The 72,089-nt window shown below is 40.8% G+C and overlaps 1 protein-coding gene, 1 long non-coding RNA gene and 1 pseudogene across 2 annotated transcripts; 2 read left to right on the top strand and 1 right to left on the bottom strand.

Moving 5' to 3' along the window:
- The first annotated feature begins 16,269 nt into the window (after positions 1-16,269).
- On the top strand, positions 16,270-17,450 carry LOC121136289 (PRAME family member 9/15-like). The gene is made up of 2 exons (XM_040736500.1): positions 16,270-16,550; positions 16,859-17,450. The coding sequence occupies exons 1-2, from the start codon at positions 16,270-16,272 to the stop codon at positions 17,448-17,450; spliced, it is 873 nt and encodes a 290-aa protein (XP_040592434.1).
- A 26,011-nt stretch (positions 17,451-43,461) lies between these two features.
- On the top strand, positions 43,462-44,274 carry LOC121136288 (annotated as a pseudogene).
- Positions 44,275-44,396: 122 nt separating this feature from the next.
- On the bottom strand, positions 44,397-46,730 carry LOC121136293. The gene is made up of 3 exons (XR_005873437.1): positions 46,617-46,730; positions 44,814-45,021; positions 44,397-44,616 (listed from the first exon to the last, which is right to left on the bottom strand). It is a non-coding gene; the product is annotated as an uncharacterized LOC121136293 (long non-coding RNA).
- Positions 46,731-72,089: the final 25,359 nt, after the last annotated feature.

Genomic DNA, 72,089 nt, shown 5'->3' with positions numbered 1-72,089 from the left:
TTCAGAACGGACTCTAGGCATCCCCAACATGGCAAAAATCGTCTCTTGCAAGCCCTGCCTTTCTCCACTATATCTTTGCCTTGGTAAAATCTATTAGGTCCATATGGGAGTTTGAATATAAGTTACTTCCATAAGATCATGGAGAATGGTCATAATTACTTCGGAGCAGGGTCCTTTTAGAGAAAGTGTGGTCTTATTGGAGGAAATGTGTCACTGAGGAGGCAGACTTGGAGGTTTCATATATGCTCAAGCCACAGACAGTGAGCCTGTTTACTTCCTGTTGCCTATGAATCAAAAATATAGAATCCTACGCTCCTTCACTAGCACCAGGTAAAGCTGGATACCATGACATCACACCATGATGATAGTAGTCTGAACTTCTGATCTTATAGGATACCCAGTTTACCTTTATAAGAGTTGCCAGTGGTTATGGCCATCCTAATTAATCTGATAATCAAATTAAACACTTACACTAACATGGGCTTCACCCCTTACCATTGTTTATTTGTTTATTTACTTATGTATCTATCTATCTATCTATTTATTTATTTATTTTCTCTGTGAATTTAGATGCTGCCTTGGAACTAGCTCTTGTAGACCAGGCTGGTCTCGAACTCACAGAGATCAGCCTGCCTCTGCCTCCCGAGTGCTAGGATTAAAGGCATGTGCCAACACTGCCTGGCAATTTATTAATTTTTAAGAATTTACATGTTTATTACGTTTTGCCAGCATGCTTGAAGAGGTCACCAGATCTCATTACAGATGGTTGTGAGCCACCATGCATTTGCTGGGTATTGAACACATGAACGTTGGAAAAGCAGGCAGTGCTCTTAACCACAGAGATATTTCTCAAGCCCCTCTTTTACCTTTGTAAGCTCCCATTTTCCTACACGACATGTTTTTTCCACAATAACAAGAGGAACTACATGTCCTACCAGGCCAGGCCAAATCCCCATCCTCATCTCCCTTCTTCCTTTCCTTTTTCTCCCATCCTCAACCTCCTGTCTTTGTATTAGGGCTAAAACCGCTTTTGTTACAAAGAATGGAAACTTCTTGTGGAGTTTCTTCAAAGCCCATCATCTTCTCTGAAGTAGATTGGAGTTTCTAAGAGCAGACATGTCTCATTGTCATAAAAAACAAACATGTTATTAAAGTATGTTAAATGCCATGTTCTGTAGATCCCTGAAGTGTTCAAAGATAATACATTTCAGTTTGATCTTGAAAACATAACCTAATGTGACTACAAGTTCAATTGTAATACTTGCCTAAATACTCACCTACATTTTTTATTGCTCCATATGGTTGGTAATAATAATTTTCGAGGTCTAGAAACTTATATTACATTGTTAAATTAACTGTATAGGTACAACATATTGAAAAAGAATAGAAATGTGTGTACTGTATGTTTTCACAAATTAATGTCAAATTTAAGATACTATACAAAATTTGTAAACAATATACAAAGTCCAATCCAACTTAAAAAATTTAAACTAGTAGTTGTTTTTGGCAGTAGATTTAATAATCTACCCTTTTACCTTATCATGTCTATAACTTCCCTTTTTCTTTGAAAAACCAGAACACTGAATCTAATCTTCTGTTTTAGCTTTTTCACTGATCACTTACTCTCACAACTTGTAACCAGTCTTCCTAAACAATGACGAACATCCATAACTTATAGATTGACCAAAAAGCACCCATGCCATCTCTTGGAAATTTGGATATAGTTTTCTTAAATTGACTTTCTGCTTTCTGGGGACAAGGGAATGTTTACAGGATTCCTAAAAGTAAAGTTTGTGTTAATTGTGAATTCCTGGGAGAGGTAGCAATATCATTTTTGTCCAGTCTCTACAAAATGAGAGAGTGCAGAGTTTATCTCATGTCCTGGCTAGAGTAGTCTGTGAGGAAGGATGACCTCAGCTAGTTACCTCAAAGTTATTCTTAGCAGTCTCTGGGTGGCTGTATATCAACAGGGCACCTTGAAATTGTCCTGAGCTGTTTGTCCTTCAAAACTCATCTTTGGTTGGTATTGTTCAGATTAAGGGTGCAATATAGCCCATGTGGAATTGTTGTCATGGGGCCCCATCATCATTTTGGAGACTAAAAATGTCACTGTTAGTCATTTTCATGGTTTATGGTAGAAAATGGTTAGAAACTCAAACCTGAAATAAGGTACGGGGAAGTAGATGAAACCTTCTCCCGGAATTATTTATTACAGTATATGTCCAGTAATAACATGACAAAAATGTGAAGATACAAATATATTAACCTTATAACGTCTAAATCCTCCTGACTCAGTCTGCAGAGTGTTAGGTGCTCTCCTATCCCTAGCTGGACTCAGATAATCTGTTCCACTTTTCACTCATCAGCAACTGCTGTTTCTACACCTAAGGCGGAATAAGCATATAGAGAAGCCCTCAGAATGCATATTGTTCTGATTCAATGATCCTAGCATCAATCATGTTTCTCCTTGGGATCATTCTTCTCATCCTTTATTTGGTCCCAAGGCCAACATCTAGGGTTTTTGTTGTGCTAGCCACTGGCTATTCTCCACAGTGTATGGTAAGGCAAACCTTTAACCCCAGCACTCAGAGACATGCAGATCCTGTGATTTAGAGGCAAACCATTTCTACATAGTGAGTGATTTCCAAGACTGCTAGAGGAACATGGTAGGACCCTGTCTGAAATGACAAAGAAACCTAACAACTAAACACAGAAAAGAAAGAAAATGAGAACCAGAAAAAAAGAAAAGCATTCTGTGACTTCTACTTCATTATCATGGCACACACAGATACACACACAGACACACACGCACACACACTCACACACACAGACACACACACACAGACACAGACACACAGACCCTCATACACACACACACGGACACGTACACATACAGACACTAAAACAGACACAGACACACACAGAAACACACACAAGAGATACACACACACCAGAAACACAGACTATCAATGCACACTTAAATCACTCAGACTATGGTGGTTTCAAAGCAAATGGCCCCCAAGTAAAGTGGCAATGCTAGCAGGCATGACGTTGAAGTAGCCATCATTGTCTTGATGGGGAAAAGTGTCACACTGAGGGCAGGCTTTGGGGACTTTAATTTTCAAACTTCACTGAGTGTGACATTCAGCTGATGTCTCTTGCCTACAAGTTGCATCACTCTCATCTCCAGCACCTCATCTGACTGGCCGTTGCAATTATTCACAAGCATTATGGTCTGAAGTTCTGAAAATATAAGTGAGCCAATCTCAGTTAAATGTTTATGAGTTGCCTTGCTCAGAGTGAATCCTTACAGCAATATTTAACCCTAACTAACACACAGAGTCACACACAAATAAAATTCATTTCATTGTTTTGGAACACTGCTTGGGAATATATTTGCTCTTCATTAAATACAGAACCAGTAACATGTAAATATCTGTCCGGCCAAGACGACCGGTAACACTTAGCATTTCATCCTTAACTGCATTCAGAAACGTCGTCTACCCCATTCATGGATCCCTCCAGAAAGCCCACATTTAAAATTGTCTTTACCCATTCACAGTGCCTCAGTAAGAGCATCCTGCCATAACATCAAGTCTTAAGAGAGAGATGCAGAGATGGGGGTGCACAGTTTTAACTCCAGCAATCCAGCGTTCTAGAATGGAAGTTAAGACACAGTCTTAAACTGGTGAGGCAGAGCTTAATATCTTCAGGTACAGGTTATCAAGCCCAGGCTCCATGTGAAGTAGATGCTTCAAAACTAGGAAGAACACTAGGTTCAGCACCACAGGGAACTTCCTGTGGGAGTCACCCAAGTATCTTAGGACACTGCACTGAGCAGGAAGGTTGAGAGACAACTGGCAGGACCTAAAGAGTGGAACCAGTTCACCGTGGCTTCTTCCTCTCAGAAGATGGATTGATTTAAGACTCATAGAGAATGGTATCAGGATATACTTGTCTGACTGGAAATGAGCTATGGGAAATGTTCTTCTTAGCCAGCATTCAACATCTTTTGATTGTATGAAGACAGATATATCTTGCAGGTCCAATATGCACTTCTCACTATGATATTAGGTAAGCTAGCGATACATTGTCAATAATGTCAACACCAATTTCTAGCAAGGGTTAAATGCAATGTCATTGTGTCTAGAGGTGCCTCTTTCTTGGTATTCACTCTGGTTCCAATATTACATCATTGTATATTATCCTTGATGAATATTCCTTCACATTTACTCATCTTTTAGAGTGATGAGAATATAAAAACCATCATAATTAGTTGTAGGCCTTCTAATATCCATTTTGTAGTAAAAAAAACAAAGAATATTAAGACAAAAATAGTATGTTATTAAATTCCTATGTTTCTATCTGATTTTACAGACAAAGGATTTAAAGACAGTAACACCAAAATTAATACAGCATTTACAATTTGGGGTAAAAAGAATACTTCCTAAGTTGGGCAGCTCTTATAGGTCCCAAAATTGAAACGTGACCAAATAGTGGAGGTTTTATTTGAAGGTCACCAGCCACAGCCACAGGGTAGGAGCTTTGACGAAAAAGGCCCCTCAGTCCAAGGCTTACAAGCAGGACACAGTGCTGAGTGTTAGCAATCACAGAAATCAGGAAGAGATGAATGAAGAATCTAAATTTCAAGGGAAACATGGGCTGTTTGAAGCTATTAAGAAGAAGAATGAAAAGAACAGAAGAGGACAGAGTACCCAGACCCCAATCCCGTTGCTCTATGATTTATTTTTTCTTCAGCCAACATTAAAATCCAGTTGGTCATCTCAGCCTGACCGTAATGGAATGCACTTGCTGGCCAAGCTCTCCAACCTCCTTCAAGGAGAGTGGTTCTGTTAGGCTCTCATTGCATCGAATATCTTTTAACATAATCCAGTGAACAGCACAGGAGAAAGATGGACAGAGGAAAAGGCCAGTAGGAAAGGATTTGAATGACAATGAGAATCCAAAGAGTTTTCCTATGGACAAGGAGTCCTGGAGATTGAATTACTTCTTCCAGGAGTTACATTTACAAGTTACCAATTGTCTGGCTCCAAATTATATTTTAGACACACAATTGTCTTTCTATCTCCACAGACACCTGTGACTCATCCCATTTCCTCCATATCAAACTCAGTGCCTGTTATCAGAGCTGACTCCATACCATTGATTCCAAAACACTGAACACCATGTGAAACTGTGTGCTCTGTGTGCTATTGGTAAGAGATCTGTCTCTTGGATGTCAGGACCTGCTCAACTTTGAGACTGAAAGATCACTGTGGTGGATAGTGGAAAAAAACCGCAGACATAGTTAGATAAATGCTGGGATGAGGTGGACTGTGTGCACTCTGAAGGGGACACACCAGCTACCCGGAAATATAGCACATTCATTAAATGTTATTAACACAAGCATTCAGATACACATGGTAGGCGATCCCTTTGGAGAACAGATGAGATATTCCTACACAAGCACAAAAACCTAACTGCCATCCCCAGAATGTCCTGGGGAAAAACAAACTAAACCATGAAAATAATCCTGGTAAAAGTAGTGGGTTAAAAACAAGTCTCCACTGTTCAGTGAGTGATGAGGTGAGAGAGAGAGACACACAGAAACAAAGAGCCTGACAGACAGAAAGACAGATGTCGAGGGAGAGACAGAGACAGAGAGAGAAAAAGATAGAAAGTGGGGGGGGGCAGATGAGAGTGAGGAACAGAGAGAGAGAGTGAGGGACAGAGAGGGAAAAAGAGAAAAAGGATCTTCTGACATCCATACTTTTACAATGGCGCAGAAGTTTGTACATACTGACTCACATGCACATTCATGGTAAGTAATGAAAGAAAAGGCATGTCCTGTAGATGTGGCTGATAAACTTTAGTATCTTGTGGAAGGTAACATGACAAAGATGTGGAAGAGCTTTCTGAAGTGGATGCTGACATTTGCCAAGAGTATCAAAAGGAACGCTGCACCAGAAAGATAACTGACGTCACCCATCCATATGGAAATAGAGATGGGATTCCTTCATACATGGTAAGTATAAACCAACAGCCATTTGCCTGCGAATCTCATGATTCCATTATTTTTTTCTGCTGAATAATATTCCATTGTGTAGATGTACCACATTTTCTCTATCCACTCTTCAGTGAGGGACATCTAGGTTGCTTCCAAGTTCTGGCAATTACATATAAACTGCTATGAACATAGTGGAACAGACATCTTTGTTGTATGAATGGGCATCTTTTGGATATATGCCTAAGAGTGGAGTTGCTGGGTCTTGTGGTATGTTTATTCCCATTTTTCTGAGGAATCTCCATACTGATTTCCAAAGTGGCTGAACCAGTTGGCACTCCCACCAGCAATGGAGGAGTGTCCCCCTTTCACCACATCCTCTCCAGCATAAATTGTCATTGGTGTTTTTGATTTTAGCCATTCTGACAGGAGTGAGATGGTATCTGAGACTTGTTTTGATTTGCATTTCCCGGATGGCTAAGGATGTTGAGCACTTTCTCAAGTGCCTCTCAGCCATTTTAGACTCCTCTATTGAAAACTCTCTATTTAGTTCTGCAGCCCACTTTTTAATAGGGTCCTTTGGTGTTTTGGAGACTTGCTTCTTGAGTTCTTTGTAAATTTTGGAGATCAACCCTCTGTCAGATGTGGGATTAGTGAATATTTTTTCCCATTCTGTGGGCTGCCTTTTTGTCTTGCTGACTGTCTCCTTTGCTTTACAGAAGCTTCTCAGTTTCAGTAGGTCCCATTTATTAATTGTTGATCTCACTGTCTGTGCTACTGGTGTTATGTTCAGGAAGCTGTCTCCTGTACCAATTCGTTCAAGGGTACCACCCACTTTCTCTTCTAATAGGTTCAGTGTGGCTGGATTTATGTTGAGGTCTTTGATCCATTTGGACTTAAGTTTTGTGCATGGCAATAAACATGGATCAATCCCCATTCTTCTACATGCCATTCTCCAATTATGCCAGCACCATTTGTTGAAGGTGCTTTCTTTATTCCATTGTATATTTTTAGCTTCTTTGTCAAAGATCAGATGTTCGTACGTGTGGGGGTTAATACCCGGGTTTTCAATTCGATTCCATTGGTCTACCTGTCTATTTTTGTGCCAATACCAAGCTGTTTTCAGAGCTATAGCTCTGTAATAGAGCTTGAGGTCAGGGATGGTGATGCCTCCGGATGTCGTCTTGTTTAACAGGGTTGTTTTGGCTATCCTGGGTCTTTTGTTTTTCCATACAAAATTGATTATTGTTCTTTCAAGGTCTGTGAAGAACTGTATGATCAAAGGGATTAAGACTGGGCTGGTTTAACCCCCAGAAACAGATGACCAGACAAAGTTTAACTCTTGAATCCCAGACATCAGCCTGGGAATCCAGCATGGGACTGATCAAGACCCCCTGAATCTGGGTGTCAGTGAGGAGGCCTAGGGAATCTATTGAGCCTTGGGCAGCAGATCAGTACCCATCCCAAGTATACACACGGACTTTGGACTCCGATAGAACAATGTGAGGTGCACTCTCACCCTGAACTCTTGGGGAAGGGTCTAAGCCCTGCCCTATATGAAATGACAGATTATGGACACCCCCATGGAGGACCTCACCCTCCCTGGGGGAATGAGGTGATAACTGATAACGGGGGTGGGGTGGGTTGGAGGGAGGGCACGGGAGGAGGGGAGGGAATGGGAGAGGGACCTGGAACTGACTTGTGAAGCAACCTCATTTCTTATCTAAATTTAAACTGGAAAATATAATATTGAAAAAAAGAATCTGAAATTGTCTCAGATTTCAAGCTGAATATCAGAAAAGCAAAGTAGTCTGCCAATTGCTCTCACCTCTAGCTCAAGCTGAATTGACTGATCCACACAGAAACTCTTCACCAAGTCTCAAATTGCTACCTCCAGTTGGTGTGGCTGGAGAAGGGATTTCTGTGTGAGACCATATTATAGACTTAGACTTGTGTACTTCACTAATGTTGGGATTAAAGACATGAGCTATAATTCATTTTTAGATGAATTCACTCTTGTGTAGGCCTGTGTGGTCTTAGACTCAGAGAGGTCTCCAAACCTCTGAATCTAGAGTCCTAATATTAAAAGTAAGTGCCATCAACTCCTACTTTCTGGCTGAAGGGATGAACGTTGTGTGCCTGCCTTCTGTAGCTTGATGCTGGCTTGCTTTCTGGATCCCCAGGCAAGCTTTACTAGATCATAATATATAATGATCCCATATAATATATCATCCCATGAACAGAATCAGCAAACTTTCAGAAGCAGTGGCCATAATCTGTAACCATGTAAAGTATCTGGAAATAAGATTCTGGGATACAAACACATAAGTACAAAGAAAGGAATAAGCAAAAAAAACTGAAAGTGAAATTAAAGTCAAGGCTGGCCTGTGATGGTGCAGGCCTTTCAGTCCAGCACTCAGGAGGCAAACGCAGGTGGATGTCTTTGAGTTCAAGGCAAGGCTGGAGGGAGAACCTCCAAAACAATACAGAGAAACCCTGTCAGGTAAAACAAAAAAAAAGAAATTAAAGGCAAGACAAGGAGATGGAGGTGACAATTTAATCTTGGACGCGGGACAGTGACTTGCTTAATGTCATAATGGTTTCCTTCAAGAGCACCAGAAACGCATACATGTGGTCTACAGAAATTAACGGAAGAACAGGGGAGAGGAGATTTTGTAATTAACCTGCAACTGAGCATTCAACATTTTCACTTGGACACTGAAGATGGGCAAGCAGGTTCCTTGCTGTAAGTCTGAGGACATTGTATTCTCCATGGAGAGAAAAGCCCATAGCTAGGTGATGGTGTCACATTCCTATAATTCCAGCACTTGGGAGACAGAGGCAGTCAGTTATCTGTGATTTTCAAGTCAGCTGATCTACAAAGCAAGTTCCAAGACAACTAGAGTTGTTACACAGAGAAACCTTGCATTAAATAAAGGAACAAAGAAAGGACAGTCCAATATCAACCAAACTACAGAAATAACTTTTAGCTTCATCTAGGGATTTATTTTTGAGACATGAATTAATGCGGGGTATTTTGGAACACACTGTGAACCCTGGCTGTCCTGTAACTTACTCTGTAGACCAGCCGTCATCATACACAGATATCTAATACCCTCTGTATCCTGCATGCTAGGATTAAGAGAGTGTGTCACCATTAGCTGGATTGGAACTCAGTGTGTAGACTAGGCTGGTCTCACACCAAGAGAACAGCGTTCCTCTGCCTCCTTATTGCTGGGTTTAAAAGCATGCACAAATATGCCTGGTAAATTGACATAAAGATCAGCACTGTCAATGCATTTGAGTGACTCATATTTGTCTTTCTCGCCTGAATAGCCTGGAGTTCAAGCTCACCCTACATTCTTAGTGATACTGTTTGAAGCAATGAGACAGAAACCACAGATGACCAAATTAAGTATGGCCGATCAAGGAGAACACTCTCACCCTGAGGTATTCTGTGTATCCAGCCTTTAGGTGGCTGAAGTAGGAGAATCTTTCTTTTCACTCATCTAAACAACAAACAAAGAAAATAAAACCCAGAAAACTGAAGGAACATATAAAACTAAAGAATATATAAAATATTACATATATTTGAAATGTGAACAAGGCTAGATTAGGCTGCAGGAAATAGGGTGTCCTATTGAAGCTTTTGTATAATCTGTGCTGGACACAGGTGAGAAACCTCCCAAGTCAGGCAGGTGCAGGAAGTTATCCCAGGCTCCAAGACTCTGTGGGTTTCTCTGATTGCTCTAACTCTTTATATATCATTCCATTGAATGCTCTCATTTGTAGACCAACAATCTCAGCCAAATCTTCAGTCTGATTTGATAACTGAATGTCCACTCACTTGATCCTTTCAGTATTTGGATCATGTAGATTGAGAATATCAGATCTCAACCTATGAAATGTGAGACTATTGTTGGTAAAGCATTCCTTGAGCCAGGTGTTGGTGGTACAACCCTCTAGTTCCCACACTCAGGCTGATCTCTGTGTGTTAGAGGTAAGCCTGGTCTACAAATTTAGATCCAGGACAGCCAGAGCTGAAGAGAGAAATATTGTCTGAAAAAATAAAGATATCATTCATAGAAGCCAGGCAGCAGTGCTAGTACTCAACTTTTATGACAGTGCTTGAGAAAGAGAGGCAGGCAGTTGCCTGAGTTCAAAGTCAGAGTGGTCTACAAGGCGATTTGCAGGACAGCAAAGTGACACAGAGAAACCATTTGTTTAAAAATATAAGTTAGTAAACAAAGCAACCAATAAAACACAAAAAAACCGAATAAATAAATAAATAAATAAGAAATCACTCATTAGTCCAAACCATAATTGTCCCTGCTACATTAATCCTATTTTTCCTGGACTGTATAAAAGTGTTCTGAGAGAAGGTGGCCTTGAACTAAGTGATTCTCCTGCTTCTGCCTCCTCAGTGCTGGGATTAATGACTTGGGCCAACTTGTCTGCCTACGGATCTTTTTACTGAATGACTGTTTTCTCTTCCTTTTCTTTTTCATGTATGTAAGCCTTGTCTGTGTGTATGCAACATTTGGGCACAATATTGGTGCTTGAATACTCTGAAAGACAGAAAGTGGCTTTCCCTAGAATGGAAGATAGAGATGAATAGGACTAGGGAAGTGAACCACTATCCTAGGCAAGGAGAAAATTTGCTTTTAACCACGGAGCTATTCCTACATCTCTTCAATGTCAAATATCTCCTGATTAGACATAAATTAAGTTTATTTTGGGGGGGATTTTGCATGAAAGTGAACATGCATAGCACAAACCCAAAGTTGAGAACACCAGTTGACAGAGTTGTGCTCTCCTGTCAGACACTGAAATGAGATCTTCACGGGAATTCATGCAGTGAATGGACCAGCTGAGCCATCTCAAGGATGTTCTATATCTCAAGTTCCAGGATTGAGGTACATGAATGTGGACACAGGAAATTCAAAAGTTGGCGGCAAGAAGGTGGTTGATCCATGAGTCCACCAGGTACAGTATAATCAGGACTCTCTCAGGAGAATATGTGTCCAAACTGTCACAAAGGAATGGGTTGTAGCCTGCTAGACGTAATACTGGAATATTGCCTTCCACGTCAAGTTTCATTATAGTTCACCATGATCAAAGAAGCAAATAGAAGACGCTTGGAGATGTTTCAGTGGTTGAGCAATTACAGGACATGGACTGAGTTCAATAACAAAGAACACAATACACACACACACGCACACACACACCTTGGTAATGGAGTTATGCCAATAAAGGAAAAAGGACTGAAAATAAAAATCAGAAATGGACGACCAGAAAGAAGAACTCCCTTGCGACATTTAGAGTGACATTCTATGTTTTAATTTCCTACCAAAGTAACCAGAACAGCACAAGCTGAACCAAGGGTTTCATGTTTGTGATTTATGGAGATGAGTGCTCTTAAAACCCAGAATGGCCAAGTATTCCCCATGTCCTCCAGGATGTTCTTGAACAACATCCCTGTGTTCCTTCTTAAGTTCTGGAATGAGAGGTGGGCACCACTGTTCCTGGTTCATGTACTACTGTGGATCATACCAATGCCTCATCCTTCCTCCATAAGTACACACATTCACCTTCCAGATTCCGGCTACCTCCCCTGTGAATTCTCGGTTTCCCCCTCTTTGCTCGAGCAGTTCCTGAAAATAAAATTGGAATGATCCAAGTGAATCCCCTTCACTCTTCTATCGATTGTGGCTTTTCAAAACCTTGCTTTTAAGTCTTTCTTTTTTGTTCCCTAATCATAGGCCTCACGATGAAGCCCAGGCTATCCTTGAACACTAAATCATCCTATCTCAGCTTCCAGAATGGTGGTGCTGTCCTGACTTCAGCTTGAACTCTAAATCATCCCATCTCAGTTTCCAGAATGTTGGTGCTGTCCTGACTTCAGCTTGAACTCTAAATCATCACATCTCAGCTTCCAGAATGTTGGTGCTGTCCTGACTTCAGATTCACGTAGAAAGAAGGAGAGGTAAGGAGAAGAAGGAAAACAAAGGAAACGTAAGTTGCTATGTGTCTGAGGAACTGAATCCACATAAGAAGACACAGAGGTTCCAAAAATCTAGATTTATTCCTGGGCAGCATTAAAAAAACTGATTGATTAGAGACCACAGTGTAGACTCAGGGACTCACCACTTCCTGGATTCTCCTACATAGGATCCCAGAGAGGCCCTACAGAGAAACATATCTTAAATCATAAAGTTTGCTAATTTTCACAGGATCAGATGACAGTCTCTGGTGCTGCCAGATTGATTTTGGGATATTCATAGTTGGATCTTCAGACCCAGCCAATGCATCAACATGCTGTGGCCCCACGGCTGCAAATCAAATCAAGCAGACACATGTGTTCTGTCATTTCCAAACAAAACAGACTATGAATCAACCAAAATCATTGCTTCTTACTCTTGATAGTAAAATCCATAATGATTTAATCCTAGGACTCACTATTGAGAGATAGACCCATCTCTCTGAGCTCAAGACCACCATGGGATAGAAGAGATTACATTAGTGTAAAAGAGTAACAGGTCACAATCACACAACTTAATCTCAGCACTAGAGAGGTATAAAAGTTAGAAGCGGCATCCTCAGTATTCACTGTCAGGCATTCATTCTGCAGGCAGGAAAGAGAGGCAGCAGTTGATGGTTTGGTGAAGAGGTCGAGTGTGGATCAGCCCTTTCTGCCTGAGACTGAGGTAAGAGATAGTTGCTAGCTGCATTGCTTCTGAAATTCAACTTCATGTTTGAACCTCTATATTGGTCTCTGGGTCATTTATTTAGCGTACTGTTCCTGCCATGGAGGCAGCAATTTATGGGCAAAGTAAGAGGACTGCAGGTCAGTCTAGTCTCTGTAGTGTGGCTTCAGGTGAGTTCAGGTTAGGGGATCAAATAAGATTCGCTATGTCTTGATGTAGGTTTATATGTTGTGGTGTTGTGAGCCCAATATACAAATGCTCCGAGTCTGAGCCATACTCCCAGGGCATCTATCTGTTTTTGTTTAAATTGAGGTAAAGAGAACATCTCTTCAGACAGGAATGTTTGTCCTGGATGTGTGATCATTTATGCTCAGGACCTTCATTCTAGTTCCCAGATGTGCCTTGTATGTGCTTCCTGAATCTGTCATTTTAATTGTCATTCTTAGACAATCTCAAGTCAAATAGTGAAGGCTGAAGCAACCACATTGCTAAAGATTAGTTCTCATTTCAGCTGCAACATGTAGCTTGTGTGCATAAAGCTAGAAGCAGATCCCAGAAGAATTTGTAAATTATCATTCAAACAATTATGAAACCCTAATCAGGAATGCATTATAGAAGGGAGTGCTAAATTTTAAACAACATCATAGATTCTAACTGGAATTCTAAAATGGGCATAGAAATCATGCAGAGCCAGAGTGATCTGGAGCTCAGGAACAGCCTTGCCTATTATAGACAGGTCTCCAGAAAAGTCCAGTGTGGTGACTCTTACCTTTAATCCCAGCACTCAGGATTACAAACATTTGACTTCAACCAGGTTCCAGATCATTGGCTTTCCTGTCTTGGACAGATGTGATCGCCACTATGTACATCCCAGACCAGTGACTCCATGCACGACTCACAGTTCATTTCACGTTTTTCCATGGGACACAATCTCTGCTAAGCTACTGATACCAGCCTTGAGCTCACTCTGAATTTCATGGGGGTGTTGACTTTGTTCCTGCTTTCTCATCCTTCTGAGCAATGGCTGCTTCATGGGGCATCAGAATGGGTAGTTCCCAGATCTAGACCAAGCTGACTATGTCATGGGGTACAAGTGAGGCCACAAGATCAGCCTGTACACAGCACAGCAAACAAGCCTATAGGTAGTGCTAATTTAGCTGTGCGGTAGAGGTGCACACCTTTAATCCCAGTATTTGGGTGGCAGAGGCAGGACCATCTCACTGAATTCGAGGCCAGGATAGGCTCCCAAGCTACAGAAAAAAGTGTATCTAAAGAAACCCACACAAAGAAGGAAAATAAATCACAATTTAGAGAGGTGGTGGTGGCAGACACCTGTGGTAAAATACTTTTCATGATTTATTAAAGCCACTGCAGATCAAATAGCAAAGCAACCATCCTAGTTATGCAAATTCCAGGCACACCTTTAATCCCAAAACAGAGCAACCCAGTTCACGCCTTTAATCCCAGCACTGCCTTTACTCCCAGCACTGCCTTTAATCCCAGCACTAGAGAAGCATAAAAGGTAGAAGCAGGGACTTCAGTAGTCAGTTTTAGGATTATTCTGCAGCCATACTGAGGAGAGGCAGCAATCTGAAACTTGGTGAGACCTGGTGGAGACAGGATCAGTTCTTTCAGCCTGAGGTAAAGGTAAGAGGTAGTGGCTTGGCTCCTTTGCTTCTCTGATCTTCAACTTAAGCTTGAATCCCAATATATTTCACTGGGTCTGTTATGTATCTTGTGACACACACCATTAATCCAGGCACTCAGGAGATAGAGGCAGGCAGATCTCAGTTAGTTCCAAGCCAGCCTGTTCTCCAGAGCTAGGACCAGGACTGTGGAACTGTTATACAGAGAAATACTATCTCAAGAGACAATAGAGAAGTCCTAATCTTCACCAGAATCTCAGTTCCTTTTCTTTCCTGAAAGTAGATCTAATTGAAATGAACATGTCCTATTTAGATGCACTTCCACAAAGATAGAAATGTACAGAAACCCACTTTTGAAACCAATCTTCTAGGTAACAATTCCTGAAAAGGTAAACCAGATACAAATAAGCAAACTAATTAATTAATTAATTAACAATACACAGAAAAATCATTAGTGTTTTGAGGTGACTTGGGGCATGGGTTTTTGCTGTCAGTATAGACTCAGTTCATTCTCTTTTTTGATGGGAGATCTAATCAAACTGGTCTCACAAAAGTCACACCACTATAATCAGGCAAGAGGATTACTGAGACTTCGAGCTCAGCTCAGGGTACATAATGAGTTCTGACATACCTGAGTTACATAGAGAGAATTTATATGAAAATTACAAACATATTAATGTAAGGAAGAGAGTGTATCCCAGTGTTGTGAGTTTGTGGAGTAGTGTTATGGAGGCTTTTGGGACTTGACCACCATCTGGGATTTCATGCTTTCCCACATCTGATTCACTCAAGCCGTGGATATAAAAGACCAAGTAGGACTGGATTTGGAGATGCCCAGTTATCCAATCAGATGGCAGCTTTTGGCTGAGAGGTGGGCCTATGAAGGGAAGTTGTGATTGTAAAGGGGCATATAAGGGTTATCATGGGCAGGCTAGGCACTGTTTTTTGGATCCTAAATGACTACCAGGACGTGCTGGCATTTGAACACCTGTTATGTGTGTCCTGATCAGGTAAGCCATTCACCCCCATCAGATCACAAAACCTTACCCAGGATCACCAGACTCTTAGGTCAGCTTAGTATTCTTGATTTTGTTGTTGTTTTCTTTGGTGTGGCTCTTTTGAAACTGATAATTCCATTTAGCCGAGGCTAGCCTAGAAGTGCATATATAGGCAAATGTTATGATTAATGAGACCTCGAGCTAAAATTATGTGTCTTTTTATATATTGCTGAGGTTGTTATATTCAAGGGCTAAGGCACATTTAGCAAGCACTGTCCAACAACTCTAATCTTCTTTGAAGGTATTTAATTCAAAGTGACTACAGACTTATTAAAGGCAGCTTAAAAAATTCTAGAGAACATCATTTTGCCATGAATCTCAGGAAAGCAACAAGATGACAATTCCCAGTATCAACCTCCTAAAGAGTGGTCTGGAGCTTACTGTGGCTCCAGGTTCTAAAGATTTCCAATTAATGGCAATTCTACCCATTTCTTATATTCAGCCAACAAGTTCCATTGATAGAATGCCAAGCATACTTGCCTGAGGGAAATATCACTTTGCTCTTGAGGATCATGACAGATATTTAAAGATGGCTGCCAACAGAAGAATCTGGTTCTCATTTGATTCTCCAATTTCTCTTTATCCTGAGCAGTAGTATTCACTGGAACAGAGATTTTTATTGGTCAAATAACAGAGAGATTTGTTTCCAGCGGTGTTCATCTCCAAGTGATCTTAGAGGGATTTATGGCCATGAGAAAGTCAGAAAAGGATTAATGGACAATACGTGATTTCAGGCTATTCTAGACTAGTGACAGAAAGCCTCCATGGTTTAGGCAATGAAGGGGAAAAGGGGCATGCCCAAAAAGGTTTATTCTCTGCATCTTTCTATAGAACCTGTGTATATTAAGGTCAGGATGAGATCCCCATCCTCGCTCAAGCTGCTGGCCATAAGAAGTCTGCTGAAAGATGAAGCATTTGCTATCTCTGCTCTGAAGGCCCTCCCCATGAAACTCTTCCCACCCCTATTCCAAGGGGCCTTCGATGGCAAACAAACAAACATCCTGAGGGCCATGGTGGCAGCCTGGCCCTTCAGATGCCTTCCTGTGGGAGCCCTCATGAAGATTCCTGACCTGGAGATTATGCAGGCTGTGCTGGATGGCCTTGACCTGCTGATTAAGCAGAAGGATCGACAGAGGTAAGTGAGAAACTGGTAGCATGGAGGGAAGAGTGTGGGTAGTGGGTGGTGACTACAGAATTCAGAATGGGTTCAATTTGAATCAGAGCTTTCTTACAGAAGTGCATAAATGAATAGGGACGGTGTTTTGTGGAGCACACCTTAATAAATGTAGATACCTACAGTGACTCTACCTCTGCATCTTCTTCCCCTAGCCAATAGAAATGGTTTAAAGAATGGAATTAGGGAAGTCAATATGTAGGGTTTAGGCAGAGTGTACATAGCTAGTCCTGTCTGTCACTTGATTCTCTTTCTTGTTTGACCAACAGGAGTTGCAAACTAGAAGTGCTTGATCTTCGGGATGCAGAGAATAACTTCTGGCAGGTGTGGGCTGCAACAGAGGATGGTGTCTGCCCTCCAGATATCATTGGTGAGAGCCAACCAGCGATGCATCTTCCCATACGACAGGGAAATCAGGTTGTGACTGTGATGATGAACCTTTCCCTCCAGTCAGTGGATCTCTGTTTATTGCTAAAATATTTCCACTCGTGGGCCAAACAGAGGAAAGATGTGCTGCAGGTGATCTGTGAAAAGCTGGAGTTTGGGGCCCTCCCTGTCTATAAGCCCCTTATGCTGCTGGAGGTATTTGAGCCAAAGTCTATACAGGAGTTGGAACTGAATGCATGTTGGGACTTGCTAACCTTTGCAACGTTTGCCCCTGGCCTGGGCAAGATGAGAAACCTTCAGAAACTCCTTGTGAATAATATCTCCATTCCTTCAGAATGGTTTAGTAACATAGAGTTGAAAGAATGGTGTTTTACAGAGATCATTTCGCAGTTCTCCCAACTCAACAAGCTCCAGCAACTCTATTTGAATGGTGTCTTCTTCCTAAATGAAAGACTGGACCAAGTGCTCAGGTGAGGAGGATATAGAGCTTGCTCCTCACCTGAGCTCTATATCCTCCTCACTGTTTGTATACCAGGGATAGACACTGATCCACAGCTCAGTGCCCCATAGTTTGCCCAGGCCTTCTTGCTGACACTCACATTTGGGCCAGCTCTGAGGCATCTAGTGAACTCTGGGGACCTCCACAGGCAAAATTACTCATGTGCACACAGAGTTAGTTTGAAAGAAAATTAAAGAGTAGGGATTCTGTTAGGTTAAAGAAGAAATGTGCACTACAATAATTGTATCAGTTAAGTGGAAGATGAGTTATTAGGTTGGGGAAAAGTCAGTTATTTCTATTAGGAAAGCTCAACTGAACTAGGAAGAATTTTATTTCTAGTTCTTGAAAAAAGTAAAAGGAATGGAGAAATAGCTCAGATGAAGTGTATTCAAACAAGTTTGTTTCTAATTTAAATAAACAACATTTATTTAATCCATCTTTAAGAAAATGCCAGCCAGGTGTTGATGGCACACACGCCTTTAATGCCAGCACTTGGGAGGCAGAGGCAAGAAGATCTCTGTGAGTTTGAGACCAGCCTGGTCTACAAGAGCTAGTTCCAGGACAGCCCCCAAAGCCATAGAGAAACCTGTCTCGAAAAACAAAAAATAAAAAAAAAATTAAAAAAGGAAAATGCCTTGCAGGCTTTCCTTCAGCCACATCTTTGGAGGCATTTTTCTTAATTGTGGTTCCCTTCTCTGATGATTCCAACTGTTGACAAGTTTATATAAAATTAGCAGAGACTGCTGATCTGAACAGGGGAGAGGTCTTGGACCCCAGACTGACAGCGGGGAGGCCAGCATGGGACTGATCTGGACCCCCCAAATGTGAGTGTCAGCGAGAAGGCCTGGGCAACCTATGGGGCCCTGAGCAGTGGATCAGTGTTTATCCCTGGAATACAAATAGTCATCGTGTGCCCATAGCACAAAGAGGGATGCTCTCAGCCTGGACTCTTAGGGGAGTGCCTGGACCCTACCAGGAGTGAAAAGACAGACTCTAGATATCCCCTATGTGGAAGGAATTGGCAATAGGGTGGGAGGCTGGGGGGGGGAGGGGAGTGTGGGAGGAGGGGAGGGAGAGGGAACTGGGATTGACATGTAAAACAAGCTATTTAAAATTAAAATAAAAAAAATTAACCAGGACAATAGACACCTAGTCAACTTGACAACCAAAGTTGCCACTGTTAACTCACAAACTTTTCTTTCTTGTTCATCACCAACATCACAGTTAAATATCAACTTCACAATATAAAAAGTTTTACAACTTAGAAATGCACATATTCTTACAAATTCAAATATTGATTAATACATTTTCTTAAAAAAATGTATGCATCAACTTAGAACACAAATTCTCACAGCTGCTGGGTTCCACCAAATCAAAATTAAGTGAAATACTTTTTCATTCCAACAGAGAAGAACTGGGGCACAGTCACAATCAAATAAAAGCCACATCAAACTGCAACTATGTAAATAACTGCAGTGCACAATGTCTAGGATTCACTCACCATCCTCTGGTCTGCTTTCAGGCAAGTTCCTCTGTCCTGAGTCCCTCAGTTCCCTAGCTCCAGTCACTGCTGCCTGCACAGACTGTCCTAAGCTCCGGTCGTAACTCTTCCATGGCTGCTGCAGTTATTGGTGGTTATGCTATTGTACTGGTATGTCTAAACTGCTGGAGTTTCTTGCTGCAATTTGAATACACATTCACCAATTGGGTCTAGATCACTCTCTTTGTGGACCACAGCCCTACCACACAGTGCCGATTCTCAACTACTCCCAAAACACCTTAATGCCTTCAAAATCATTACCACCTGACACTACTCATTTCAGCTGCCAGAAAAAGGTATGACTTTGCCTGTCCCTTTAACACAGCTTCTGTGTGCCAACTCTGGAAAACACTTCCCAGAAGACTTCACCTATGATACTGCTCCCTTCTTGTTTTAATTCGTTTATATAAATTAGAAACAACCTTGCTTCACATGTCAATCACAGATCCCTTTCTTTCCATAATTCCCCTTTGGAGCATCTTCTTTAGGAGCTTTGAGTATAGAACAGAATCATGTAATAAAAACAAAGAAACTGGGATTTAATTTCACAGTACATAATAATCACAATGTATGTAAACTGTAGAAAGTACAAAATTGAAGCAATGTTCCTCATAACTTTTTCCCTCCCACTTAAACCTATCTAGGAAAACATACAATGAGACTTGTTATGAACAATTTTATTTAACCAACATTTGTATTTTTATCTGAAGAATATAAATATATAAACTTGAAAGATGATTGAGGGCTCGTTTTTCTCCTCCTACTCTTTCATTATCTTGTTGTTTCTCACTAGTGTCCTTGGGATATCACCCTCTTTCTCAGTAGATTTCCAAGATTTCTCTTAGGTCTCTTCATTCCTTGCTTCATCCTGTTCTGGAGGCTTATTTGCACTGCATGATCAGGCACCATTTTTCAGAACATTCTGTGCTGACAAGCTCCAAATTCCCTGAACATTGCTTCTGATGCTTATTGTTACTTTTGATAGGGGAAATAAAGCTTTCTGGGAATGTCATGATTTACAAATCAACAGTGTATTTTGTTTTTATGATTTTGGCTTAACTCGAGGTGGTCCGTAGTGTCCAAATCTCACTTGTGGAATTCATATTAGATGTAGATATTAGGCCTAGCAAACATCTAGCTCCTTTATTTTTTATGAACTTACTTATTGTTAAATATAAAGAACATATTTGAATTGAAATACTATACTTATGTCATTTGACTTGAAGTTTAGATTTTGTGGTTGATAATTTTCAATTATGGTGAATAGTACTTTACATAGATATATTTTTCTATTTCATAATTTTTGATTCAGTTCAAAAACAATTTTATGTTACATATCAGTCCCAGTTCCCTCTCACTCCCATCCTCCCATGCCGCCTACTGACACCCACATCCCACCCCAAATCTACACCCCAGGTATGGTGAGGACTTCCATCATGAGCATCAAAGCCTCTCATATCTGAATAGTGCAAAGTGTTGCAATTGATGCTTCCTAATTGGAGAAAAGTATTGCCTTTGTCACCAATTTTATTGATGTAAAGACTGAGAAGTAGTTAGGTGATAAAGGAATTCAGAGCACCATGAAAATTCAATAGGACTTCAAGCCAATAGTCTTGTTCTTTCAGTTCCAGTAAGTTATTCTTGACTATATAGCTCAGTGATAGAGCTCTTATCTAGTATGCTACAGTAGTGGGTTTTATCCACACTGTCACAAGTGTTCTATATAGTAAATTGTTCAATTATTGCAAATTATAAGAACAAAAACTATATTTATAGAATGTAGTTCATTATGTATTCATGGGTTAGTGGAGTTAAAAGTTACATACTATCTCTAAATACATGAGTGACTCTGTATGTTGACATACTACCCTACAATTTTCATTAAAAATTCTTCTCATTCCCACAGAACTGCACTCCACTTTACCTGCTTCTATGGACATCTGGATCTCATTTCTACCCTGTTACATATGGACAGTGAGATCAATACCCTTGATAAGAAGAAGGCCACAACTCTTATGATGGTAGTACACAGATTTAATTTCAGTAATTAAGTATGCCTTAGTGGTGAGAATGAAAGTGAAATTAATGTCACTTAAATAGAGAAAATGGTGAAACCTGGGGGAAACCATGTTGAATTTTTGATTCCACAGTATTTTCTTTGTCAAAATATCGACAGGCTGTACAGAGCAAAGAGAAAGAAATTGTCTCTGTCCTTCATGATCAAGGAGCTGATTCAAATCTTAAAGACTTCAATGGACAGTTATTGATCCACCAGGCACTGTTTGTGGACAGCCTACCTATTGTCAGCAGGCTTCTTATATTTGGGGGAGATATTGAAGAAAAAAACAAAGGTAAAGATTTTGCAAATCAAATGCCCAAGTTTATGGAAACTATGTCCTTTAAAAGTGTCATGTATAAGGTCAATTTTCCATGTTTAGAAGTTCAAATATTCCTTGAAATTACGTGATTGGTATTCATTTAGATATTGACAATTGGTTATTGTTTGTTTGCTCTTTAAACCCTGAGTCAGATTTAAGCTGCCCACATACTCTTGGGTATACAAACATTCACTGGAGCTAGTTCAGATCACCTTGTCTACACATTTAATGGAGAATGACTGTACCCTCCCAACAGCTATCAACTGTCAGTAAGACCTCAGATAATAGCAGAACTTTATGTGAAATTCCTGTTTGCATAATGAAATTCTGTGCAACCTGAGCTTCCATGTGAATCGTCTCACAGAGACTATGATGTCATATGAGCATCATGTGGATTGTGCCCCAGAGACACTTTCTTCATAAGTCATCCATTATACCTGGCTCCTACAGGCATCACCCTCATCTTATAGTGACCCCAGATATTTGACAGGAGGGCTATATCAATGAGGAACGAAGGTGAGTGGGTATAGAAGAGGGTGAATTGGGAAAGTAGTTGAGGGAATTGGATGAATCTCTTCAAATTATATCAAATGGAACACTCCAAAATGGTTTCTCATGGGTGAGAAATAAATGTTGATTCATAGAAAGAAGTATTAGAGCATATAGCTTTCTTTATGGAGACATGGCAAGTGTTTGAAAAAATAGGTATTAGGCTGAGAGGTTTATTTCACTTACACTCAATGGTTATTGTATATTACTGGAAAAGTACAGAGGCAGGATCTTGAGACAGCTCTATTCACATTGTCTATCCTCAGGAGAGTGAGTAATGAATGAACTCATGCAGACTGTTTACTACTCAGCTATCTCTAAAATCTAGCACAGCCATTTTCCCAAACTGGGTAGTAAATCAGTGGTATACGAATGAAAGTTGGGAGCCCATTCCAAATAGAGGGATGCTCTCTCAGCCTGGGCACATGGGGAAAGGCTTAGGACCTGCCCTGGATGAAAAGACAGACTCTGGAAATCCCCCCAATGAGGGACTAACCCGCGACAGGGAATGCTATGGGGTTTGGGTGGGTGAGTGAAGGTGGGGCTGATGTAGGTACAAGGGAGGAAGGGTGGGAGAAGGAGCTGGGATTGACATACAAAGTATTCACATTTCTAATTTAAATAAAAACATATATTGAGGAAATAAAGAAACCCAAGGATATGGAACAGTGCAGTTCATTCATACCCTCAGTTTCCTTCATGAATCCAGTGCACACTCAGGAGAATTTTAGAAACCTGGTTTAATCCTGAGTGTAAAAAGTCACATCTTTTGTCTTTTAGCCTCTTTGATGGAATAGTTCCCTGAAGGAGACACTCCCATGATCCAACACTCAAATGTGTCCTATTTGCCTACAAACCAGAGCAGTATTCCCCCATTTCATGTGCTTTGTGTATGCATTTATTTCAGTCTACTAGTGGTTTTTATTGGTGCTTTTATTATAAATTTAGAATGCGTGGAGATCCGTTTTCAAGTAAGCAATCAAAATACTTTGAGATCGTCTTCATTTTGAGTTCATTACAATGGTGACCTATCCAGAGTAAGAGGCTGACATTGTTACTCTGGGTCCTTACTCAATTGAGCAAGAAGCAGAGTTTCCTCTGTGTCCTCAGCAAATTCCACACCATTCCAAAGCTTTGAGAAATGTGTCTGTTAGGCAACTTCTGCTGTTGTTAATGTTTAATCAACTGAAAATTTGCCAAACACTCATTCAAAGATCAGTGTTTAAGTACAGGACAATTCCACGTTTATGTCATTATGCGTAATTGAGTTTTTCTATTGGGAAATGGTATATCTGCCACATAAGTGACTTATGTAATACAGTAGAACTTCTGACATAGACAACAATATTTTGCTCATCCATGTAACTAAGGATTGAACATCTTTGTGACTGTTTGTTGGTTTGGGTGTCTTTAGTTAAATTGTCAAGTAAGAGTTACATGACTCCAAAATACCATGATAAATTCTGTGATAAGACCCAGTAGTATCCCATGACTTTAGGGATAGACTAGTTGTCCTCTGACCTCTGTTGGCAGGATGGGAACTGAACCCAGGCCTTCTAGAAAAGCAACACATTCTGTTGGCTTGTACTAATACACATTATACCTCTATAAAAACACATTACACCTCTATAAAAACACATTTTTATGATACAATAATAGTGAATGTATCAGTAAGTGAACATGATTTCTTTGTTTCACATTCCACAAAAAGAGTCAATTGTATGACTAAAACAAGACTCAATATTAAATCATTTTATGACTTCCTTTCCTAAGTATGATAAAAAGGAATGTTTACTTTTCTGTGCATTTTAACTAAAGTATATTTAGATCACATTCCCATTTCCCTTTCTTCCCTACAGGACTCTACATACTGAAAATTCTTTCGTATCCCTTCAAGTCTCAAAGTGATAGTCTCTTCTTCCTTTGAAATTACTGGAGACTTTGCGGGGGTGTGGGGGTGTGGGAAGACAGGAGGGAGAGGGAGCTAGGATTGACATGTGAAGCAAGCTTCTTTCTAATATACATATAATATTGTTAAATGCCACCCCCACACATATATTACTACAACCTACTGTATTCTGGTTTTTTGTTTGTATTTACTGAGATTTAGTGATGACTACAATTTTATTGGACCAGCAATTGAGGGTTCTTTCCTAAGAGACTCATTCTCCCTTTCTCAGCAGTCATTCATTTTCTTCAATTCCTTGTCTAGAAGCATAAACCTCTGAGATTCCTCCCAATATTCTCTCTAAGCTAGTCTATTGATATTGTCTATGTTCAGTTCTTGTTTATTCCTCCTTTGCCGTGAAAGATTGTTTTACAGAAGACTTTCTGATGCTTACACTCTTTCCTTCTACCTCTGCTATAATATTCTCTGATCCATAGGTGCTGGAGTCGAAATGTAGATGTACCCACTTATCTCTCTTAATCTCTGCTTGATATCCACTGGTACATTCTGGTGATGGACTGTTTGCTATAGAGAGAAACCTCTTTTAGAGTGTCTGTGTATCTTTATCTTCTTAGAAAAACAACTCTTATATTCTTTTATTCCTTGTACTGTTTTCTTCGTTTCTGTTGAATTTATTTATGCTTTAATTTTTATTAATCCTTGCAATCTACTGCTTGGGGGCTTGGTTTGTTCTTTTTTGAGATTAGTTACATGCATCATTGGGTCATATATTTGTTTATATGCATACTAGAGTTTTGTGTGCTGTCAATTTTAACTTTTAATACTCAATTTTCCTATAAGATACATAGAGTTATTTTACTTTTCTGAAATTTTTGAGGCTTCCTTTGTTTACAGGAATATGCTACATTTAAGAGGAGCTTCTATATGCTGATGTGTGGCATATGTATTCTGTAGTGCTCAGGCAGAATATTATCTTACTTTTCAGTTTGATCCATTGAATGAAGGTATCATTTAATTCTAAGGTGTTATGGCTATATTCTCTCTGTATGTACCATCAATTGGAAAAATTGTTGTTTGATATCATATGGTATTACTGGTTTTATGTTGATCAATGTTTTTATTTCCATTTGGTATTTTCTTATAAAGATCATGTACATAACCTGGAATACATATAAATTATGTATTTGGAATATATATGTGTGTGCCTCTGTGTGTTTTTGTGTGTGTGTGTGTGTGTGTGTGAGAGAGAGAGAGAGAGAGAGAGAGAGAGAGAGAGAGAGAGAAAGATTGAGAGAGAGTCCCAAGCTGGCCTCCTAGTCATCAGTCTGGGGTCCAAGAGCTCTGCCTTGTACAAGTCAGCTGTTTCAGTGGGTTAAACCAGTCCAGTATTGACCTCTTTGCTCATCAGTCCTCCCTCAGAGTGGCTATACTATTAAGGAGGTGGTTTTACATGTGATTATGTCCAATGGTGACAACAGTATCAATTGAGTTTCTACCTTATTACACAATGGGTAAGAATGAGAGGAGCACAATGATCATTGTCTCAGGTTCTCTCTGATAGGCTGCATCATCCCTGGATGAAGAATTGCAGCCACGTGTCTGGAGTAGATTTTTTTGCATCACAAAAATATATTTTTATCGTCTTCAAACTGATCTTAGTACTATAGTCCAGAAAATTTCTGTCTTTGATATTTATGAGAGGCTATGACCCTCTTGACTTAAGTTGGAATTGTCACTGTACATTGTCACCTACTTTAAAGTATCTAATGCTAATACTTTCCCTCATTCTGTTATTCGATGAATTCAAAGGTGGTGAAGATTTCCTGATGCATTTGTTCTATTTTAGTATCATAGGTAGTATTTACACTAGAAGCTACTTCATGTATAAATATCGTGTTTCACATCTACCTAAGTAGTTTTCACTATTGATTCAATATAGGGCATCAGACTAAAGACATCTTTTCATCAGAGTAAGATTTTTAAGGTGTATGAATGTGAATGTTAACTTACAATTTGAACCAGGGAAAAGAAGAGAGTGTTGACTGAATGTTTAATTCTTCACTGGATTCCATCTGATTCAACTAATGTATATGAGGTATTAATATAATCATGTTTTAAAGCATGCATATCCATGCGACTAGGTGTCTTGCTACTTTAGTAGAGGTCATCCAGAGAGTTTGATTAATTCCGTGATCTCACAGTTAACAAATTGCCAGCTCATGACAGCACTGTCAGACTGTATTGTCTTACTCCTCTGACTACAGTAAGATGGTTCCATGAGGAAAATCATGTTTTTTCTTTTTATTAAGTTCTTTTTTGACTATGACAGTAAGCATCTTGGAATTTATACTGTACATTTATTTCTCTTTGTGTTGGAAGATGTTTAGCTTAGATTGTTTCTGCTATTTATTCCTTCTTCATTTGCTAGAGAATTTCAGGTCTTCTACTTTTTGGTTTTTCAAGGAAACTTGAAACCTATTTAAAACATCTTGAGCACATCAACCTCACCATTCTAAAAAAAAGTTGTTTTGATGAAAACCACAAATCTAAAAACGAGTCTTCTATGAGGTGGAAATATAAATAGCTTAGTTTACATTCACATGTATTCTTTTACTATAAGAGCAGTCTTTGCTTACAGTATTTGATTGAATGCTTCTGTCTGAAATTAGGGGAGTGGGTCAAGTGTGCTAAGTGAAAGAGCATCAGAATGGATTTGTACATTTTGAATGTCTTTCACCAGGGAAGGACTATTTCAAAAGGACCATCATGGAGATAAATGGAAAGAAGAATGTGACCTCATGATGATTTTTTTAAAACAAGTAAGTTCCTACCATAGGTTACAGGATATCCCCTATGTGGAAGGAATTGGCAATAGGGTGGGAGGCTGGGGGGGAGGATGGGGGAGTAAGGGAGAGGGAACTGGAATTGACATGTAAAAAAGCTATTTAAAATTAAAATAAAAAATTTAAAAAAAGAATTTAGTAACATATCTAGGCTTGGAATGTGTGTTGCTGATCCTTCATTTCGCTTATTTGTCTGAACCAGGGAATTAGCTGCTTTTCAGGTCCTTTGAGCCTATACTTTCAGGAATCTGCACCTTCCTGGGATTTATAAATAAAGGCTGGAAAGCATCACTGAAAACTGCAGAAGAGGGAACATGAGTGATGTCCTATACATGGAAGATATCTAGAGAATGTGGAGAGAAACTGAGGGAAAAGTCCAAGGAATCAGCTTTTCCAGGACTCTCCCATTACCCTAGCTACATGAAGGCTTTAAAGTACTTGGTAGTTTTTGAATAAACTGCACCAAGTAGGAATTACCACTGAGTAATTACATGACAATGACTGAACTTTCCTGAAAAGGCATTCCTAACATCAATGTGCACATTTGTTTGTCCACTTATAACCATAGTTTTCAAGGGTATCATGTGTTTGTCATAATTTCAGTAGCTGTTTTACAATGAATTGATGTAATGGTTTCCTAAAAATGGTTATTTTCCATGCTGAGGAATGAAGGTTGACATATATTAATTATACACCTTCCTACTTTATTAATAGAACAGAATGAGGATATGTTATAGTTTTTCTTTATTTGGTACTGTAATTTTTATATAAATTCATGCTGAAAGATTATAGGATCAATGGATTTTAATATGTGTACAATCATTAGGACAGGCAATTGGATGGGGAACTATGTGTGAATATTACTGGATAAGTTCAGAGACTAGGAGAAATGGAGGCATAAAGAAATATCTCACCATTTTTATAAAGAAATGTCTAAAAACAATGAAAACTTGATTTGCTATTCAAAAAAGTAAAGATTCAAGACAGGAAAAAATTTCTTTGACCACTATTCAACTATTTTGTTGTGTGCTTACTTCAAACACAAAACTTCGTATCTGAATCATCGATTTCTGTGTTTTCAAAAATCAACGAGAAATCTAATTGTGAAACTCAGGTAATCAGAGCAATTTTTGATGTAAATTCTTGGACTTAATTTCCCTATGGAGTTTAAATGTTCAAATATAGAAGTTATCAAAATGTAATCATTGTAGATGGAAAATTGGACAATTTTTAAAAAAATAAACTTATGGGAGAATTAAGGTATTGAATGGGAAAACTGCCCAAACATAATATTTTCAGGCAGTAAAGGCAAAAGTAAGGCAAGAAATAACTAATCAAAGAAAAAACTCTTTATATTTTTGCCACAGTGGAGGGAATTTAAAATTTGAGGATATATGGACAAATAAACAATCATGCTTTTATATCATATTTATTATAATTTGACTTTCTAATTTTCAGGCTTTTCTAAATATATAGGCTCGCCTATTATGTTACTTAAGGTATCGCATTGATAGTTTACATTCAAATTCATGTACAGAAATTAACATTCATTTTTAAAGTTCCCTGTTAAAAAACCAATTGCATTTATTTTATGATAACTAATTTCCCATGTCTTGATCTTTTATGTACAGACAGGATATTGACCTAGTCAGTCATAGGATTTCCTAGAGGTAAGAACTAGTAGCAAGCAGCTCTGCTTCTCTGATATTCCAACATTTTCCCTTATATCTGACTCCAGGTTTTTATTACCATGACCAGTTAGAATTCCCACTACAATATTACTCATTCATCATTAGTTGTCATGAGAAATGAAAAATAGACTTAAATCCAACTGTGTCTGTAAGATTCCCCATTCAAGTTCCATACTGCTTATATTTTATGAACAATTTTCTTAAAATCAGATATCATATTAGATTCAGAGACAGAAAATGAGACCCTTATGACATACATTATTTATATCATTTGACAGAGTACCTTTTACCCTAATCCACTGCAGGAATCTTCCAGAAAGGCTCCGCACACTTCCACCACAGGAAGTGATGCAGAAGTAAACCAGATGAGTCAAGGTAAGCGTCATCATGAAGTCATTTTATGTAAGACAAAAAGCTGGTATGTTACAATAGCCAAAGAAATCAGGGAATAAATTCATGCTTACAGCAATGATAGTGGTAATAAGACCCATATATTTATAAATGGGAGCAATGTGTAAAATTGAAGTAGTCACAGAATGATCTATGAGTTTTCTTCTATGTGACATATATAGGGTATTAATGGGTCCACTTTGTCCATTGTCTCAACAAGGCATAACTGAAGGGTTCACACAGTACAATCTCTTATTTGGAGATTTTTTGTATTTATTTTATACACATAATTATTTAGGAAGCTTCTACAGTAGTATGTTTCCATGTGCCTTTTCAAGTGGAAATTAGTAAATTGCCCCTCCCATTTAATCCTCCTAGTGTCTATCTATTGGTGTGTATTTTACTTCCATTTACTGGAGTGATCCTTTGCTGCAGTCCCTTCTTGAAGCAAAATCTCTCTGGTCTGATTTTTTTGGCATACTTGTTGAAGGCTTAAATGCTAACACCCACAAATAAGGGAATATATGCCATATTTGGGTTTGGATCTGGGTTTCCTCACTCTCCATGATTTTTTTGCTTCATCTTTTCATACATAATCTTCAAAATTTCTATTTTGATCGAGGCAAAATGGTGGAAATCCATCACATTTTCAATCTATATTCGTCAGTTAAATGACATCTAGGCTCTTTGTAGAATCTGACTTTCATAAATAGATCAATAATGAACATTCATGAGCAGGTATTTATGTATTAGCACATAGAGTCTTTGGGTAAATGATGAACAGATGTATAGGTGGACTTCTGGCGTGCAGAGAAAATTCCAAATTGTTTTATGTAATGGATGTACATGTTTGCATTCTCACCTGTAATGAATAAGTTTTTGTTTTTCACCACATCCACATATGAATGAATAGTCATTTGTTTAGTTGATCTTAGCCCTTTAGACAGGAGCAAAATGAAGTCTTCAAGTAGTTTTGGTTTGCATTCTCCTGATTCTCGCCCCTATGTGCCTCATGTTTTAAAAATTCTCTTTGTGTTCATCTGTACCATTCATATGGGGTTATTGGTTTTATGGGAGTCCAATTTTTTCTTCTTTATATATTTCAGATACTAACTGCATGTCACCACCGTGTTTGGGAGACACTTAACTATTTGTTTTTCTGGATTCCTTATAAAAAATTATGAGACTATAAGGGTATGGACTTCTATCTGTAGATCAATTTGTCTATATTGATGATAAACCATGCTGTTTGTATTGCTCTAGCTCTGTAATAAAACATGTGAATTACATGTAGCTTGAGGTCCATATACTGACTAAATATCTCATTTCAAAATCTATTCAGCTGAGGGATAACTTGCAACCAATCTGCAAACCTGAGTCTGTAACACAGCAATCTCAAGCAGGAAAATTTCGAAAGTCACATATATGTGATCATATACTACATACACACAAACTTCTCAGTACCAATTGTATCTAGATAGTATTGACAGTAGGCTTTGTAATAAGCAATACCATTGTACCAGTATCAAGCATGCTTCAAAACATTCACAGTCACAATAAAATACTTCTAAATTTAACCTCATTGTTAATGTTTAATACTCATGTATGAACTTCTTAACTTTCCAGTGTGCAATCATTCGGCTTATTAGTGTCTTATAGAAGTCATGAGACTTCCCCAATATCTGAATGTCATTTCTTAAGTGAGACTGGAACTACATGAGGGGCTGAAACTGCTGCCTTGCGGGGGTCTAGAGGAGAGGCAGGAGGAGGAACGGGGACATTTTTGAAGAGTCGAGGCTGGCTTGCATCCACTCAGCTCTTGGAGCTTCTCATATTTCTTCTTCTTCCTTGGGTGTTCATCATCAGACATCTGCAGGCACCTTCTAGGGATGCTCATCTGACCTGCGTCGGGAGCCTCTTCACAGTCACTCCTCCACTTGGCAGGTACCTGCGATTCCTTGTTATCCCAGTTCATCTTCTGCTCCATGAGCAAGGAGCCAGGCAGGTTGGAGGCAAACTTAAAGCCAGGGCCTTGCTTTTGTGTTCTGGTCTTGCCAGCATGGTAACACTTCAGATACTCCCAGCAATTGGGAAGTTCTTTGTTGACCACTCCCTCTGATTCCTTAATCTTAAGGCATCCTGGGTGGATGATCTCATTGCAGATGGAGCACTCCATGAGCATGAAGTTAAACTTGCCTTCCTCCTCTTCTGCTGTATCCTCCTTCCCTCCCTCGCCACACACAAGGCATACAGCGGTGTGGGGCAGCATTGTTGCGATGCACTGCAGGATGATGCCACTCTGCTTCATGTACCTGGGGCCTCCAGAGTTCTTCATATCCTTGCAAAATCGGCACTCTAGGCAGTCCTTCTGCAGGCAGGCCTTGTGCTTGAGGCATTGCATCCTGTGCCTGCCACCTCCTGCTGTGGTTGTATTAGCACCCAAAGTCACCTCTGAGGCTGGGCCCAACTTGCAGGGGTTGTGGACGGCCTCTGATTCATAGTCGTAATCCTTGGCACTGGAAGGACATGGCCATGGCTCATGGTAGGCCCAGACTTTCTAAAGCTGGCATGGCTGGAGAGCCACCATGGCCTGCAGGTCTAGGGTTAAGGTTAAGTTTAGGCATTCTTCCATGTTGTCTTGTGGTTCACAAGATTTTTAGTTTCATGTGGTTCCTTTTATTACGTCTTGGAAATTACTTGGTTGTTAAGGGAATGTTGACAAATGCACAGGCAAATAACAGGACTTCCCCAACACTTGGTAGTGTGTGTACAACCAGTTTCCTGTAGAGAAAGTCTTTTGTTGTGCTAATACGTTGATCATTATTCTGTACCTTTCTGCCTTTTTGGTGGGATACCTGGTTAATTGGAAGTTGAGTATTGTGCAGAGTTTGATATAAGAATCAGATTTTATTCATCTACCTACAGCTGTCCAATTTTACCAGGACCCTTTGTTTTCTATAATGTGAACTGTTGGCGTCTTTTCCAAAAATAAAGGGTATGTAAGGCTATGGGATTTTATTTGTATCCTACATTATCTGACACTGATGAATAGGGTTGTTTGCCCTATATAAATTAGAAAAAAGGTTGCTTCACATGTCAATTCCAGCTCCCTCTCCATTTCCCTCCCCTCCTCCTGTGCCCTTCCACCAACCCCCACTATCTCCTCATTTCCCCAGGGAGGGTGAGGCCCTCCATGGGGGTGAACCATAGTCTGTCATTTCATCCAGGATAGGGCCTAGACCCTACCCCAAGAGTTATGGGTGAGAGTGCAACTCTCATTGTCAGATGGGAGTCCAAAGTTGATTTGTATACCCTGGATAAATAATGATCTACTACCCAAGGCTCAATAGATTACCTAGTCCTCCTCACTGACACACACATTCAGGGGGTCCTGATCAGTCCCATGCTGGATTCCCAGGCATCTGTCTGGGATTCAAGAGCTAACCCTTGTCAGTTTAGCTGTTTCAGTGTGTTAAACCAGCCCAGTCTTAATGCCCTGTCTTAATTAGTCCTCCCTCTCTGTCACTGGATTTCTTGAGTTCAGCTCAGTGCTTAGCCATGGGAGTCTTCCTCTCCATCCATCAGTCACTGAATTAAGGTTCTGTTTCCCAGACTCTCTGGCCATGGGATTGTAGGCTGGCAATGTCAGGAAGAATATAAAACTATCATATGCAGTTCCTCATTTCAAAGCAAAATTAGTTATTTCCTTTTAATTATCCACTTTACTTAATGTACACATTTCAATGAAATAAGTATTGAGAAGAGTTCACATAGATACCAAGCACCCTATGTTTCCAGTTTACACAGTCTGTTCAGAGAAAAAACATAAAAATATTATGTTCACTGAAGTCTCAGGATATTGTGAAGGCATTGTGTAATGTCTTGAAGCTATAAAAATTTCCTTAGTTAATATTGACTACATGCAGAGTCCCTAAACACTGGGTAGTACTGATGAGGAGAGCAGCCAATAGCTTTCAAAATTGCCTTTGAAAAGATATATGAAATTGCTCCATCAAATAATTTGAAATGTAAAAAGAGATACATATGAAAAATGATCCCCTGTGATCAAGTTGTTTTCGTCTCAGAGATGCAGAGATGATAAATACATAAATCAACATTTTTTTCTTTAGAGACAGGATTTCTCCGTGGAGCTTTGTAGCCTGTCCTGGAACTAGCTCTTGTAGACCAGGCTTGGTCTAGAACTCCCATAGATAAGAAGTCAATAGATTTAATAAAGCACTGACGTGGAATTAGAGATAAAAATCACATAATTTTCCTGATAGATGCAGATAAGGCCTTCCTTCATGATAAAACTCCCAGAGTTAGTACTACAGAAAGGATCATACCTCAATACAATAAAAGCTATCAGCCAACATCATCCTAAATGGAGGATAATATGAAGTCATCACTTAAAAGTCATTAAGACATCAGGTTGGCTGTGACCCTCAGTCTTGTTTAATATTGTACTCAAGACAATTAGCTGGAGCAATAAGGCACGAGAAGTACGTTAAAGGGAGACAAATAGGAAAAGAGAAATCAATACTGTTTGTCTTATTTATGGTTTCAATTTTAGGAAAGATACACCATAGCATGGATACTCTTAGAAAGTAAAACATTTAATTCGGGTGGATTAGAGTTTCGAAGGTCTTATCCATTGTCATCATCTTGAAGGGACACAGCAGCAGGCAGACATGGTCCTGGATAAGGTGCTGAACGTTCTGCATTTTGACCAGTAGGCAGAAAATGAATCTGTTTCTACCTTGGGCATAATATGAGCATAGGAGAAAACAAAGCCATACTACACAGTAGCACACTTCCTCCAACAAGGTCATACCTACTTCAATAAAGCAACACCCACTAATAGTCACACTTCCTGTGAGTGTATGGGGTCTGAGTGCATTCAAAGGGGCACATTGTTTAAAGAAATTTTCCTGATAATAGATTAGAGCTTTATTTAGTTTATAAACATCTTCCCAATTTATTTGGGAAAGCAAGCTAGTGTTAACAATTCATAATCAAAATAGCTACAATTGTTAATATTGATCATCAGGTCCAACACTGCGAATGTGTTTGCTCTCTTCTGTGTTCCTCTTACAAACAAAGTGCCATGAGAAATGAGAGATAGATTTAACTTTACTCTATGTAATAGTTTTGCTATTAAAATATTTCTATTTGACTTCAATATATACTATTATAATTCACATTTGTTCAAGTATATTCACCATAAAATTAGGAATTCAGTTATGTTCTTGGATTCAAATAAGACATTTCTAAAACATGTTACCAATACTCATGTGACAGAGTGTGTCTGACACTAATGGACTGCAGGTAACTTCCACAGAAGGACCCCCAAGGTTAAGTACTGAGCTGAAATCAAGGAAGCCAGTAACAGAGAGGGAGGACTCATGACCAAAGGGATTAAGACTGGGCTGGTTTAACCCCCAGAAACAGCTGACCTGATTTATGTCCCACTGAATCCAGTTATGCCTGACCGTCTGTGAATTCATGTGAAGGCACCGATTAGGAAACAAACAATTAGCCAGCTGTCAAAAGCCCACAGATAAACTAGTCTCCCCCTTTCAAAACTATCAGTTGTTAACAGCTCCTCAGCTAGTGCTGGGGCCTTTGGAGATGATTCCTCATTCCTGCTGGAAACTTGACTATCTAGATCTTGTACAAGTCTAATGCAAGACACACAGTTGCTTTGAGTTGATGTGAGTATGAGTATGTCCTGTCCCATAAGGCATTGCAGTGTACTCCTCTCCAGTTTCAGGCTCTTACGTTTTTTCTCACCATTTTTCCTCTTTGTTTCATGAGTGTTCTGTAGTGGGAGGTTAAGACATTAGCAATCCACAGATGAGTATGCCTAGTAGCTTATTCTCATCATGCTAACTAATTATGAGTTTATGCATCTACCACTAGACTCTGCAAAATGTATCCTCTGACCAAAGCTGAGAGTAGAACAAACCTTCTTGTCACTTGTGTTCTACCACCTCTCAACATATACTTTATTTAATTTTAAGATCATGAAGGATGCATGTGCCAGTTAAAGAAGGCACCAAGGGGAAGTCAGAAGGGAGAGACAGGGAGTCAATGAGGAGGCCTGGGCTACCTATGGGGTCCTGAGCAGTGGACCAGTGTTTATCCCTCGAATACTAACAGACACATGTGTCCATAACACAAAGAGGGTTGGTCTCTCTGCCTGGACTCTTAGGGAAGTGCCTGGATCCTACCCTGAGTGAAATGATAGACTCTAGATATCCCCTATGCGGAAGGAGTTGGCAATAGGGTGGGAGGATGGGGGGCATGATGGGGGGTATGGGAGGAGGGTAGGGAGAGGGAACTGAGATTGACATGTAAAACAAGCTATTTAAAATTAAAAAATCTTAAAAAAAATAAAAAAGAGAGACAGCAGGAGGAGGGAGGAGAGGCACAGAAGTCAGAGGATGAAAGGACACACAGAGAAAAGACCATGACAAGGCGGGGTTGAATGATGGAGCTACATGTAGCAGGAGTTCTAATAGGTCTTAATAGTAAAAGCCCAGAGTCCAGTATCAGGGGGAGAAAGAAGAAGGATCAGAGAAGCGTGGCAGCCAGCCACTAGAGTTCTTGCCGCTATGATATCCTTAGACTGAAGAGACTGAGCTCCTGTCTCCTCCTACTTAATCACTTCCTGTCTGTCTGTACAGACCTCCAGACCTCTAGGGTTACCTAGTGGCTAGTTCTGCCCTCTGATCTTCAGGCAAGCTTTATTTGTACAAACAAGATAGGACCACAGCTACAAGCCAAGGTTTTTCTGCAACTATGAAGTTCCACAAGCTGTGAGAGAGGTGTAGAGTATTTCTTTCCTAAGTTCCTGTTAAGGACACATGACCCAGAAGACACCTTGATTCCAAACACTTGCCTCTAGAACTATGAAACAATAAATGTCTGTTGTATTAAGCCCTCCAAAAAATGGTGATTGGCTGTCAAGATTGAACCAGAGTAGGCCACTGCAAGATATGCTCATGTTGACCTAGGTGTGTGATAAGCTGACCTTACATCCATTCATGAACTGTTTTCCTGATCTGAGGTTTTTTGGTTGCTTTAAAAGATGCCTGTCCTGTGACAATAAATGAGTTCCTGCTTGACTAGACTCCCTGCTGCTTCTGATTCTTGCCTGGACCTGGGAGGCTGATGAACAGGCAAGAGGCATAATTAGCTTTCCTTCTTTCTCAAACTGAGCTCAGCCTTCTGTGGTTGGCATAAGACCCTAAAAGATCATAGGTTAATGTAAAGCTTTTTTTCATAGTCCGTCATGTTAGAATTCACTCATCACTGCTTCATTCTATAGACCCACCCCCCCAGTAAGTGGAACTATCAATACCGCATATTCTCCCTCAATGATTGAATTTTAAATATATAAATGTTTCTGCATCATCATTTGCAGTTTGATGAAAAGATACATGGAGGAATATTCTTTACAAAATCACTGATATAAGGGAAAAAGTACATGTGATTTGTCAATATTTGTATTTTAGATGGTTAAACCTCTGAGGAAAGACATGATAATATTTTAATTTGAACACTATTTGCATAATAGAATTTGTCCTTTAAATGGTGGAAGGATGATAGGGAATAGGAAATTTACTATGAATTTTCATCGATTCAATGACTCTGTATTAGTTACTGAAGCCATGCATCAAACACCACTTGACAAACAAAGGTTCACTTATGCACATCGTTTACAGTGTTGTAATTCAATGAAATGAGGAAGTCATGGCAGTAAATTAGTAGAAGGAGTGAAGACTGTGGGATTGGAGAAGTCCATGCTGTGGGAGACCTGAAAGCTGAGCAGGCAGAAACTAAGCATTTGGCTTAATTGTCAAAGGAACAGCTCTAGATCTAATATACAGGGCATTCCTCACTTTTAGAGATCCCACAGGACTGCCAAAATGGCATCACCATTATTTAAAAAAAGCATTTTCTACTTGTGAAGCTAGACTTTTCACAAATAACTCATTACATTCCATACATAAGATCATAGAAATCTCATAAGGTAAACTGCATTTAGTGCAACATGCAGTGTCCCAGTATGATTAACAACTCCAACAATGTAAGAAAGTCTGAGGTTCAAAGTGTCTTTTGGGGCTCAAAGTATTGATCCTTTAAAAAATCAAAATGAATGTTGAGTCTTTACACAATACAATATCACAGATTAGATTAGACCGGCATTTTAAAATGAAATTATAGGTGACAGTAAGGAAAGTCTTGTCCAAAGCAATGAGAAATACCAATGGGAACACTCCAAATAATGTCATTCAATGTCGAGGAGGTGGGGAATGTGATTGCAAGAAATGGACTCCAAGAGGCATACTTGGAACCTTTTCAGCCTTCCCTTCAGCCTTCCACCTGGCCTCTCTCCCAGGCTTGGTGCACTTGTTCACTGCAGCCTTCCTTACAAATATCCCACATTCCTGCACCTCCAGCATTCTAACGTGACCATGGCAACTGCAACCTGACCCTCATGCATAGCCTATCTTGGAGCTGTCAGCACGGAAACCTATTATATGTTATCTGAACAACACTGGCTTTATTCGATATAGTTATACTTGTCTTAATGTCAACCTAACTTTTGCTGATTTGGCAGAGAGGCTCATTGGGGTGCAAAAACTTTTCAGCAGTAAACCAAACAGATACTGTCCTCCTCAAAGGTCACTATGATTCCTCATGGCAAAATGAATGGAGGTAGAACACTGACATTCTGCATGTTTGAACACTATGGCAGCACAAGCAAGACCTGATCTGATGCCGACTTGAGCAGTGGCTGGGAACTTAGACAACAGCTGTAGTGGCTTTTGAGTGCTGGGGATGTAGAAAATTCAGAAAAACACTGACAAGTTCTGAAGAGTTGATTTTGCCATATTTTTTTTTTACTTAAGACCTCGCTCATGGGTAACAAACAAACGAAGCAACATAAGCAGTCTTCTCCTCTGGAGTGCCTCTTAGAAATCTTAAAACCCATTTTCTTAATCCTTTTCATTAAGGCATCCAGACTCACTTATCTCAGTGCTACCAAATGGTTCTCTAGAACCTGATATTTTATGGGACCTTTATAGTCACTGCCAGTGTTCTTGTCCATGGAAGGAGTTACCCTAGGTCCAAGCTTTTCTCTATGTCTCTGCTAAGCATTCTCTTCAGCATTCTCTTTCTTCTTCTAAATCTCATTCTTCTAGCTTTGAAAGCTAAACCTTAGGAAAGCTCCCACTGGTCCCAGAGGCTTCTTGTCACTTCCCATTGAGGCTAAGCCTACCTTAGGTCAGGAAGCAACTTCCACACAGGAATGTCCTGTTTGGTCTCTCCTGTTCATTCAGCTTCAAATGACAAATTCCTGTTTTGCATCCAGCTGGCCTTCTATCATATTTCTTGTCCTCACAGATGCCAACAGCTCTTCATTGCCTGGCTTAAGTTAACGTGTGCTCGGGACACTATAAAAGCTGTTCTTTTTTTTCCCCACTAATGATGTTAGTGATTTTTGATTTTTTACTGCTCAGAACCACAACCCGGCACTGGCCACTCATTCATTTCTTAGAGCTACAGGTGTTTCACTCGTGGAGAAAAATGGCCACTTTTGCCAGCAGACAGGTATGTGCCTATGGAGGCTGCCATCTTGGCAACTTAAACATGCAGCCTAACTTGGAAACGTGTTTACTGACACTGCCATGTTTACCTCATGACCTAGCTGTAGGCACGGCCACGCAGTCCAGCCAGTTTCTGCTGGCAAAGCCTGCTGACACATACAATTCATTTACTTTTTGTCTCTTTTGCACTTTTATTTTTGCCTCTCATTTCTTCTTTCACTGACTTGGTTTTACATGGCTTGTTTATGAAATACTGTGCCTTTCATGGTCCCCTGTTCTATCTACAAGGGATCTGTCTTCTCATCACTGACTGTCTCTTTAAACCTGTCTGCCTGCTACAACCTGCGAATCAGAATTTACACTCTGGTTCCCGCCTTTACCTGTTTGATATATCTACTTATCTCTGTCAACTGAAATTTAATTGTTATGTTTAAAGGTATAAAGGTCTATTTCAAATTAACAGAATATTTATACTACCCAGTCATTCCTGTAAACAGTTTACAAACCCAAAGCTTCCATCACATATGTACTTAAGACAATCACTAAAGATAAAATTTAAATACTAGAGGGTTAGTAGGTGTGGTGCCCTGTAAGATAATAGCCCCCAAAGAAAGTAGCACTATTAGGAGGTTTGGCTTTGTTGTAAGTGTGGTCTTGTTGGAGGAAGTATCATTTTGGAGATGGGCTTTGAGATATCAAATTTGCTCAATCCACACACAGTGTGTCAGGCCATATCCTGTTGCCTGTGGCCCTAGATGTAAGAATTCTCAGCTACTTTTCCAGCACCAAGTCTGCCTGCACAACACCATGTCCCACCATGATAACAGATTTAATCTCTGAACTCAAAGCCACCACAATTAATGTTTTCTTGTACAAGCGTTGCTCTGTTATGACGTCTTTTCACAGCAATAGAAACCCTAAGACAACAGGATTACAAAGAACTCCACCTAGTCTATTCCTCAGATTTGAGAAAAAAATACTAATACACCGGTCTTCTACAGACAACAGTGGGTCCTGCAAGTTTCAGCATAATTGCCCTGTCATATGTTATCCATGACAATATTTCGTTCTTCTAGTCTTGCTGGCCCCTCTTCTGTGATGGTTTTGAGCCTTTGGGGAAGGGGTGATATAGAGGTTCTATTTGAGACTGAGTATTCTGGAGTCTCAGAATGTTGAGTCTGTATTAACTAGTCCATTGCAAAAGGAAGCTTCTCTGAGGAGGCTTGAGGGATGAACTAACATAATAACAATACCAAGCATTTAGAACAGACCTTTGAGTTTAAAGCTGAACATACCCTGATCCTCGTACAGTTCTGGGTGAGAGCAAAGTTTATGACGTGTCTATACTTGGTATCATTCTCAGTGCAGCTGACATCCAAATGAACTGTAATTCATGCCATAATTCTAAAAGACAAATCATCACAGTGCAGGAATTGGGAACCAGGAAGATAATATCTAGAATCTCCAAAGTAAAAATGTGATGTAAATTGTTTCCACTAACTTCCAGGAATAAGATCCAAACTTCGCACTTGTGTACTTCAAAGACAAACTGGAAAGATAACTAGGTAGGTAAAAATGCTCCCCCATCTTCAGAAGGCCAGAGTTCAAACCATAGCACCTACATTTTTGTCTCAAAACTGCCTGTAACTCCAGCTCGGTGGTATCTGATGTGCTCCCCAAGCTTCCACAGACACCTCCATGCAAGCACATAGAGATCCAAATATACACACAGAAATAATAAACTTCTAAACCTGAAGATTTTGCATATTAACTGTTGGTTACTATCCATTTGCTATAAATAACAACAAAGACGTTTGTCCATTAACACAATATTGTAATTTTAATAATCTAAAGAAATAGCTATTAACTTGTGGGTAGCAATCACAAAGTGGATCATATACCCTACTTATCAGATATATATACATATTTTATAATTCATAGCTGCAGGAAATTTAGTTATGAAGTAGCAATGAAACTTTATTGTTTCAGGTCATCAAAACATGAACTGGTCTAAAGAGTTATAGCATTAAGGACGTCGAGAACCATTGTATAATTAGATTTTTTTTTACTTTTAAAAACATATTTACTTTACGGATATGTGTGTAACACTGTGTGCATGTGTACCATGTGTGTACAAAACATGGAGCTCAAGAGGGCATCAGATCCCAGGGAACCATACTTGCATGTGATTGGGATTTGCTATGTGATTCCCTGCAAAAGCAATGAATAAATGTTGTTTATTTAAATTAGAAACAAGCTTGTTTGAATACACTTAATCTGAGCTATTTCTCCAGTCCTTTTACTTTTTTCAAGAACTAGAAATAAAATTCTTCCTAGTTCAGTTGAGCTTTTCTAATAGAAATAACTGACATTTCCCCAACCTAATAACTCATCTTCCACTTAAGTGATACAATTATTGCAGTGCACATTTCTTCTTTAACCTAACAGAATCCCTACTCTTTAATTTTCTTTCAAACTAACTCTGTGTGCACATGAGTAATGTTGCCTGTGGAGGTCCCCAGAGGGCACTAGATGCCTGGGAGCTAGAGTTAAAGGTACCTGTGAGGGCCTGGTGTGGGTTCAGGCTAACTTGTATCTTCTGTAAGAGCCACAATGTTATCTACTGCTGACCTGCTGCTACAGCCTCAACCTGTTTTGTGTTCTGACTAGAAAAGTGTTGACAATTTGTTATTCTTCCACTATAGAGTAAAAGCTCAGACAGGCATATGCTTTTCTCTGCCAACTCCCTTCAACACCATTAAATTTATGATTGCAGTTGTGTAAAATGACAATAAATTGAAGTTTTATTTTGAATAACTTGTTTGCAATTTAGTTTTGGAGAGTAGGTATAGATATGTCTATTCCAGACTCTATCAAGTTTTTTAACATTCATTTTGCTCCGAGTTTTATGATGTGGGGAAACTCAAAAGGACAGTGTTCTAAAATCATTGCATTGCTGTGATAAAACATTGATCAAAAGCAACATGGGGCCGGGCGGTGGTGGCGCACACCTTTAATCCCAGCACTCGGGAGGCAGAGGCAGGCAGATCTTTGTGAGTTCGAGGCCGGGCTGGACCGACAGCTTCCAAAACAATACCGAGAAACCCTGTCTCATAAAATCAAAAAAAAAAAAAAAGAAAAAAAAAGCAACATGGGGAGGGAGGGTTTATTGGACTTGGGGGTCACTCATCATGGAATGTTGAGGCAGGAACTGAAGTAGACACCTTGGAAGAAGATGCTTACTCGATTGCTCCCTGTGGCTTTCTCCACATGGCTTGCTCAGATTCCTTTTTTATACATGCCAGAGTAGCTTCCCCAAGGATGGCCCCACCTAGGGTGGGGAGGGACCTCCTCCAGTCAATCTTATGGGGGCATTTTCTCAATTGAGATTTCCTGGTCCCAGAAATTTGCTTCCCTATGACAAAATAAAAATAAAAATAAAAACACACACACAAATAAAAAAACAAGGAGAGATTTTTGAAGTATCAGTAGCTAACACTAAGAGTTCTTAAAATGTTTACAGTTTTCCAACCTGACTGTTGGGAAGTGGTGGTGCAAGCCTTTACTCCAATCACTGTGGCAGGTAGATATCTAAGTTCTAGGTCAGCCTGTCTACAGAGTGAGGTCCAGGACAGCCAGGGTTACACTGAGAAACCCTCTCTGGGATGGAGGGGAATCAACAGATTTCCATCCAGGGGAAAAAAACAGCCTTCACATCTTCTCCTGATAGACTTTGTCAAAGGCTTCACTGAATTCACAGTGAATTGTCTCTTAGAGTCCCCACAAATGCGTGTCACACACAGAAGGAAAGCACCAGGAAAATGAGCAAAATACACACATGAGCAGCTAAGCCTGTCACACTCTCACCACATCAATCCAATTGCTGTTTTATCAAGACTACGATGAGTCATCCTATATCTTTCTACTTCATACCAACTGTCAAAGCTACATTATCACAAAAGGGACAGGACTTGAGATGATTTCAGTTTAATGGCTGTGAGCACCAGAAATGTCCTGTGGAAAATCCTAATCTTGAAGCTTTGAATGAAAAACTGAGAAAGTTCTCATAATCTCAGTCTCATCCCCATATGCGAACCACTGCAACCACGTGCGTGAGAGAGTGGCAGGTTATAGAATTGGTAACAAAAGTTTTTGTCTTTAAACTATATTTTCAACATAGGTTCATTAAAGTTGAAGGAATTTTTACACAATGCTATAATCAGAAAAAAATTCTCCAATCCCCCTCTCAGAGAAACAGATGCATTCTAAGTGAACGTTCTCCTAGAGGAATTTTTTTGTAAGCCTTTCCCACTGAAATCCATTGGCAGACCACCACCGCAAAAACACCTCCTAATATTACTGCTTTTTTGCTCAATATGAATTATGAAGTCCCTCCACCCAGAAATAAAATTCTTAACATTAACTCTACCATCTACCACGGCACTAGCAGATGTATTCAGACATAACAACAAAAAATTCAAAAGGTTCACACAGAACTTAGATTGATTAGAACAGCTCCTATTTAACACATAATTGTGAGGTATCATGCATACATAGGTAAAATGAACTTGGTTAATTGAATTTAAAACAAATCCAGTGTAATTACAGTCAGACCAAGACAGACACCGAAATCATGTTCCCTTTACTCCATGGCAACTCTGTCCTAAGAAAATGCCATATCTAGAAAGAAGCCAAGAGGGCAGAAGGCGGCCTCCCTGCCCTTGGGCCGGGCACTGGGCGCTGGGCTGGGGTCCTTCCCAGGGCAGTGAACTCCAGCAGGATTTTTTTGCCTCTGCCTCAGCATTGAGGGGGGTGCGCCAGGAAGGAGGTGGCAGGAAGCACAACAGATCTAGCTGGGGATGCGCTGGGACCCAGGAGTCCTTGAGGGCTGCATGATGAGACCTCAGAGGGAGCCAGAGGGGTGGGGGGCCCAGGGCCCCCATGAGCACAGACCTCCCTGTCGACGGGGGGGCCATGTTCCTCTGGCCCGCGGGCTCTTTGGGCCACAGGGACATCCCGCCTTTGGGACCAGTGCCCCTACAGTGCGCGACCCCCAAGGCTGCTCCATGGAGACTCTGTGTCCTCCTCCCTGCCTGGCAGCGCCCGCATCTCCGCCCACGCCCCGGAAGCCATGTCGGAGGACCCCGGAGTTCTTCCCTCTGTGCCCTAGCCTTCTGCACCCTTGCCAAACCCCGGCCATCCGCCCTAGGCCTGGGGCCTGGAGAGATGGCGCCTCGGACCCCGGTGCTGCTGGGGCCCTGGGCCCCACCATGCACCGGCGGCCGGGCCGCGGACAGCCTTAAGCACCTCGGGGGACAGGCCAGGCGACCGAGCGACATGAGCTCCGCGGCCCGCGAGGATGCAGACATCTCGGTGTGCCCAGGAGGTGGAGAGGAGGAAGAGGGCAGAGGCAGCTTCCAGAACTTCGGCGCCGGTTCCTGTGCACCTCCCGGCCGCTGCCCTGCTTCCCTGAGTCCTCAGGAATCTCCGACCAGCTCCGCCTGTCGCCGCCCAGGCCAGCCCAGGGTCTGGAGTCCCAGCCTGAGGCTGCTAGCAGTCCACCCCATTAACCCAGCTCCCGGCCTCCGCCGCCACCTGCGGGCCTCTCCCGGGAACCTGATTCTTCAGAGCAGCCTGCACCAGGATCTGTGGCTGCAGTGGGTGGAATCCCTGTCCAGGCAGCGCCGGCAGCCCACCCCAATGCTCCCCACCTCCAGCACCTTCAGCCTCCTGGACTGCTTTCCTTGTCCCCCAGCCCTGGTGGTGGAAGAGGATGGAGACTTAGGGCCAGCTTCCTGGCTTTGCAAAGCCTCTCCCTGCCCACCCGCTGTGGAGGTGGCAGATGGGAGAGTCCCCTGTCCCAGAGCCCCAGGGCCTGAAATCCTAGTGTATCAACTTGGAAATCAACTTGGAAGAACTCTGAGCATTTGACCTGTTCTACCCCGGAGCAAATTGGGTCCCCGGGAAGAGTGAAGACTCCAGGAGGGTGTCTTGAGTCTCAGATTTGTCTGTAATTTTTATTTTTCTTTTCGTTTAATGGAGTATGTCTAGTGACCTCAAATGACAGTTATCTTCAAGCATCTGAAAGGTCGGGGTGATATTCCCTTCTCATCTTTGCGGAGGAATCAAGGGCTGGCGTCCGGAAAAGCCTTAACTGCAGAAGGTTGCATGGCCAGGTCCATCTCTGCCATCAGCGGGTGGCCAGGGGAGCAAAGTGGTTACTGCCAAGAGACAAAAAGAAAGGGACAGAGGGACTTTGGTGATGGAAAAGCTGGTTGTTTCTATGTTTGAGGGCCACTTTAGGGATGTGAGAGTTGTGGTGGGGTGGGAAAGTGACAGCTCCTGGGGGCATTCCCCACCCCCATGGGTCAGACCTTTAACCCTTTACACACCCCTCCTTTTCTGTTCCTAGCCCTACCTCTCCCCAAGTTCAGGTGATTCTCCCATTAGAGAGCTCCAGTCTCGGCCAGACTTTGTCCAGTTTTGGAGTTTCCCTTTGCAGTAGGGTTTGATGGGTGAAAGAGATCTCCAGCCCCTCTCCTCCTCCTCCCATAAAGAGGACAGGGCAGAGGGCCCAGTGGTATGGCCCAAGGCTGGTTTTGCCTGGGGAAGGGGTCAAAAATTCCCTGGGAAAATAATGGAAGGTGGAAGAAATCAATAAAATCAGACCAAACAAGAAAAAAAAAAGAAAATAACACATTTAAATGCATGCTTCCTATCATTGACATTTCTCTCTCTATAATCATTTTTAAACTTCCAAAACTGAAATTCTATCAGCTAATAAGACCCATTCCCTATTAACCATTAGTCTACATTCTATCCTATTCCAGTGTTTGTGTTTTATTTATTGCTTTAGAGACAGGGTCTCACTATGTAGGTCTGGCTGGCCTGTAACTTGCTATGTACACCAGTCTGACTTCAAACTGAGATTTCCCTCTTGACTTGTAATCTCTGCTGGAATTAATGGTGTGTGATACCACACCCAGTCATGTCATTCTTTAAAATTGGTACATATTTTTGCATGTACTAATGAGACTCTGGGAATGTTTTCATAGTAGCATATATTGTACTTTATCCTGTTCCACACTGCACCACCCAGTTTTACTCTGGTCTTCTCTCTACTGTTAGAACCTTACATTTCCCTAGGCAATTTTCCCCTTCTTTTATAACATACACATAGATACATTGTCATAAAGATATATTTTCTATATAAATATAACATGATATATTAATTGTACATTTAGTATTTTTAAATTAATTTTATTTAAATTAAAAACCATCTTATTTTACATACCAATCCCAGTTCCCTCTATTCCCGTCATCGCATTCCCCTCACCAAAACCCCATCCTCATTTCAGGTAATGAGAGGCCTTCCATGGAGGATAATCAAAGTCTGTCACATAATTTGGGGCAGGGCTTAGGCCTTAACCTTTGTATCTAGGCTGAGAGAGTATCCTTCCATAGGGAATGGGCTCCCAAAGTCCAGTCATGCACTAGAGATAAATACTGGGTCCAATTCCAGAGGTTCCATTGAAAGTCCAGGACTCCCAAATGACAGCAATGTTCAGTGGGCCTGGTTTGATCCTATGCTGGGTCCCTGCTTCAAGACTGGGGTCCCTGACCCAATTGCTCAGGTCAGTTGTTTCTTTGGGTTTCCATGGCATGGTCTTGACCCCTTTGATCCTCATGCTTCCCTCTCTGCAGCTGGATTCCAAGAGTTTGTCTCAGTGCTTAGCTGAGAATCTTGGCTTCTGCCTTCATCACTTATTTGGTGAAGGCTCTATGAAGGCATTTAAGGTAGTCATCACTCTCATTATAGGGGAAGGACATTTAAGACAGCCTCTTCACTATTGCTTAGATTCTTAATTGGGTCATCCTTGTGGATCCCTTGAGATTTACCTAGTGTCAGATTTCTCTGTAAACCTATAATGGCTCCCTCTATTGATGTGTCTCTTTTCTTGCTCTCCTTCTCTGTTTTTCCCCCTACCTGACATTTCTGATCCCTTATGTTCTCTTCCCCCTCCCCTTCTTCCTTCTTCTTTTTCCTCTCTCCCCCCTCCCCCATGCTCCCAATTTGCTCAGGAGATTTTGTCCCATTTCTAGGGGTCCATGTATGTCTCTCTTAGGGTCCTTCTTGTTTCTTAGCTTCTCTGAGGTTGTGGATTGTAGGCTGGCTATCCTTTGCTCTATGTCTAATATTCACTTATGAGTGAGTACATACCATATTACAAAATGAAGACAAACATCCGAAGAAGTCACAGGTTCTCACTAGGCAGCTCTGGCTGGTCTGGATCTCACTAGGTAGAGCAGGCTGGCCTCAAACTCAGAAGTCCACAAACCCTGTTTCCAAAATAGTTAAAATTTCAGCATACATTTTAATATCACTCCAAAGATAATCTGAATTTACTTAGACAGAAGTGAATACACACATGAGAGAAATTGAAAGATGTTATACACAGCAAAATACTGAAAGGAGCTCATTTTCCATTCCTATAGAGATATTATACAGATACAGCATATAAAATATATAGAATACATGCAGTTGTATAAAGATAAATGTGCGAACTGAGTTTTGGATGAAAACATGGCAGTCCTTCCATCAAAACAGAAAGGGAATCCTGCCTTTGACAATGTCATCACCTAGAATTCATTCCCAAGTAACAACTGCATGCTCAAAATTACATTTCAATAAATGAACACTCCAGAATTTTAAAAGACCCAAATTTAAGTACTCAAAAATATGAGAATAATCAAATAAAGGTTCAACGAATTCATACAATTAAATATACTGGAAAGGAAAAGTTGACTGCGGCCCAAAGGGAACTCTTTCCTGCTGCACAAAAGGCCTTCTGACTTCTGTCAGAGACCAAAGGGGGTCCTTAATATTCTAGATCATCACCACTGTGTATCTCTCAATCTCTGGTAGGAGAATGAAGTCTCACAAGTTTACTTGTTGACTAAAACTTTTTATTGTATACTAACACTCACAATAGCACTGTTCACTGTAAGCTAAGAGCTGGGAAGGGCTAAATACCCATCAGAGGGTAAGTAAATCAGCATATTGTATTACAACACATAGGTATTATTTGTCCTCACAGGGAAGGAAGTGTGGCCATGTGCTAGCATGGCCAGACCTATAAAGATTATGGTAAATGAAAATCATCTATTTATAAATTATCATATTATACTCATTAGAGTTACTCAGATCCAATATCGAAGTTCTGGAAAGTAGAATATAGAGAGTGAATGAAGAGGAGAATAGCAAGCTGGTTTCTGAAATCTTCTGGAAGGTTAAGGATCTCCCACAGATGTCTCAAATGCCTGATGCTCAAACAGCTTTACCCCCACACTGCATCCTACAATCCTCAAACAAGAGCCCTCCCTGGACACATCACACTGACTTTAGCTTCTAGCTCATTATCATTTCAAGCCATGGACCTCAGTGGTGCTGCCAACACCTGCCTCATTTCTCATTGAGGACAACCCCTGGCTCAGTCCACCTATTATCAATGCCTTGTGGTAAACAGAGAGAAAGGTTGAAGGCAAAATGAAATGGCTAGGATTTCCAAGAACTTCTAGGCACCAAAAATCTAACTTCAAAGCCAAGCAGCCAAATTACCATAGACCAGGTTTTATACTTCATTCACTTTCTCCCAAATAACTGCATTGCTTTCATTCCTCTGCCAGGTTCCCTTCATCTCACATTCAGAACCGGCACACACACCAAGTCTCAGGAACAGACCTTTGAGTTTTCATGGTCCCTCCTTCCATCCTTAATACTCCAATATCCACTGCTTCCAAATCTCTAAGCCTTCAATTAACATATTCAAGGTGTGGTTTCATGGAACCCAGATAGGCCTCACACTCACCATGGATCTGAGGATAGCCCTGAACTTCTGGACCTGCAGAGTCTGCCTCCCAAGTGCTAGGATCAGAATATTGCCAGTTTGATAAGACGCTGAGGAAGGAAACCCAGACTTGATACCTGCCAGGCAAGCACCAACTAAGGTACCCATGGCACAGGTAGTGGCTATACTACCTCCAGAGGAAGGAAGAGACTGTATCTGTCATGAAGTCAGAAACAGGTAGAATGTCAGAACCATGAACTTGGGATTCCTAGGGAAGACTAAGTGAAAATACTTCACAGTTGCATCCAGTCCTGAAACAGTCCAGCATCACCACCTCTAAAGGTGGGGTGCAACAGTCTCCAATTTACTGGACAGCAAGCCTTGGTAGTGCTCATTCCTGAGGACCTACCTGTCTGGGAATATTATTTTAAGGTGTGACTTTTGTTTATGCTGCACTTGCTTAACTCTGTGAAGCTGTGTTACTGAGCCTGGCTAAAACACCAGGTGGTCTAATAAAGAGCAGAAAGGCCAATAGCAAGACAAGAGCAAGAACAGGCAAGGCTGGCAGGCAGTCAGTATAAATAGACCAGAAAGGAGGAAGAGAGGAAGCAAGAAGAGGACAAGTGGAGGAGAACGTCAGGGGCCACCACCCAGCCGGTCATGGAGTAAGAGAGAAATAAGATATGCGGAAGTAAGAAAAAGAAAAGGCCAGGAAGCAAAAGGTAGTTGGGAAAATCAATACCCCCTCAATTTGGGTGTCAGTGAGGAGGCCTAGGGAATCTATTGAGCCTTGGGCAGCAGATCCGTACCCATCCCAAATATACACACAGACTTTGGACTCCCATAGAACAATGTGAGGTGCACTCTCACCCTGAACTCTTGGGGAAGGGTCTAGGCCCTGCCCTATATGAAATGACAGACTATGGACACCCCCATGAAGGGCCTCACCCTCCCTGGGGGAATGAGGGGATAACGGGTGGGGGGTTGAAGGGAGGGCATGGGAGGAGGGGAGGGAATGGGAGAGGAACCTGGAACTGACTTGTGAAGCAACCTTGTTTCTTATCTAAATTTAAATTGGAAAAAAAAAGCTGAATAGAAGCAAGTTGAGCTCAAGCCAGGCATTTATAATTGACAATAAGCCTGTGTTTGTGGTCTGTTTGGGAGCTGGGTGGTGTGCCCCCAGAAAAGTGAAAGAGTAAAACATCATAGTACACCTACTTTTGGCTAGGCTCTTTGCAGGGCTCTTTTTGCACCAACCAGACAGGAAAAGCAAGTCTGAGGCTAACTGCCAGCTTTAGGTCAATTTAGCAACAGTGACTGATACCCTCTCTGTGCTAACGGGGGGGGGGGGGAGTAAAAAGACAGAATACACAATCTTTGAGGTACTTCAAGGCAGGGATGGCTAAACAGTACATCATTAATATCTGGACAATTTGGTTCTTTTAAGTACATATGTGCTCTCTCTTTTATAGGGAAATGAAATTAAAGGTTTAGTGGCATTTTACAAGCTTGATTTCAAAGATAGTCTCTCTCTTCTCTCTCTCTCTGTGTCTCTCTCTGTCTCTCGGTCTCTGTCTCTGTCTCTCTGTTTTTTTTCAAGACAGAGCTTCTCAGTGTAGCCCTGGCTGTCCTTGAACTGAGACAGCCACCTGTCTCTGCCTCCCAGTCACAGGGATTAAATGCATGCTCCACACAGCCTGGCAGGACATGTGAAGCTTCTGCCCAACTGACAAAGCATGGTGACACACCCAGACAGAATCTGTAACATTCACTTACGACATGGAATGAGCATTGAACGGGACATCGAAGCAAGAGCAAGAGAAGTTTCATGTAGGCACAGGCTGTCATTGTCACTCCTTACAGAATGGAAGATGGCATGAAATCAAGGACTCCAAGTCCCTCAGAGCTGACTCTGGTACCCTAGGAAAGGAGTCTGGCACATGAAGATGTCAGTACAACGACCTTGATGCAGCCTAACATACTGACTGTAAAGATGAGGAGTAACCCATAGGAAAGGACAGCTAGACCAGTCTTAGAAAACTCTGAGTCATCTTTGCTGTCAAGTCTCCTGCCCCCAGCCCACATTTGAAAGACTGTACCTGTCCATTGTGCACTTGGCTTTTTTATGAGAAAAGGCATGGAAAATCACAGCTGGGGGATGAAAGACAAAAATAGAAGATTACTTCCTGAGAGGAGTGAGTATAATACCCAAGGCTTTTCTAACTATGACAATAACTACACTTAAGCAGAGGAGGAATACTGGGTTAGTATGAAAAGGCAAAGGTTTCTTGGATGATCCTTCTATTTTTCTCTGCAGTGCCAGGAGACTAAACTCAGTGGGGTTTAATGCAGGCCTGACAAGTTCTTCACCATGGGTCCATGCCCCTGACCCTGCTGAATGCTGCTTATTTACATATTTATTTACAGACAGGCTTTCACTTTGTATCCTAGGCTGGCTTACAGTTTGCTGTATAGTCCATAGTGGTGTTAAACCCCAGTACTCCTGTCTTAGCCTCCCAAGTGCTAGTTGCTGGGGTTTTAGTATACTACTATACTATAGTATAGTGTAGTATACTACCACAACTATCTTAGATAAATCTTACTCTTCCCTGTGACCAGATTTGTCCTGGAAATTCCCAGGATGAGGTTTAGACAGAGTACCTCTCAAAGTTTAACATATTTAAGAAGCATCCGGATCTTATTAAGACATGGGGTTTTAGATCCTACACTAGACTACAAGTCCAAAAATTTCCTCACTGGAGCACATATAGACTTGTTATGATTGGAAATACAAGTTATGTCTATACTTGGGCAGTTAGTTGCTCACTAAGTAGTGAAGATACTAAACGTGAGGTGATTTTAATGGCTAGGATGTGGTTGGTAAAAACTTGACATTTTAATGACTACAAGAAGTTTCAAACAAATTTTTCAGTTTAGGATCCATAAAATTAGAATGTATCTTGAGTCTGGGAAACAGGAAAAAACCTAAGAGAGATATGCATGGTACCTCAGAGAAGAGAAATGAGGCAAGATCATTGAACAGATTGAGAACACATCGAGGGGTGCGTGGGAGTGGGAGCTGGGAAGAAGAGAGGAGAAGAATTGGAATAGAGAGTAGGTCATGGGGGAACAGGAAGGTTGAGTGGAGAGTAGAATAAGGGGAAGAGGGAATCACAGGTTAGAAGACACATCTTGTACTAGTGAGACCTCTAGTAATCTAAAGGGAAGACACAAACTGGCAAGCTAAGCAATAGTGGAGAGACCTCCTTGAATGCCCATTCCTGTTAATGAACTTGATATCCATAACCATCCTGGAGCCTTTATCCAATGGCTGATGGAAGCAGAAGCAAACACCCACAGTTAAACACTGAACTAAACCCATGGAACCCAGTGACAGAGAGGGATGAGCGATGAGCAAATTGGCAAAGAAAGGGCTGTCAAAACCAGCAGAGACAGCTGATCTGCAACAGGGGAGAGCTCTTGGACCCCAAACTGAAAGCTGAGAGGCCAGCATAGGACTGATCCAGACCCCCTGAGTGTGAGAGTCAGTGAGGAGGTCTGGGCAACCTATGGGGCCCTGGACAGTGGATCAGTGTTTATCCCTGGCATACAAACGGAATTTGTGTGTGCATAACTTAAAGAGGGATGCTCTCTCAGCCTGGAGTCTTTGAGGAGTTCCTGCACCCTGCCCTGAGTGAAATGACAGACTCTATATATCCCTTATGTGAAAGGAAGTAGCAATAGGGTGGGAGGTTAGGAGGGGGGATGAAGGGTGGGGGAGGACAGGAGGGAGCAGGAACTCTGATTGACATGTAAAGCAATGTATTTAAAATAATAAAATCAAAAAATCAAAATAAAATAAAATAAAATAAGGAAAACAGAATGTATCCTGATCAGATAAATTCAGCATTAATTAATTAATTATTCAATTCCAAATATATCCAACATGATGTCAAACTCCCTCTAAACCTCATGCTCCTGTTTCAGAATTTGTTTGGAGGAAACCATCATGGTGGCACTAGGGGACAGAGTACAGGAGTAAATGGGATAAGAAAGGGCAAATGACCAGAACATATAGCTCATGTTGATCCCTTCACTTCAGAGCGAAAGGCAGCCTAGTTTACACAGAAAGCTCTAGCTCAGTCAGGACTACATAGCTGACTTCATCCCAACAGCTACAATAAGAAACTAACAAACAAAAACCCATGTCTGTTCTCTTGTGCTTTCCTGAGTACATGCCCAACCATGGAATTACCAGTTTTACATACAGAATCTAGTTCTTCCTTGAAATGCAGATTGAGCAGATTGAGACTCTAGTTAGTTTCTTGAGAAAAATATGCTGGGCCTGGCACCCTGGAATAACATTGTTTTACCTACTCCAGAAGCCTAGTGTCAAGAGTTGGAAGTTTTCCTGGAGTAGTACACATGTGATAGCTCTGGTACACTAAGTGTTTGTCAAACAGTTGCTTTACAAAGATACATACATACATACACACACTCTCATAGGTGTGTATTCAATCAATTTCAATTTCATTAAATTTTCTAAGACATTTGGAATAAGTTATTTCCTTTTGTGCACATAATAATATTAACACTGAGGCTGCTACTTCTCAAGGTGGCACTGTGACAAATAGGTTCTGTGTTATGTTACTAGCTTCAGTGTAGTGCAGTTCCTGCTACATGTTTGGATGTGATAAAGAGAGGGCTTATTGCTCTTGGGTTTTTCTGGGTGTGTGCCCTCATAGTCATCCAGAGGCTTTCATCTTAACCAAGTTGTTATTCTCTGTTTGTTCCAGGCTTGCAGCTGCAGGAATTCTGAAGGATCTGTCCCCATAGACAGGTGTTGTTCTCATCTGGGCATCCTGGGTGCAGGATTTACGGAGTACTCCCCTGAAGCAGAAGGACCATCTGGCCATAAGTGTCAATCCTTTTCCAGCACTAAAAACATTCAAGGAAGAAGGCAAGATCAGGTTAGTGAGATGATACCCCTCCTGACAGTGCACCTCTGTACTTAGGTCCCTACAGCAGTGGGGAAAACATTCCTATGATCTCTGCTTGAGCCACAGATTTTCACAACAAAAAAAGGATCTGTGTTGAGCTCCAGTTCTATACACATGAACTTAACCTTGAATAATAGGTGTGTACCAATCCACACCTTGACTCTCACATGGCCTTTTCATCAAAATATACTTCGAAGCTGTGCCATGAGTTCAGGAAGAAACTGATTCCACTGGTATTCATATATCATTCTTTTAGTCCCATCACCCTTGAGGCAGAATCACAGGCAGAGTTCTAGGCAGAGGCAAAGGCAGAGGCAGAGGCAGAGGCAGAGGCAGAGGCAGAGGCAGAGGCAGAGGCAGAGGCAGAGGCAGAGGCAGAGGCAGAGGCAGAGGCAGAGGCAGAGGCAGGCATATTAATGTGAGTTCTAGGCTAGCATGATCCAACACACTTAGTTACAAAGCATCAGTCAAAAAATAAAGGTAATAAGAGAAACGCTGTCTCATAAAACCAAAAAAGAAAACCAAATAAAGGTAACAAATAAATGGCTTCTTCTTGCTCTGTTTGACCCTGTTAAATATCAGTGCCAAATGTATAGGAGGTCAATGTGTCAGAAACTCTGAAAATGTTAGGTCCCAGTGTATCACTGAGTTGAAGGTTCAGGGACAGGAAAGAATGGAGCAAAACTTCAACCACTCCAGAAATCCTGGCAGTAGTTAAAAATGTTCTCTCAGGGAAGTAAAGAATTTATTACCAGCAAAGAAGGAGTTACATCAGGGTATGTCATAGAGAACTGCATGAAATCTTTGCTACTGATACCTCAGTTAGGAGATTAAGATCTGGATTATTTACAATTACATAAAATATGAAATCATGAGAAAGAGATCAAGCCACTTAGTAAAGGAGCAATAAATAGATCTGTACTGTCCCCAACATTGTCTTCTCTCAGCTTCAGTGTATCTGCTGCTATGGTGATGTCTATGATCAATATGTAAGTACGTTTTGTATGTGGTAAAAATTATCTATATATTTACATTCTTCTTCAGGCATACATGCAGCTTGGCATGCACCATGTGTTGAAGATGATGTCCTTTTGCCCATTTTGTGTATTTCTGACCTCTTTATAAGAAATCAGGTGTCTGCTTGTGTGTAATCTTTATGTAGGTCTTCTGTGTGATCCCATTAATGAATGTGTCTCTGTTTATGCCATTGATGTGTATTTTTGCACCTTGGTTGTACCACTTGAAATCTGCTGACATCAGACCTCTACTAGAGGTTTTAATGTTATCACCATTAAAGACACATATATCCTGTGTCTTTCTGTGGCTCTATATGCAATTGAGAATTTTGCTTTCAAATACTCCTAACAAATTGCTTCTGCAATATAATGGGGATTGTCTTGAATGTGATAGTTTTTGTAACTTTAGTTTCTTATTAATAAGGTTAATCTTACAGAACCTTGATCATGTGATCTCTTTCCTTCTTTTGATATTCTAGTCAGAGACCTGAAGATTTTTCATGCATGTCTCTCAGTTGCTTGATTAGAGTTACCCCACGATATTTGATGGCAATTGTGTCTATGGTGAATGTTGTATCTCAAATGTATACCTCAGTATTCTTCATTTCTATGTTTTTGGGATATGTATATTTTTTATCAATGATTGACCAAGTTACTTTGCTGAAATGACTTATCAGGTGTATGTGTACCTAGTTGTATTTTTAGGGTCACTTATACATACTACATTATCATCTGCAAAACAGTGACACATTGACTTCCTCCTTTTCATTTTGTATCCCTGTGATCTACTTCAGTAGTCTTATTGCTGTTGCTAACCTTTAATTATTACATGGACTTGATATGGAGACAGTAGACAACCTTGTGTTATTCCCCAATACAATCGCCTAAAAGGTCTTCCTGTCTTTTAAACAGTGGTTTTATTTTTGGTGTAAATTGATGTTGTTTTGGTTATGCATGCCCTCCTATTCGAAATCTCTCCTGGACTTTTATCATGTAGGGATTTGAGTTTTGAATGAGGCATTTCTGCGTAAGAAGCTTAACCAGTATTTATTTTTTATTTCATTTGTATGATGGACTCAATTACTGAATAACATGTATTGGTGCATCACTGAATCATGATGCCAGGGCAATGATTTTGGATGATCTGTTGCATGTGTCCTTGGATTTGGTTTGCAAACATTGTACTTAGTAGTTTAAAATGTTGGCTCAGAAAGGAAATATATATGTGATTCTTTGTTTTTTGAGTGTTTTGGTTGTTGAGGCTCATGATAAATGTGGCCTGATGTAATGAATTAGTCAATGCCATTTGTTTCCATTTTGTGAGAGAACTTAAGCATTATAGCTGTAGCTCTTCCTTGCAAATCTATCAGCTATATGTGCCAAAAATATCTGGAACTGATTTTTGTTTGTTTGTGGGCATTTTTTAAATTATGAAGCTGTGACTGTTTACTATGGTTTCTTAATGGCTAGCTCTGACTTAATTATTAAACCATAGTTACTAATATATATATATATTATTTATTTATTATTTATTTTTAAATTTGAATTTAGATTAGAAACAAGGTTGCTTCACAAGTCAGTTCCAGGTCCCTCTCCGTTTCCCTCCCTCCTTCTGTGCCATCTCCCCAATCCCCCCCCAATATCCCCTCATTTCCCCAGGGAGGGTGAGGCCCTCCTTGGTGGTGTCCATAGTCTGTCATTTCATCCAGGGCAGGGCCTAGACCCTCCACCAAGTGTTCAGGGTGAGAGTACATCTCACATTGTTGGATGGGAGTCCAAAGTCCATGTGTATATTCAGGATAAATACTGATCTACTGCTCAAGGCTCAATAGATTACCTAGGCCTCCTCACTGACACCTCCATTCAGGGGGTCTTGATCATTTTCTTTGTAAATGTTAGTACTTGCTAGTATATGAATATGTGGTCGATTTTGGATAACATTCCATGAGGTTTGGGTGATATTTGGTGAAAATATGATAGGTTCATTTGGTTTACAGTAGGTGTTAGGACAAGGTATTTCTTTATTTAGATTGTGTCTGTATGTCATGTATATTGGAGTCATTTGGGGTATTGTAATTGCCCGCTGTCAGTGTGTGCATGTCAATATGTGATTTCAGCTGCATTACTTTTTCCTTTATAAACTTGATGCCTTTTTTCAGCTATTGACAAAAAGAATTGCCATATCCTCTTGGTACATGATTCTATTGTCTAGTGTCCTAATTTTCATTTTGTCGCTTTGAGGAAATGCTAAGAATAAGACACATTTTATAAAGGAAATTTTTTCTTTGTAGCTAGTTTATACTTCCCAAGTAAGGCTCAATTACTCTCAAGGCAAAACGTGTGGAGAAAGCAGGCAGATTTGAGGCTGGAGAAAATGTAGGGAGTTTCATATCTGAAACCAGAAGCAATAAACAGAGAATAGGCCTGAACTTCTCAGTCCTCAAAGCCCACCACCTTGTGAAGCACTCCCTCCAATCAAGGCTCACCCACCGCAATAACCACAGCTTCTTATAATGCCAACTATAGGGGCCATTTTGACTCCAAGCACCCAATCCACTCCCTGGTCTACACAGGTTTGTACTCTTTACAACATGAAAACTGCAATGAAAGCAGCCTCTAAAGACGCATGGCATCTGCAAGAATTTAAAAATCTTAATGACTCTGTGTATTCTTGTCATCCTCTAGCTGAAACACTTGTGAAATCAAAGCAAAACAACAAAACACATAATCATGATATGATGGAACATAGTATACCATTCCAAAGTGAACAAAGTTGATGTTGGGCATTGGATAAATTCATGGCCCAAAATCAACTGGGCATACTCCAAACTCTGAACATCTAAGTGTATTATGAACATGCTTTTGAGATTCCCAACTCCTTTCTGCTATTTTGACTCTACCACACTTCTTTTTTTTTTCTTGGTTTTCTTCCACTTCTAGTGGTCAGATTTCTTATGCATCAGTACAATGACTCTGACATTTTGAACTTCTTGGTTTACTCAAGGCAATCCAGGCACCACCTTAACAGCTTCACACAATGGACTCGTCAGGGCTCAATGACCAGATGCCCATGCATCATGACTAGCATCCGTAAGCATTTTGATTACAGAAGGATGTTCCACACCCTCTTGCTTCCATCCTTGAAACTAAAGCCAGATGCCTGTGGCCCAGGATGTCACGTTCTACTGCTTTCAGGTCCTGGCCCATGGCCTGTTGTTAAATTAAATCTTCACCAGATTCCTGGTTTTGATGGTTCCCTTCATTACCAAATCTGGGCTGTCTGGGATCTTGCTCAGTAGGTCATACTGTGCTCAGTTTTAGACATCCAAATGCCTCAGTCTCTCTTGTCCTGGGATTATTGGTGTGTGCACTCAGACCAGGGTCTGAGCTTTCCTTTACTTTCTTTGCTTTGAAACCTCTAGAAGCAGGGCCTCCTTGTACAAATCACACACAGCACCACTATCTTCAAATATAATGGTTGACTTATATGGTCGACCCATTAAGCACCACGTAAAACATTTAACTGCTTCTTTAATACAAAGGTCCAGAGACCACATTCCTCTACATAAAAGCAGGGTCTGCCTTATCCCAGGAGCAAGGCAGTGTCTGATAACAACTTCTGTCTTTTTTAGTATTTAATTGCTGCCAAGAAACATAATGACCATCGTAATTGTTCTGAATGCAAGCATTCAGTTGAGGTTGGCATAGAAATTCAGATGTTTACTTCATTTCTGTCATGGTGGGAAGCATGAATGCATGCAGCCAGTTATGATGCTGGAGAAGCAGCTGAGAGATCTAAATCTGCAACCACATGCAGCAGGCAAGGACCGACCTGAGCTACTCAGATCTCATAGCCCTCCTTCTAGTGAAATTCATTCTCCAACACAGACATATCTACTCCAAGAAGGCCACAACACCTCAAGGTAGTGTCAGTTTCAGAACTGTCTGTTCAGGTGTGTTCCATGAGCACTTGGGGCCTGAGGTAGCTGAGTTACCACCAATTTATGACTAGCACCCTTTGTTACATAATGAATTCCCATGGAACATGTCCTATAAAGTAAAGCCCTGTCCAAATTTAAAGGAGTCTTTCTTCATGTTAAAATTCTTTGTAATTTTTTCCATCATAATATTTTTATTGGTTATTTGGGGGAATTTATTCAATGCATCGAATCACACTAGCTTCCTATTCCTCCCAAGTCAACCATCCCAAACCTTTGGCCATCCAAAAGAAATAAATGAAAAAGAGTATAGACAGTTTAATTTCTGTTGTCCATGTACTCTCTGCAGCATGGGAAAATTCTAACTGGCCACCCTTTAAAGATAACTGAATCACTCCCTACACCCAACAGTCCCCCTCCCTGCCAGATCCATCAAGGGCTTAGAACCACACTTCAGTATCTTTTTTTTTTTTTGGTTTTTACGAGACAGGGTTTCTCTGTATTGTTTTGGAGGCTATCGGTCCAGCCCGGCCTCGAACTCACAGAGATCTGCCTGCCTCTGCCTCAGAGAAAAATCAGAGATCCTGACCCTAGGTGAGAGGGGTGCTGATGCTGCCTCAGCATCACAGTACAGAGGAAAGGGATGGCATGTAAGGTTCAAGTCATGCATAAGATATTAGTTCATCTCCCAACTTGTTTTCTCTCCTTCTTTTCTGACATTAGGATTGTTCTAGTTCTTCTTTTTGGTTTTGTGTTGCAGAGTATAAATAGGGTCTTTGAAATTGCTGAGACACAGTACAGCAAGGAGTATGCAGGATACCTGGCAGATAAGGTCAGTGGGAGCATGAAGACAGGATGTTTATGTGTCACCTAGTGAGCCTGTGACCTGGGACTGTGTTGTGTTGTTTCAGTGGAAACACACGCACCTGTACCCATGCAAGCACACACACAAACACACACACACTCACACTCATGCACGTACATACAGTGCAGTAGGGAACTCAGAATATTGAGACAGAATTGTTACTTAAGAGAGCTAGAAAGCAACTGGGTAAGGGGGTGGCAGGTTTTTTTCATAGTACCAGGGTTATGAAGGAGAAGCGTGGACACTATGATGAGATGAGAGAACTGATTACATCTACACTTTGTCTCTTTGCTGACAATTCTTTTTCTTCTGAGATTTTAAGTATAAGACTAATCCCATTTCTCTTTCTATAGAAAAAAAGAAGAGGAAGAGGCAGAAAACAAGGCTTTCTGGGAAGATGTAAGAAGAAATAAAATAAAAATCTCCCCAGATTTTGCAAAATGGAGCTCTCTTATGGATAGACTGGTGGATGGATTTGATAAAGATAGGATGGAGAGATGGGCCCTAGCGTGGCATCAGCATCAAAAAGTGTTGAATCTATAGCAGGAAGCACTCCACCAGAAGCCCTTAAAGAGGTCACCCCCAACACATCATCAGACAAGGAGGGTGGAGAGACTAAGATGGTGGAAAGCCCAGGTAAGTCCCCACAGGTTCAGGATTTGGAAAGACTCATGTGAAGTGGACTCCATTGCATCTGGTCAGCCACACCCACTTGAGACTGCAGCTCAGCAGGAAAGTAAGGGGCCACTAGTGACCAGGTTTATGAAGTCTGGAGCACTGAGCAGCACAGAGCAAGATTCATCCCCTTTTCCATGTCCTCAGTGTTTGATTCCCCAGATCCTCTTTGCTGTGGTAACAGAACCTAATGTGATTAGCGTTGTCACTCTCCTTCCTGCCACCCTGACCATCTTGCAATAATGGGTTTTAACTTTGTTTAAGTCACATCAGTTTCTTCAAAACTTGTCTTCATATCCTCATATTTTCAGGGCTCTGTAGACATTAGCGGAAGCACATTAAGAAAATACTGAATCATCTCCTATTGTAAGGAATGTACTGTGCATTGTTAATTTCTAAATGTTAGATTCTCAGTTAATCTTTTTTTTTTGGTATTATGAGACAGGGTTTCTCTGTATTGTTTTGGAGGCTGTCGGTCCAGCCTGGCCTCGAACTCACAGAGATCCGCATGTCTCTGCCTCCTGAGTCCTGGGATTAAATGTGTGTGCCACCACCACCCGACTGGATTCTCAGTTAATCTTATGACACAATGGAGAGATGTGAATGCAAGAGAATTTCTGTTGTATGAGATCATGTTTTCATCATTAGGGAGACCTTTGTAGGAAATCCTCAAGTAGGTCAGGGAGATAATGACACTGTGACTGAATTGCTAGCAGTGACAGTGTTAGAAGCTGGGATGGAATCAACAGAGAGCACCTGACAAGTGGGTACGGTAGGCTGCCTGTCTATTCAAAGTTCTCTTTGGGTGACATGAGACATGCAGACAAGAGAAGACCTGGTTTCTCATAACCCCGGTAACTGTGTAGACATGGAACACAGAGAGATTCTGTTGGACTAATAGTGCCAGGGAAGGACATCACTTCAGGTAGTCTCTTCAGATTTGCAGATGTGCTGAAGCAACTCTGTATCCATGCTCACAAATGAACATGCACATTCTGAAAAATGCACAGCGATCATGGACATTACCAATCACACTCATTATTCATATATGAAGGATTTCAATGTGAAACCCACAAATATTTCAGAAGAAAGTTGTCCAATATCTTAGGTTATTTTTTACTTTCATTATATTTCATCTGTTTTTATAACCTGAATAGCGACCTGCCATCTTACAAGGAAATCCTGAAATTCCAGTGTGCATCCTGTGGGTTGGCTTTTCACAAGTTTCTAAAGTATTGGTTGATCCTTGTCTTGTCTGGAATGACTCTAAATATCTTCTTGAATGAGACCTCAAGCCAAACTGCAAAGCTCTTCTAAATTGGACACAGGTTAGAGTCAGCCTTTCCCAGGTGTGAGCCTATATATTTATCAATGCACCCATTTGCAGATGCGGGTGAGAGTGTTAGTCTTAGCCAGGCTTGAGTCTGTGCACTCAGCAATCTGCACATCTGCACATTATAACACAGGAGCAGGAGTAAGTTGTTCTATTCCTATGGGACAGTAGAAATAATCAGGAAAGAGCAGGGGGTACCAGGTAAATCGAGAAACCTGTCCCTGGAACTTTTCTGGGATTGTTGTACCATCTTCACTCACAGAGTCTAGTGATGCAACAATTCTAGGTTGCATGTGCACATGGATGGATGAAGTCAAGGACTAGTCACTAGACTCAAGATATAATGACAAGTGGGTATCTATTGGGGAACAATTATTCAGAAAAATACAAAGATCTGCTAAAGCAATTCCCTGTTATTCCTACTGGATCCACTGACCCTCTGGATAAAGTGTGCAAAGGAAATCCATGCCTCAAGCTCCTCTCTTTCCTATTCCATCTGACTGAAATCCCACCAAAATGGTGTGGCCACATTTATAGGTCCACTGACCAGTCACCTACAGACAGCCATGCAGTTCTGTGGTCTCAAGGGTATCCCACATGCATATAACATGCCCTATTAGGGACTGTCTACAGTGATATGACCTTGAGAAAGAATCTGTATATGTTTGCATGAAACTGCAACTTCTCAAAATATTATTGTTATGGATGGTTCTTCCCCCAAGCCTGGTCCCATAGCCACCTTGCCCCAAATGAACACACAAAGATTTATATTAATTATAATACTGATAGCAGATTACTAGGGCTACTTTTTGGTTAGCTCTTGTTTAATTATTAACCAATAACTACTAATTTATATTTACATGCTCTTATCTTACTGGAGAATGCCTGACTTATGTCTTCTCTTCCTGGGATGACATGGAGACTGCACTCTCCTACATTTGATAATGTTTCTATGGCCTCAGAGCTTTTGGGAAAAAGGACAACATGATTTAGTATGCCCACAATAGGCTTTCTGCAAGGTTGAGCATTGGGAGTAATATTAGGCAGGCTCAGTCTGTGTCTGAAAGTCACAGGCCATGGGAGCCACTCTTGTGAGAATCAGTCTCCAGACCCATGAGGACCCAGAGAAATGTACCCCCAGACCTGAGAGTCCAGATGCCAGCAGACATGGAGATCTGAACCATGGACAAAGAAGACATGTCTGTCCCAGGAGAGACACATAGGAAGTTTGTTTTCTCTGTTTCTCCTGTTGAGATACCAAAGGGTTTCATGTTACTCATCTGTGTTGAGAGTGGGCTTTGCACACTGAGCTTATGAATCCACATGGAAATTTCTTTACAGCAAATTCACAGTCACACCCAGAAATACCTAGTTCCATCCACTCAAGCTTACAGTGAAGTCCATGCTCACAGCTACCACTCAGTTGTGGTCAAAGCTTGAAGAAGAAACTCCCTACCTGCTTTGTGGTTCCTGGAGAGATTCCCATTGACTTTGTGTTTTTTCCCAGGTTATCAGGTTGAACTACTCAGAGACACCAGGCCCTGTAACCTCAGATTTCTCCCTCTTTTCCATTTCAGGACAGAACTCCAAAGGCCTCCATCCTGTGATCCTTCGAAAGGACCTTTGTGAACAGTTCCTGCATTCTGCACAGAAGAACACCAAGAAAGTCGTAGAGACATGGGGTGTACTATGTAGTCCCCTGGTAAAGATTTGAAAATTTCTTCCTGATTTGAGTCTGTTTCTTCCCTTTGGCTGCCTATGTCTTTAAGAACACATATCCAAGGGTACTTTCCAAATTCAAAGTCCCAAAGTCCACATTTCTCTAAATAAAACCAAGGTCAGGCCTAGCACAACAATACCCAATCCATGGTACCAAATTGTGTCATAGTTAGGGTTTCTATTGCTGTGAAGAAATACTGTAACCATGGCAACACTTATAAAGGAAAATACTTAATTAGAGCTGTATTACACTTCAGAGGTTTAGGCCAATATCAGCATGACAGAACATGGCAGAATTTAGGCAGACATGGTACTGGAGAGGTAGCTGAGAACTTTATATCTGGATCAACAGGAATCAGGTAGAGAAAGAGACACTGGTTCAAGCTCAGGCATGTGAAAACTCAAAGTGCACCCCTGTGACACATTTCCTGCAGCAAGGTCACAATACTCCAGCAAGGACACACCTTTTAATAGTGATACTCTCTATGAGCCTTTGGGGGTTATTTTAATTCAAACCATCACAGAGTCCATTTCTAAGCAGTGCAGTGAAAAATCTCTATGATGTGCATAACTTGTTTTCAAGATGGCCTCCATGGATAGTTAAAATTAAACCTTTAGTCATATTTGAATATCAGTAAGATCACAAGGTTAAAAATGCACCAGTGAACAGTTTTATACTGACCACAAAGAAGGGCAAACACAATGTGTTATGCTTTCCTGAACCAAAGCCTGCAGAACTGAAAAGTAGTCAAAATGCAGTACATACTATAACTAAATGGTAAATGGAAGACAATAAAAACCAACACACACACACACACATATATATATATATATATATATATATATATATATCCTGTTTCCATAGCACCTAGAACCAACTCCTAATGACAGCAAGCAGCAAGGTCAATAAAAATATTACTGGGGTTAATATTCTTCCTTGACCTTCCTGAAAGTATATAGTTCACAGTTTACACCTAAGTCCCATGTCACTATTGAAGGACCACAATTTTGGCCTTCTTAATAAAAAGCTAACAGCTAGAAAAGCCCTTGGCCCCTGAACCAACTCTCTGTATTTCAGGATCCCTCACCTTGTTCTCCACAGGCCATCATTTCTATCTCAATCTATGAAAGTCATCTTTGAAATGAGAAAACCACCCCACTTCTTTCTTGTCCTTCCTCTCACTAGCTGTTACCAAAGCTGGCAGTACTTGGGCTTTGACCACCCTGATGAGCCGTGCTTAGCCATGCTCCTTCAGTATGTCAGCTGAAGAGGCAAAGTTAGCAGTGAAACACTGGAAAAGGGGATTAATCCACTGGAGCCTCAGCAGGAAGAGAGACAAAGGTCTAGAGAGTGCCCTTCCATATCAACCAGATGGCTGTGGGAAATTCCAGTTTCTTTGTTCAGTTATCTTAATAGTCTTACAGTCAAATGTGGAAAGAGATATACTAGGATAGGTACTGTCACAATCTGAAACCCAGTGCATTTGAAGGATCAAAACTTAAAATTAAGAGGTTTAAAAACTTGGACCCCGAAAAGGGAACTTTTGATGACTAGGAATGCATTGGGTGTTGCCTAAACCCCACCCTCAAAGAAGGGGTGGTGACTGACCACCACTTGAGTCAAAATTCCTTTGCTAATTGCTGGTCACAAAGCTCTCCTGCAGGTTGAAAAGATCCCAGACCCAGGAGACAGCTGAAAGACCCTTTAAAACTGTAACCCTGCAACGCCATGCCCTGTCTCATCTTACTCAAATATATCTTGTTTAAAATACATAGTTACTGCTTTACTCTGTACTTTGTATGTCCTTAAGTAACCATGGAAACTCTGAAATTTGTAGCCTACAACCTTATGGTCTGCCCTTTAAAAGCTTCTCTTTATGACTGGTAGGCATCTCAATTCCCCATCATCAGTCAGATCCAAGCTGGCCAGCTTCAACAATAAAAAGAAAACTTTGCTTGTGCATCAGAGGTCTTCTCTCCTTGGGTTGGTTTGGGGCTCTGTGAAGCTGGCATAATACAATCACCTGTGAATTCCTTATGAGTCACTTCTATCTTTGTGTGACAGAACTTGCCAGAGTGACATGATTGAACTTGCAGGAAGATGATTATTTTGAAACTTATTGTAGATTCATGGTTTTAGGACTTTATACTAATGTTCTTTGGGAAAATTTAATGCATACAATTTACTGAACAATTCATGGATTTTTGGGGGGTTTACGAGACAGGGTTTCTCTGTATTGTTTTGGAGGCTATCCGTCCAGCCCGGCCTCGAACTCACAGAGATCTGCCTGCCTTTGCCTCCTGAGTGCTGGGATTAAAGGCGTGCACCACCACCGCCCAGCCAATTCATGGATTTTATCATTGAAATTGGCAATAAGGTACATATTTCTCCTTTGTATACAAATTAGGAAAAGCAAGGTAACTGGCAATGGTATATAAAAAAAGATTTGTTTTTACTTTTGATGCGAGCACACCCTCAGGTTACTGAGGGGAGGAAATACACAACAGAGTTTCACTTGAATATTATATTTATTCGCACATCACATGTCTCATATCAACTATATTTCTAACCAATCAGCATAAGTAAAAGAATCATCTAACAAATAAGTGAAAGGATACTAGGGGCCATGGTATAATATGCCATGACCAGATGAGTGTTATGTAGGTACCTCCATGTTCAGGTTCAGTTTCTCCTCTTCTTATCCCTCTTGATCTGCTTGCACAGCAAGGTGTAGTGGCCACCTAGACACCAGGGCTGCAGCTCAGTGCTCCGTCTTGATCTGGCACAGGGTTGTTCAGTTGGTTGGTGGAGAAGAGTCTGCATCACAGCTTGGAGAGCATCTCACTCTCAGACCTTCACAGTGCTCTATTCTGCTGTCTTACTTTGTGGTTTTCATGGGTTTCCTCTGAACTTTCCTCTATGCTTATCTATCAGCCACATACACATCCACTTATCACCCTGTTGCCTTCCAAGCTCATCTCTCCCTCCAGACTGTTTATAGCTTCTTTTTCACAGTCTGTTTTCATGCTGCTTACACTTTAAATAAAAGTTAAAACATCTCAAACTGGGAATAGATGGTCCATAGGATCCAGCTTCCCGAGTGCCTTTGTTGAAATATCCTCTGAGTTCTAAGACCAGAATAGGTTCTAGACTGTTGGCTGAGATGATCCAGCCTCACAGAATAACCCAGTCAAAACTTGACCATCATTCTAAATTTCTCTGGGTCCCTCAAATACCCCACCAATCAGCAGGAAGTCTAGAAAACTGTGCCCACATTTCCAAAATATGATTATGATGTTTATTTCCAATAAAGAGGAGTGGTTACAAATCATTATTCCTTAGCTTTGTGTGAGCCCCATTTCCTACTATCAGGTCCTGGTTTCCTTTTCAATTTCAATTGCAGAGATCTGACTTCCTGCATTTATCTTTATTGACAGGCATTTGGTCAGATTATTTATGTCCCAGGCAAAAGCATTCCATCTAAGATGTTCCCATATATCCAAGAACATGGAATTAGCATACACCCAAAGTTGTTGATTCATAGCTGCCTAGATGGATACAATAAATAAGCATGCCCTGGATTTCCCTCATTGGCAGATAGAGGAACAATAACCTAAACTATCCCTGCACTAAAAGATTCTCAAACTTCTCATTCCAGTTTATTACCCAAAATTCTACCTCAGAATTTACTCTTTCCTCTGGGAAGATAAAGACAATGGTAATCAACCCCTTCACTCATCCCCAGGGAAAAATAAACTTTCCTGGAGACCCATGTTGCCACAGACCTCTGGGAGTCACCTGGTTCTGTTTGTTGTATAAATTAAACTTGATTTATAGCCCTAAGCAATTGATGCCAAAAGACTCTCTTATCACGAAACCATAGCAAAAGTGAGACAAGCAGACCACAAGCTACTTGCTCACATTACCCTGTTGTTTTACTAGTCTGCCTGGTTACCCATACTCCCTATGCATACTGGGAGACAAGCAGCCTCAAGTAAAAAAGGCAATATTTGCCTTATGAGTGATTTTTTACTTAATATAACCTTATCATGTAATCACTTAAAAATGTACTGTAGCATACTAGTCTTCCCTTTTCTAGAATTCCATGATGATTCAATCTCTTAACTAAACTTCTTTTTTTTTTAATCTTAGAGGATATTTTGCTTTTCTTTTTTTTTTTTTTTTGCATTTTCTTTCTTAACTAAACTTCTTACCCTTAAGGAGTTCATAGGACATTCATGGACTCTCTTAACTCCCCTTATGTGAAGATTCTTACCTGTGTTTTATGGTGCAAAAGAATTCCAGGCCTGGATTCCTCCAGGTCTAGGAGATAACTGGTTTAGGGATACATAAACTGAAAATACTTGAGGTAAAAAAATGAAGAAAGGAACATGCAGGGGAGCATTTTTTCCCTCAGATTTTTGTTCCTTTGCTTATTTGTAGTACCTTTTTAAGAAGCAGGCCTTTTTCCCCCATGGGGCTCTTCAAAAATTTATTTACCAAGTGAAATACAGAGCGATTTGATAAACACAGATTTTCCTAAAAGGCTAGAGGTATTAAGGAGGTTGAAATTCTGTCATTGTGAGAAAAACTGGCATAAGCTGTCACTGTACTTTTGTGATTCATCTCTATTTTTAATAGAACTGACAATAATTAATGGCACATACACACAAAATAATGGTGTTTAGGGCAAAGGGTTGTGGTACTTGAAAGTGATATTAGCATCACTTCAAAGAAAATTACTCATTTTCTGAGTCACAGAAGGTAATAAGCATGGAGAAAAGCACAGCTCACAGGCTCAGCACAGAGCTTTCTCCTTGGACCCCATGGCCAGGGAACTGGCCTCCTGCTCTGTTCTAAAGACTGTCCTGGTGTCAAGCAAAAAACACAGGATGTTAATTTGTAGTCTCTGTCCTGCTGATCAGAAAATATCTCTAAGTATCAGCTCAGAGTGTGAATAAGCAATCACATGAAAGGCACTGGAAGCAAGGTTTGTAAATAGACAATGACAAAACGCTATCCTTTCTCCTCCTGCTACTCACAAACCCAGAGAAGTACCCCCCTCCTGATCAAAATAAAATGACAAGTAGCTGGCTAAATTTAACTGAACAGATGTGATCACTGAAGAATTACACACAGATCTCAAGTCAGAAATTACTCATCACAGATTACCCTCTTGTAGAGACTGTCAAGCCACAATCCACTCCAACTACTGAGCTTGAAGCAGGCCTTTTGATAGGAACCTCACTCCATAAGTCCCCGTGTCTCTGCTTACACAGAAGAGATGAATGTATCAAAAATGTATGGGGCCTCAGGAAGTAGATCAGTATTTATCCCTGGTATTCGAATGTACTTTTGTGAACACATTGAACATGGAGGTTGCTCTCTCAGCCTAGACATGTGGGGAAGGCCTAGGCCCTGCCATGGATGATATGAAAGACTTTGGTGATCCCCCATGGAGAGAGAGCCTCACACTCCCTGGGGAGCAGAGTGGGGATTGGTTGGGGGTTTGGTGAGTTGTTGGGTAGAGGGCTGGGGGGAGGGGAGAGTGTGAGGGAGCTGGAATTGACTTGTGAAGCAAGCTTGTTTCTAATTTAAAAAATCTCCAATAAGACAAAAAAAGTATGGGTAGATGTAACATCTTTAGCATTATAATGAATAAGTTTTAAAGGAATACAGTGAAATATGAACCATAAATAAATGATGAGTAAATATTTATGAGGGTTTCTAAAATAAAATAATGTGTTAGAAAGATTCTCTCCATCCATACAAAGATTGTGGGAAATTGTAAATAATGCTACATTTTATGGTACTTTTACTTTAGGAAATTGCTCTTTCTTTAATATACATGGGTGATATGAATAAGTTATTTTCTCTGATATGCTGTTTTGATTTTGTTCTACATGAGTAATATCATGAATATGAAGTTGCTATGAAATAGGTTGTAATTTTCACTGGAGAAGAAATATGTTCTGGGTTCCAATTTCAGTGAACTTAACAACAGGTAAAAAATGATTCAAGCATAACCACCTCAAGTGTGTTTGCACACAGACACTCTCTGATGCACAAGCAAATATTGGCTATTGATGTCATATGAACATTAAATTCATGCTGAAGTCAGAATCTTCTAAAAATTAAAATGCATCACTTAGCTTTCTTGGGTGTAAACATGGCAAGAACTGCATCAATCAGATTTCCTTTATTCTCTATGGGCATATTCCCCAGTGTGTTCTTATGGGGTGGGGGTGATCATGTTTAGAGTCATCCTGTGGATGATCCTTGTTGCTAGTAATGTATTAGACATCATGCTTGGACTTTTTATAGTACAAGTCAAGTTTTGTTCCTTAGATATTTTTCTTCTATGACTTTTGAGTATATGTTAAACATTTCTCTACCATCTATTTTCTATGCTTTTGCTCAAATGTTAAGGTAATAAAATGGCACACTATCATGGACAAAGAATCAAAAATTTGTTCCCCATGAATCCTTGCCAAATAGCCGCTTCATGTTTCCAGTTAACTGGTCTATATTCCAATCTGAGGTGCTGATTAAAACTATGCATGAATTGACAGAACCTTATTATGTTAATTAATGCACTGTATATACCACCAATAATCCAGATTCTAGAAAAAGACAAAGTCTCAAGTTCCAAGAATTGTTTTTTTTAAGATTATTTAGATTACATTGCAAATGGTTGTGAGCCACTATGTAGTTGCTGGGAATTGAACTCAGGACCTTTAGAAGAACAGACAGTGCTCTTAACCTCTAAGCTGTCTTCCATCCAAGTTCTATGAATTGTACCAGGAAGTTTCTTGGTTTGCAAACTGTGTTGACAAGCATTGAATGTATTAAAATCCAGAATTAAATTGTTTTGTACACTTGTATCAAGTGATAAGAGCAGAATACATGTGAAATTAAATGAAAGCTCAATGCTACAGTGACTCATATCAACATAGTATGCTGTTTCTTCACATCACAGACCTGTCAAAAGTGTCCCTTCTCTGTTTTGTGGAATTTGGTGTTGCTCACACATGGCTTCATATTTTACAGAGAACTTCATGGATTATGTCTAAATTCAGACTTCAGTCCTTCAATTAACCTGGGCAATAACTTATGTCTCATTACATGAGCTGGGCACACTATAGTGTGTTCTGCAGAGTTCCCTAAACCCAAAGCTGAAGAAGCACTTGTTGTGGTTCACACATATTTTTGCTCCATCAACCTGGATAACTGCCCTGCACTGCAGATGACAAACTTCTGAAAACAGCTTCATCTCTTCCCTTTCTCAGATATATCATTCCATAACTGCCTAGGCCGCCCCACACGAGCTTTACTCTTTTTCACACATAAGTAAGGGCTAGAAAAACTGCTTTGATTTATTTTATTTTATTTTTGCAATACAATATTTTGTTGTTTATCTTGGAGTTTTACATAATATACCTGATCACATTCATTCACTGCTCATCTTTCCAGATGCATCACATCCTTTGTGACCTCTCTCAATGAAAATAAGAAGAAAAGCAGAGAATGAATGAAAATATACCAAGTTCGTATGTGTTACTCATATGCTCACTGGAGCATAGTCAGACTCTCCAGGCTAGCTCCTTCTCCAACACCACCTGTGCCAGAAGCCATCAACTGTGAAGAGTGACACTTCAAGATCCCTATCACAATTTTATGAGTTTTCTTCAAGGCCTTCCTGTCTATCCTGGAACATCAACCAGGGGGGAACACAGACCTTTAACATCCTCTGAGGAGCCCCAATAAGAGAAGACAGTGAACTGTTCTCCATCTGGGAGCTCCTATCTTTGCTCTGAGTCAGGATGATCATGAAGGTGGACTGCACACTTGTGGATGGAGTCTACACAAACTCCAGGCCACTACACACCACCCTGCTGGTCCTATGCCACTGTGACATGCTCCCCCTGACCATTGCAACCTGAAGCATGCTCTCACGTCAGTCACTAGCATCACAACTCCAGTTGCAACTCTGCACTGTGCATGTAGAGTTCAGTTCTTCCATCTTCCCCACCATTCCACCACATGGCACTGCAAACTACTCTTTGGAAAGATCTTACATCTTTACATGCATAGACTCATAAATACTCATTGCAGCTAGGTAGGGCATCGGGGGAAGGATCTTCTCAAGCTACACATCACTGAATATCATCCTGTTCTTGATGTCAGCCACCCTAGGACTCGGTGAGCATAGCTGTTGTGCTGGTTGCCTGAGGGTCTCCCTTCTCAGCTCCATCTCTCCTCCTCCCAGCACAGGATGAAGCCATGCTGGTTCCATAGTGGAGGCAGGCCAAATGTCACAAACCTTCTCTTTAGCCCTGTGGCTCACTAATTGTCAGCTTTGTGCTTGCAGTCTTGGGACAGCCTCACACTCACTTGCTCTACTTCATTCAACTGGACAAGCAACAGTTCCATGCTGGCATTCAGCCATGCCATGTTCTTTTTCCTCTGGGCCATGCTCTCCCATATTGCTCCCATACCCTTCTCTGCTGCAATTCAAGTTCACCATTCTCCCCTGCACGCATACCTGTGCGTGCACATGCACAACTCTGCTCTACCACCATTCTTTCCAGCTTCATGACAACTTTTCAAAAGCATCTTTCCTTCACCTCCCTTGCTTTAGTTAATCTACATATGTTTCAGTCTCTACAGACTCCTTGAAGCAGGGCAATACTGAGACTCACCCCAGTCTCTGCCTCTAGCCTGCTGCAGGAGTCATCTCGAATCTTGACTCTGCATTCATCACCAAACCTCCTCCATCTGCTTTTTAAAAATGCCATTTTTTCCTATTTCCTGGAAACTAGTAGTGCTGTGGTCAATGAAAGGCACAAAGTACATGTAGAATTTAGCTTGGTATTTGCCTAATTAGCATATCATTGGCATAATGAATTTCAGGCCCTCTTCTTTTTTAATAACTAAGTTTCCATTCAGTCATTATAATCTTATATTCCAAAACAGCTTATTTAATAAATCTGTGCCTAGTTTTAAATCATAGTTGATCTAAACATTTTCTTAGAGACAGGAGGAGAGGAGATGAGAAGGGAGAAACACAGAAAGAGAAAGGAGAGGAGAAAGAGAAAGGGAATTAAGGGAGAAAAGAGAAATATGGAGAGGAGAAAGAAGAAGGAGGCTTGAGGGGTTTAATGCTTGGCAATAAGTCTGTCAGTGGGCAGGACCAGTGGGACCAGGTAAATCAGGCCCTGCATCAGGACCTGCATTCCAGTGCCTGGGGATTCCCTGGAGACTGCTACAGAGATTCTCATATCTGCAGGAGGCCTGCA

The sequence above is a fragment of the Mesocricetus auratus genome, unplaced genomic scaffold (genome assembly GCF_017639785.1).
Source record: "Mesocricetus auratus isolate SY011 unplaced genomic scaffold, BCM_Maur_2.0 Super-Scaffold_100057, whole genome shotgun sequence".
NCBI lineage: Eukaryota > Metazoa > Chordata > Mammalia > Rodentia > Cricetidae > Mesocricetus > Mesocricetus auratus.
This window is presented reverse-complemented; position numbering and strand designations above follow the sequence as displayed.

Bases quoted from the DNA above. Each gene is read 5' to 3' on its own strand.
- LOC121136289 (XM_040736500.1), top strand. From the start codon at position 16,270: ATGAGATCCCCATCCTCGCTCAAGCTGCTGGCCATAAGAAGTCTGCTG. The intron at 16,551-16,858 runs GTAAGTGAGAAA...TTTGACCAACAG, and splicing joins AAGCAGAAGGATCGACAGAG to GAGTTGCAAACTAGAAGTGC.